Source organism: Passer domesticus, chromosome 1 (assembly GCF_036417665.1).
Source record: "Passer domesticus isolate bPasDom1 chromosome 1, bPasDom1.hap1, whole genome shotgun sequence".
Lineage (NCBI taxonomy): Eukaryota > Metazoa > Chordata > Aves > Passeriformes > Passeridae > Passer > Passer domesticus.
In genome coordinates, this window is record NC_087474.1 from 82,955,574 (window position 1) to 83,027,662 (window position 72,089).

The 72,089-nt window shown below is 36.3% G+C and overlaps 2 long non-coding RNA genes across 3 annotated transcripts; one reads left to right on the forward strand and one right to left on the reverse strand.

Moving 5' to 3' along the window:
* Positions 1-16,055: 16,055 nt before the first annotated feature.
* LOC135288489 (uncharacterized) lies at positions 16,056-30,944 on the reverse strand. Of its 2 annotated transcripts, XR_010351553.1 has the most exons (4): positions 30,806-30,944; positions 28,480-28,594; positions 21,366-21,391; positions 16,056-20,858 (listed from the first exon to the last, which is right to left on the reverse strand). It is a non-coding gene; the product is annotated as an uncharacterized LOC135288489 (long non-coding RNA). The 2 variants fall into 2 exon arrangements; XR_010351552.1 differs by lacking the exon at positions 16,056-20,858 and having other exon boundaries at positions 21,155-21,391.
* Positions 30,945-36,465: 5,521 nt separating this feature from the next.
* LOC135288498 (uncharacterized) lies at positions 36,466-39,493 on the forward strand. The gene is made up of 3 exons (XR_010351557.1): positions 36,466-36,644; positions 37,738-37,818; positions 38,304-39,493. It is a non-coding gene; the product is annotated as an uncharacterized LOC135288498 (long non-coding RNA).
* Positions 39,494-72,089: the final 32,596 nt, after the last annotated feature.

Sequence of the window (72,089 nt, forward strand, 5' to 3'; positions counted from 1 at the left end):
TGCTATGCAAACTCAGTTTACATTCACTTCCAAAAAAAATCCCAGAGAAAGCTTAAAGACGTCCAATTGGTTATGTGTGCACATAAAACAGAAGATAATTTTAATAATGAATTGATTCTCTGAATGGTTGTTAAGAAAAAGTACTCTTCATGTTTGGGCCTTTTATCAAATTGATTTTTATACCTTTCTCTTTTAACTTATATACTAATAAAGATAGGAATAACCAAGCACCTAAAATTGTTAAGCAACTTTGAGGTTATTTACATACTAGATGTTGTCATTCTGTTATTCTTGTAAATGCTCTAAAAATTTGCAGAATTCTGTCACATGCTTCAATGACATCCCTCCCTGAAGGGGAACTAAGCATCTAGGATTCATAAATGGTCTTAATTCAGGAACAATAAAAGTCAGAGGCCTGCAAACAAGCAGAAAGCTTTCTAAGTAAATTACACAGTTGAAATGGAAATTGGTGTGCTAGTCCCTGACCAACTATATAAACCCAGGGCAGTGGGTTTGGGATAAAGGGAAAGGATGAAAGGGAAGAGAGAAAGGAAAAGATTAAAGAGGAGAAGAGAAAGACAGAAAAAGTGTCAGAAAAGGAGATCTTCAGTCCTCGTTCCAGTGTTGATTCAGCTGATAGGATGTTAATCCTGACTTCAGGGTTGATCCAATTGCCTCAGTCCAGCTGATGGGGTGTCCAGGGTCCTGAAGGGCAGTTCCCAGTCTTGGTTAGGGTGCCTTTGTGTAGATAGGTTTTCCCCACCCTAAAGATAGGTTTCTGACTTTCTATGCAAATTAGTTACCATGCACAGTCTGTTCTTTCAGACCTGTCTGGAAATGGGTCAGAGGGCTTTGGGAGTCTTTGGTTGTCTTGATCCCTCCCTCCAGTCCCTGCTCACTTCTTGGCCTCATTCCTTTGCTTGCTCTCTGCTGTGTTTTGCTTAGCTCCAGGAACTGCAACAAGGATGTTTGTCCCAGAGAAGTGCTGCACTGCCTCTGCATGGCCCTTTTCTCAAGTCACAACTTGTTTCTCACAGTGTGTTAATACTGACAGTCCTTGGTTGTTACCAGCAATTCTTGCCTGTTATTACCAACACTCCTTGCCTGGATCCACAGCCATCCAGTTATTGGTGTTTGGCACATACACATTTGTCCCACGTCTTCTGAATTTCTACAAGCTTATTGATTATGCTGACGCCAAAAAGTAACAAATGCAATTTGATACTGGTGCATAAAACTGTTTGCAGCACCTGTGATGAAAATCTAGAGACACTTAAAAGCAAAACCTGAAATTTCTCTTTTGGCATGGCAGGATTTAGAAATTTTAGGCACAAAGGTGACAGAAAGAAAACAGCATGGGCATTGCAAAATAAAACTCAATCCATTCTTTCTGCAACAAAGGTTTATTTCACTGAAACACAAATATGAATTGGAGTCCACTAACACAGTGATGAGTCTATTATTCTTCCTAGGAAGCCTGTAATGAAGTCTCAATTAACCTGAAACGGAAGAATATTTTTTCACACAACAGATAGAGTTCAAATTTAGCTAGATTCACCCTTTACAGCTTCAGCATTATGGAAATTTCTTCTTCTCTGTTATTTGCAAACAAATCATGTGAGCAGTTAAATGACTGCAATCCCTGAATCAAACCAGTTTTCTCACAACTTTGCCAAAGGGGTACTTCAGGTCAGGGATGGTGTGTAGCAACCACTTTCACTGGCTTTCTTAGTCTGCAATCATGACAGAGAGAATTACTGCTTGCAAGTGTTACTCTAAAGCAGACAAAAAGTAGTAAGAGTTTTACTTGAAGCGCTATTCCAATCCTCCTGCTTAGTGCTCTCAAACCCCATGTCCCCAGGGCAGTGCAGCAGGTACTGTCAGTTTTCCTAAACCCCCTTGCCAAGTGCAGTGAGATGAACAGAAATGGTGACACTGTGAGCTTCATTCAACTGTGAATTTAGAGGATACATACTTTCTCTTACTAGCTCCAATACTTAACCCTTCAGAGTTAGCAGTGTGAAATGAGAAATAAGAGTGGACTGGGCAGGAAAATCAGTGATGTTCATGAATTTACAAACATTGTCACAAGTGGGATTAAAATTATTTCTCAAACTAGCACTCATATTTCACCGTTATTCAGATCTTCTTTGCCATCTGTGAAGGGTTTGATCTTTTTCTTGAATAATTCACTTCTTAGACATTTCCTGGAGTTTTTGGATTTGTTCGCAAAGCATCTATTGTAATAGAGTTTTGTTAGCCAAGAAACTTGTCATAACAATCCACAGATTTGTGGAAAGAGAAAGTACCCATCTCAGTTCTCAGGCATAAAATGTTAAGGCAAGTCAGTGGTAGTCTTTATAAATCAGACAAGACACATACAAACATGTTTAATTATTCACTAAGAAAGTGATTGGAGAAAACTGGATGTCATGTGCTAAGCCAGGCAGTCAATAAAAATGGCTTATATACCTCTTCCCTTTGTTCATCAAGAAACCAATTGGTTTTCAAAACACCAAGTTAGAAACAATGCTTTTCTTGGCAAGAACAAACTTGTGTGTGCACTACACAATGTCCATATTTATCTCAGTCTGTCCTTCAAATCTGTTAAGTCATACTGGGATTACAATTTTGTTCTAGCCCATGGTACTCTTACTCAGGATAGAATTTTAAACATGCTGCTCCACTAAAGACAAACAGTGATATTTTCTGACTTCATGATGAAGATGTCAAGGTTCGGGGACCATGTCCTTGAGGGATTTAACAATTTCTTTAGGCAACCTGTATTTTAACAGTTTAAGTTGTCAGCCCAGGAACAATAAAGTTACCATGGAACAAATACTTTTACAGTTATTCCACAAAATGTACTAAAACAGTTTTGCTTTTATTTAAATGTCTTCATTGTTCTTAGATGTGCTCATTAAGAAAACCTCTGAATTAAGTGATTGTAACATATAAACATGTTCACAATGAGTAGTTTGACCTGTGCTACTTACAGATCAAGCTATTTTTCTCAATTGGATTTTAAAAATCAGTTAGCTTTAACTTAAACCAAACAAACCTAGAAATGCTTTAGAAATTTGTTTCACAATTACAAAGCAGAAAATACAAACATTTGAATACAGTTTCATAAGTCTATGATTGAAGTCAAGCTGCAACAAAATACTTTAAAATTCTCAAAGGCCAAGACTCTTGGTCTGAAATTACTTTGCTCTTGTGTTCTCTCTGATATTCCTAAATTTTAGTGAAAAACTCAAGATTCAGAAACTCAAACGATAAACTTCTCTGGATGCCTATCAGCACTCAAAAACTGTAGAAAGATATTTTGTTATTTTTCTCCTTTGAAGATGTGATATTACCATTTCACAGAAGGTGGAAGTTCTAGAACAGAGCATCTGCTCCTTAGTTTCATTTCATCCTGGTAAACAATTTATACTATGTTGTAATATTAAATTAGGACACAATTACCATGAGGTACACAAAATCAACCCCGCACTGCTAAATGTTAGTAGCACTGTCTTTTGAGGATAGCACAGAACAGAAAAGTCTGATGGAGCATTCTAAATGTCAAGAGCCATTGACACAAATTCATATTTGCTCAATATTTTGGCTGAAAATGGTGTTTTGCTCTAACTGAATATCAGTGAAGAGAGATAGCGAATCCCCTGGTTATTCCAGATAATATTGTGCTGTTGAAACCCTGTAGATAATTCAGTATGTCTGGGTTTCTTGTACAAAAACAGGACTTGTTTAAGTCCATTCTTCCCTGAGAATTTTGTTATGGTATCACATCATCATTTGTGTGAAAGGTCTCACCTGAACTAAGATGCCAAATTTTGTCTTCTAAAGAATTAACTTCCAGAATTCCAGTCTCCATATGACTCCTGGTGAACTTAAGACCAAGTATTATTGCCATGTACTATAACGAGAGCTATTGAAAACTTCATGGCCCAATATGAGATGAGTACACAAATGTATGGTTTGGTTTTTTTTTAATAATCACTGAAATACTGACTGCAGTGGGGCTGAGTTACTGCACTGTAACTACTTCTCCCTCACCTGGATAAGTAACTTTGTGTGCACACAGTCGGGATCCCCCAGCAGTTACTGCATAAATTTTGTAAAAAAAAATGTTTATGTCTCCAGTTTTTCTTATATTCTCAGGCACATCAACAGTACCTGTAATTGGATGTTCACCACTGACAAGGTCAAAAGGGAATAACACTGTGATATCTGTCACTAACCAGTTTTTTGTAGTAGAGACTCTTGTTTAATGCAGAACATTCTTAACAGCCACCTTTTATTCATTTTCACAGAGCACATCCCTTCCAATTTAAGTTCCAGTTACAGTAGAGAAGACATCATTGTTGTTACAAAGTTATCTAGAGTGAGCTTTAAAAAATCTTGTTATTTGAGGCCATGGCACTATATCAACAGTAGGCACTTGTGATGATAACACCTGTTAATGCGTGTAAGAGGATCCTAGAACCAGTCCTCAGCAGACCACAAGTCACAGGGGGTTACAGCATGAGTAAGACTGGAACATCCCAATAAGACATATCCTCTATCATTCAGGATTCCTTGAGTTAAGAGTTAGAAAATTACTGTAGTCCTCTTGTGGACACCAGACTGAAGGAATCAGCCAACAGCCAAAGAAAAAAAAATCCAAATCTCCCTCATATCAGCTTTTAGTGGGGAAAAATGTATGATTCGCTATACTGTGAAAAATAATTTCTGGTACCTTCTTTTCATATGTTTCTCCTTTTTAAACCTTTAGCATTTTGGTTTCCTGACTCTAGCTTTCCTTTAGTTCAATAATGAATTATAATACATAATAAAACAAAGCATAGACAAACCAAAAATAAGCTCCTGACAAAAGAGTAAAGAAAGAAATATAAATATTTTAAATAAAAGTCAAGGTAAACCTACTTAGCACACATTACAGGAGAACATCTATGTTACTTCCATATACAAAAAAAAAAAAAAAAAGAAGAAGAAAATATGAGCTATGGACTGTCCAGAGGCTGACAAAAGTAAAATAATTTAATAGATAATTAATAGATACCTATTTTATATATATTTTTATATTTTAATATTATAATTGAGTTATAGCACCAGAAGGTTTGTATGTCTTCAAAAAAAAAAAAACAACTACTCCATTTTACTTTCACTAAATACAATATTATATTTACTTAAAGATATACAACCTCCCTGATGCTATAACCCAATTTGACAAAATTTAATTTGTGAGTTTTAATTGCTTAGTGCAAAAAAAATAAGGAACAGTAGGATATGTGAGCCTGGTGATTTTGGTCTATTTTCTGACAACTATTTCTTCTTTAATACAATTACAGCACATATTTAGAGATGTAGTATAACAACATCCCTATATTCCAAGTCCTGGATTAATATTCTGCTTGAAAACCATCTTGTTGATTGACTGTTTTTTTCCCTCTTTCTCATGACCTGTCTATTGCCCCATCTCCATTGGAAGTTCTCACACTTTTAACCATCCTCAATTGTTCAAGTAAGACACCAAATGCAAGTATTCTGAGAAAAAAAACTCAAAACACACCAAAACAAACAAACAAACAAACCAACCAAATATATATAAAAACAACAGTACCAAAAAAAAAAAACCAAAACAACAAAAAAGCCCCCCATGACCAATGAACCAACCAACCAACCCACCCTAAGTTTTTTAAAAACCACCCTACGTTATAGTTTATGCAGGTGGCATGGTTAAATTTGATTGAAATTTTATGGAACAGAATAGGGGAAAGTTTCACACAGGAAAAAATTCAGGAACAGTAATCTTCAGTTGACAAGATACAATGAGCAGCTGGAGAAAGAAATGAAAAGACAGTAAATGTCTGTAGCCTCTACCTCAGCAGAAAATAAAAGTCCCTGTGCTTAGTGACAGAAGATCAATACTGGTTTCCATAGTTTAGCTTCACTGTAGTGTGGCTCAGCTATACACCAGCTAAGTTATAGACATGATTGTGATTTTATCTCTGCATGTAAAACAGTAATTTGACAATGGTGACTGTTTTTCCATACCTATTTTTGATATCGTGGCTTTCTTGCCAGGAAGTCCAGCAGACCAAAGATTAAGCACATTTATGTTTGAAAAACCATACAGTGCTGCTGTTCTTATGATGTCCTATACAATGAGGTTATGTGATCAAAAATTAATGGCATAATGAGCAAATTTTTACCCCCCTAAAAACTGCCCAGGGTGATTTTTAAAAATTAGATCAACACTGAAAAAGATAACTGGGTCCATCAGTTTGCATATAAGCATCCTCACATTAACGGAAATTATATTTATTTTATAACATCACTTAACTTTTACTATATTGAGAACATCAGCAATCTTATTATTCAGCTGACTAAAATCCTGAAGCTATGTTGCCAGATTTTCTACAATAAGATTAATCTCACAAACTCTTCAAAAATAAAAAACTATCTCTCAAAATTCCTGAGGTTACCTGCTGACGAAAAGTCATGATTACTTTGATGGTGATGCTGTGGTGATACAGAGAGAAAAAAAATTACAGCCCATCACCTCTAACTCACTCTTCAAACTCACACCTCAAAAAAAGAGAAATAAATATCAGAAGAATCAAAACAGACTTGGTGTTTTAGGAGAAAGATACCTGCTGCATTACAGGAGGTCCATGAAGCACTCATACACAGCCTAATCTCTCAGTAGAGAATTTAATCAGTTTATAAAACTCTGAGCATATTCTCTCACCTAGAATGTGAGTCATAAGTTGATAGGACAGGACATGTTTTCAAATATATAAGAAAAATTATTTTATGTGCTAAATGCAATGATTAGTTTCTGTATATTCCCATATTTTCAAAAAAAAGGGAATAAATAGTTTTATTACTTCTTAATAAAATCATTTTTATCAATAAACACAAATATATTTATTTTATAATATAGAAATATAGTTTGTATATATTATTTTATGAAGGTATAAATATTTATTATTTATAATAATAAAAATATTTATGTAATAAAAGACATTACACAGTTGGGAAAAAGTTACTGTATACATATCTTATTGAGAGACAAAAATGTCTTCTTAGGCTGTGGTTTGGAAAGTAATTCTAAGGGTGGAAGTTTCCATATCAGCTACAGTCAGAGCTAGTGGGGGTGCTTGAGGGTTGAAGGAACCCATCTTAAATACACCTGTGAGCTCTGAACCACCGGCTGACAGTAGCTTGTGTAGCCTGGGGTGTGAGGCATTCTGGCAGGGTGAAGGGGCACATCCAGAGGATAACACAGGGTAGGCCAAGCAAATTCCTGGAAAAAGCACAAGAAAGGCAGGAAGGAAGGCAGGAAGGAAGGCAGGAAGGAAGGAAGGAAGGAAGTGGCGGAAGGAAGTGGCGGAAGGAAGTGGCGGAAGGAAGGAAGGAAGGAAGTGGCGGAAGGAAGTGGCGGAAGGAAGGAAGGAAGTGGCGGAAGGAAGGAAGGAAGGAAGGAAGGAAGGAAGGAAGGAAGGAAGGAAGGAAGGAAGGAAGGAAGGAAGGAAGGAAGGAAGGAAGGAAGGAAGGAAGGAAGGAAGGAAGGAAGGAAGGAAGGAAGGAAGGAAGGAAGGAAGGAAGGAAGGAAGGAAGGAAGGAAGGAAGGAAGGAAGGAAGGAAGGAAGGAAGGAAGGAAGGAAGGAAGTGGCGGAAGGAAGGAAGGAAGTGGCGGAAGGAAGTGGCGGAAGGAAGGAAGGAAGTGGCGGAAGGAAGGAAGGAAGTGGCGGAAGGAAGGAAGTGGCGGAAGGAAGGAAGGAAGTGGCGGAAGGAAGGAAGGAAGTGGCGGAAGGAAGGAAGGAAGTGGCGGAAGGAAGGAAGGAAGGAAGGAAGGAAGGAAGGAAGGAAGGAAGGAAGGAAGGAAGGAAGGAAGGAAGGAAGGAAGGAAGGAAGGAAGGAAGGAAGGAAGGAAGGAAGGAAGGAAGGAAGGAAGGAAGGAAGTGGCGGAAGGAAGGAAGGAAGTGGCGGAAGGAAGGAAGGAAGGAAGGAAGGAAGGAAGGAAGGAAGGAAGGAAGGAAGGAAGGAAGGAAGGAAGGAAGGAAGGAAGGAAGGAAGGAAGGAAGGAAGGAAGGAAGGAAGGAAGGAAGGAAGGAAGGAAGGAAGGAAGGAAGGAAGGAAGGAAGGAAGGAAGGAAGGAAGTAGCGGAAGGAAGGAAGGAAGTGGCGGAAGGAAGTGGCGGAAGGAAGTGGCGGAAGGAAGTGGCGGAAGGAAGGAAGGAAGTGGCGGAAGGAAGTGGCGGAAGGAAGTGGCGGAAGGAAGTGGCGGAAGGAAGTGGCGGAAGGAAGTGGCGGAAGGAAGGAAGGAAGGAAGGAAGGAAGGAAGGAAGGAAGGAAGGAAGGAAGGAAGGAAGGAAGGAAGGAAGGAAGGAAGGAAGGAAGGAAGGAAGGAAGGAAGGAAGGAAGGAAGGAAGGAAGGAAGGAAGGAAGTGGCGGAAGGAAGTGGCGGAAGGAAGGAAGGAAGGAAGTGGCGGAAGTGGCGGAAGTGGCGGAAGTGGCGGAAGTGGCGGAAGTGGCGGAAGTGGCGGAAGTGGCGGAAGTGGCGGAAGTGGCGGAAGTGGCGGAAGGAAGGAAGGAAGGAAGGAAGGAAGGAAGGAAGGAAGGAAGGAAGGAAGGAAGGAAGGAAGGAAGGAAGGAAGGAAGGAAGGAAGGAAGGAAGTGGCGGAAGGAAGGAAGGAAGGAAATGCACGGTGCCCTTCCCTCATCCAGTGCTCACAAGTCTCCACTCGTGTTATCATAATTTAAATAAAGCTTCTTCACCCTAAAGTTTTCATAGATGCACTCTGGGTATCCATATTTACATTACATCTCTGGTTTGTACAAAAGACATCCGGAGTTCAGCTCATACAGCGTGAAGACAATACTCTGTTGTGGCTGCTTAGTTTTCAGAAAGGGAAAAACCAAACAAACCCAAAACAAAACCATACCACACGGTTTGTGAGTTTATTCCTATGACCACCAGCCCATATAACCATGACAGAGGGAGCAAGCTGTCATTTCACTATCAGGAAGATTGCTCACTAATTTCAGATCATATTCATGCCTTCTCCACAAAACACAGGTGTCTCAGCATTTAGACAGCAGGTTGTTTGAAAAGGCAAAAACTGGAGGATGGGAGAGGAAGACAAAGAATAAAACCATATTTTGACTTTAACACTGAAAACCAAACCACTACAGGAAAATATTTACAGAATACAATATTATTAAAAACATTTCTGTTAAAATGACTGCACTTGGAATCAGACTTTGAAGACACATTTATATATAAATAATAATATGCCATATCTTTATTTTTAAACAGAACCAATGTGGCAATTTTCAAGTTTCAAAGTCTTTATTTAGCTATCAACACATGAATTATATTTCACTTTAATTTTTCACTCCACACTATGTGACAGCAACTTAAGAGAACAAAGTAGCTCACTTTCGTCTTACTCAACTCTAGCCTTACACAATGTAATAGAAAAACTAGCCAATAAAAACAACAAATAAAATAAATTATTTCAGTAATGATTTATAACTCTTACTGGCTACTAGCACAAGAAAAATAGCAGTAATGGTTTGCATGTAAAAATACAGTGATTCATTTTCAAACTTCAGTTCAGTTTTATCTGCAAGAGAAAAAGTCTTCCAAGGTGAGTCTGTGTTGTGTGAAGCATCTGTAGATCTGAGTTCAGTGGCCTCCAGCAAGGTAACTAGAATGATAGTCAGGAAGTCATACAGAGTAAAAGATCCAGCAACACAAGACCTGCAGATTTTCAAAATACTATTTCAAGTGTAATGATCAATAATTTTCATAATTTCTCTATTAGTATGCAATTATTCTGCAAAGTTCTTTTATAGAAAACATGGACAGTAGAGATGTTCATGAGAAATATTTCAGCCTGAATAAGTACAAAAAGCAAATGTCTTTGTTTCTCTATTTCACCAAAAGTCTGAAAAGTCAGGTTACCATATTTTCAAATGTCTGTGTGCAAGTCTTGTTTGACACTTTTGTCTTCAGCTCTGTGACCAAGAACATAAATTATGGAAAGGAGTACAATCAAATGACATACTGAGCTTAGAAATGTTTGGATGATGTCTATGTCTTACCAGCATACAATGACTTGCCAACATATTGCGACAAACATACAATTATAACTTTAAAAATAAAATTGCACAAAAGCACATATGCTTTATGCATTTTAATTTTCTATTTTTATGCCACAAAGGCTGTGTTTTGTGGTCTCAGCTGAAGACTTAATTACAGCTTTTTCCTTACTCAAACACTGCCACCAAAGAAAGCTGTAAAGGCATGCAGCAGTATTTGAAAAAAGGAGAAGGTAAGATCTTCAGAGACAAAAAGCATCTGTAAGTAAGAGATAGGAATGACAACATTTAGGAAATGAGTTTAACTGCTCCCTGTATATGAGGGCACAGAGCCCTGTATTTTGCTGAGTTTTGACAGAAGCCATAGAGCAAGGTGGCCTGTGCTGTAGCAAGTGTCTTCTGAAATGACTGCTATTGTCAACTTTATATAGTATTCACTATTCAGCCATTTCCTTAAAATAAATTCTTCATGGTTTGGCTTACTTTGACACATGTTGTGACATGCTGCTGCTTCTGCTTGCTATGAAAAAAAAAAGAGCTGGAGAGAGAATAGCACAGCTCCTCTGCTTAAAGTATCTGCTCTTCTATATATGTAGTTCTTAGACCTAGTGAAAAAGTGGCAATGACAAGTTATATTATTTGAAACCTACTACCTCAGGAAAGTGAAAGGTCACAAGTAAGCTTAAACTATTCTTTAAGTATAGACACAAGTCAAAGAAGGAAAATTGGATTAATTTCCAATGTTTAATTTTATAACTAAAAAAATCAATCATATCCTCCAAATTCTCTCCGGTATTGGCACTGTGTCATTAGAATGAATCTGAATTTCAAACTGTTTTATTATTGTCAGACATGTACCTGCACTTCTTCCATGATAACAATTCAGACTTAACTAAACATCTACATGATAAAATGGACATAGTCCAGTGGATAAGCAGATTAAAAAAATATTTCTTGAGGAAAAAATCAGTCTTTATACAGGAGCAGAGATGTAGCTGATAATTTTTTGGTTTTCCCCTCATTCTCTTGATTAGACTGATGAAAGCATTGACTGCTGCCCACTTGTTGCCATGTCCCTGGCTAATCCAACAAAGAGGGTGAAGTGAAACATGTGACCAGTCAAAAGACATTTTCACACAAGCAGAGCTACACTTGGTGGACTGACTGCATTTTCACAAAACAAACTTCTAAAAAGTGCAATTTGTGTCACTCAAGAAAAAAAAGGACATAATTTAGGTCTACAAATTTTATAATTTTTTTTAGGTAATACTAAGGTCATAATTTTTTTAGGTAATTCTTTATCAGGATTTTTGTTTATTGGTTTTCTTTTGTTAAATGAATAGTAGCCATTCCATAATTGTGTCTTAGAATTAGCTGTGTTGTTACTATATTATCATAAGTTATTTCAGTTGTCTTGCACACATGGAATGTGGCAGTTTTTTCAGTAGAATCAGATCCTTCATCACATTCTGAAAAGTCTTTCCAGTTTTTTCAGTAGAATCACATTCTTCAACACATGCTAAAATTTCTTCCAGATAACTAGATACCAGAGGCCATTACAAATTGATTAGCACATGAAACAGCCTGAGAGTCCCTTGAGAGGACAGAAGTTAATGAAATATAAAACCCCCAACATTTCCCAAGCATCTTAGTTATTAATGTGTACTGCATGTCACAGGTTACATTTGCTCTAAATGGGTTAAATATTAGCTGAGTTCCTTACAAAGATCCTTACAGGCCTGTATCTACCCCACACAAAATCACTCTAAGGAATATCGGAAAACATCATTGCTCAACACCATCAACCCCTGGTATTTTGTTTGCTAAATAAAAGTACTCTGAACTTTGTAAAAAGTCATCTATACATCTCAGTTATTTGTTAATGAGCTAGTCTAACAGCTGTTACATACTTCTTTCATTAATTTGATTTTTTTTTAAGATATTTTGGTTAATCTGTAGCTGTAAAAATGCACATTATCTATATAAACTAAACAAGCAGGCATCCCCTCCTCCATAAAGCCCTCCAAACCAAAATCCAAACCAAAAAGATTATAGCTAAACACAAAGCAGCAAAACTAGGCAAGAGGGAATACACAGATGATAAGTTGTACCTGTTTTGTGTTCTATCTCATGTTTTTTTGAAGTAATGTTCCGTGTGCAAGAGTATTTTCTGCCTTTCCCCAGTAAAAAAAAAAAAAAGTCATACTCTTGGCAACACCTGTACAGCTGTGCAGCTGGATGAAAGTTTCTAATACTTAGGAAAATTTCTTTGGACATGAATGCATTACCTCTAAGCCAGTCACTGTATTACTATGCTTAGTTTGTTCTCTCTGGCAAGTGCAACATATATTGAATCTTAATGTGTTTTGACATACTTTTTTAGTTGGTGGTATCTGGTACCAGTACATAAAGAATGAATTAATGATTCACACAGCTCTGGTATCTGAGAATCATGTTGAAATATGCTATTAACTCCTCAGTGTGAAACTCATATTACAAGCACAAGGGTGGCAACATCTGTGTGTGCTGAGGGTATCTTTTATATTTTGTGGAGGAAACACGCTATACAATATTCTCTGGATTGTCATCCATGCAAAGAGGTTTAGGATTTTAAGACCCTAATTTACCATCATTAACATTTGATTCCAAAATCATGTTTATCTAAAAAAAAAAAAGTAAAATATCTATACAGGAGGTAGAACTTCTTTGTAAACTAAAATTTGCTTCATTGTAAATATATACACAAAACCCGCTAAATTACACAAAAATCTTTAAATTATGTATCTACAGAACCGCCAAAAGACTATTTATGCAATAAACTCTCAAAGAGATAAAAAGGTAAAGTTAACACAATACAGTATTATGTATGAATTCTGCTTGTAGTGACTTATCCAAATCACAAGGAGTAATGTATATATATTGCACTACCACTGTACCCTTCTGTAGCTGTGTCTATTTCTACAGTTTATTTAAAAAGCATATTTTCCTTTTATTTTTTTTCCTTTTGTATACACTGACTATTCCCAGCTACCATTAGACTTGGTCATGAAAGTGAAACAGATGGCAAAATTCTGCTCCTGAACCCAGGATCATGTGGTCCTTAAGCTGGCTTTTAAAAGAGCAGAACTAGAGAAGTCTCCGACTGTTCTATAGTCAGACAGGAGGTTCCAAAAGTCTGAAGAAGTTACCAAGACTAATGTCTCAGAAACCTCTAACCAGCCTAACAGTGTGTCACTGGCAGAATTTTAAATTCATAAGGAGTTCTATAGTTTAAGCATTTGTTTCACTCAGGATCAAAATGAAATATCACACATACTTGATATTTTTTAATAGCATATATAAGCTGCAATCATAGAAAATGAGGCCAAAGAAGGCATCTGGAGGTTGTTTTACCACCATGCTGATAGGCAAACATCAGTTATATCCACAACATTTGTGGCACATGTGTCTCACTTGTTCTTAGAGGTCTCCATTAGCAGGACACTGTAATGTCTCTGAGCAATCTATTCCAGTTCATTACTTGTTTTGGTAATAGTAAAATATTTTGTATTTCCACACTGAACTATAGATATAATTTGGAAGAAGAAAACAGATGTTATGCCTTGAGAAAAGTTGAAGCACTAGACTTTTTTTCCCTAAAGAAACCATGAAAAGTTGATGGAATGAGGCTTTCTAAATAGAAATATAAATCTGGAATTTTTAAGTTAATTTTGAATTCTACTCTGTAAAGATCTTCTACTAAAGATTGTACTATTTTAATTTCCAATTAATTACAAATACAGACTCAAGATTTTTTATTTAAGCACTAGGAGATGAAATAATTATTCACAAGAATATAAATCCTCTATGATTTTCATCTGATCTATTCTAGGATGGAGAATTATTTTTCTCCCCTGAAAGTTTCATTTTTTTCTGCTGATTGTATCTGAGAAGCTAGTTCTGACCCTGTGCTATAAGTACTTAAATTTTGTAGAGGCAAACTCCACTCAAGTCACCACCATTACTGCTGGACATTAGTTCATGGAGTACCAACTCTACTATTTTTCAGGAACAACATCAGTGTCTCAGATGAACTCACTGACTGAACTAGTATTGCTGCACATCACACCTGGGTATTTTGCCACCAACCTCAATGTGCCTCTTGCTGTGTGAAGTCCTTTCGAGCAGTAACTCCCCTGCTAGCTTGAGAAGTATTACAGAATAAAGAGTTCTCAGTGTCACAGCAGGTGAGGCAACTAACAGAGACTTCAGTCCTTAGTCTCTAGTTCTTACTGAATTTTAAAGGAGCTCTTTTTTCCTTATAAAGTTATGAAAAGTTTTCTATATATAAGTACATATACACGAACCAAAAAATATATGGTGTATGAAAAATCAATTATTACTTGTTTGTTTCCTCTCTGTTCGAAGTCCATAAGGTGCTAGTCCATAAGGTCTCCAATTAAACGAACAGAATTAAGGTTGCATGGCTTTTGAATGCATTGTGCTCTTAAAAGTACATGTTGTTTTTTTTTCACATGCAACCTTTCTGAGATCTCTGGACTCCCATAATTCTCTTTCCATGTGTGATTAAACAGGATTTTGTAAGACTTTGGCTGTATTTTCCATAAAAGTTCTTCACTGCAAAATGACTTTTCCTCCCTGTTTATTCTTCATTAAGTGGTCTCAAGAGGGCTTTCTTGGCATTTCCCAGCTGTGTCAGGTATACTTTGCTTAAGGATTCTGCGCCTCTAGTTTAAACTGGCAGAACGGGACTGATGATTCTAAATTATTCAGTGCTTCTGCTACTGCTGAGTGATGATAGGTGTCAGGTATCTACCAGCATTAAACCTTGTGGCCTGGTGCTGTATTTTTCATGCATCCAGGACACCAGTAGCAGACACCTGTAAAAAATGGCTCTAACACACTAGTTTACCAGGACCCCACTGATTTCACTAGAATTTACAAGTGCTTTTTAGGTAGCTTCTCCTTTATTGCCCACTGAAATACTTTTATTTTTTACAGAGTTCTGCTGTGGAATTTTTTCTCAGTCCTCTTAACATAGTGTCTCCTGTTCTGTCAAACAAAACAGGTTTTAGAACCTGGTTAAAGAATCTGCCCAGAAGAATATTAGTTGGGATGATTGAAATCTGCTGAGAACAAAAATATTATTCCTCAGAAAACACCAGAACTTGTCATAATACAGTCACTGTTGCAATTAAAATCAAGGTGGTTTGGGAGGAGGATAGAATTTTGATTTTTGGAAACCCTGTTTGTTTTGAAAGACAGAGCAGAAAATTAAAACTGGGAAAAATTTATAGAAAAGAGGAAAAAATGAAATTACACTAAACAAAATCAGGGGTAAACATTTTTAATTATTTTGATTACAAACATGATAGAATAAACATAATTCTCTGCAATTTGCAGTTTCCTTGGTTTGAAATATGATGAGATCTTCCAGCAGCTACTGTTAGAATGAAAATCAACAGATAAATCATCAAAAGACAAATGGTAAATAGTATGTAAATGAATTTCTGAAATGTTTTTTCAGCTTAGCAGATATATTAATTATAGCCCGATTGTTGCAGTCAATAAATAACACTAGAAATATTACACATAACTGAACCAAAGCTTAAAAGATTTTTGAAGTATTATTAAAATATTTCATTTGCATATCTCTTTTGGGAAGGAATGCATAAAAAGAGTGCAAATAATGAGAAAGAAAATGTAAGGGACTCACATAGGTCTTTCCTATATCATGTACATGTTTGTCACAGTACAGTTTGCTGTAGTTTACCTATTCCAGTTTACATGATTCTCTGTTTTACCAGTTCAATAAAATTAATTATCCCTTTCCTTTCTCTGTCTGCATACTTTTTACACATTTTCCTGATTACAGTTTGTCAAATTTTCAAATAGAAATACATTAAAAAAAAAAAACAAAACATGGATGAGGCACAAAGGTGGAAAAATCGTATTTGAACAGATGCACAACACAGAGGTTTTCCAGACAGCTGGTTGGACTCAATTACACTCCAAGTCTATTAAGCCCTGATGCCTCCTGATTTAATGAGAATACATTATAAATACCAATACATTTTTGTCTGCCTTGGCAGCAGTGTGTCTATTCTTCTGTCTTGGACCTGTCATATTCTGACTAGGATGAAAATTTCTTTTAAGGCCCTTAAATTAAATCTGAGATTCTCTTGACATAATCTGCTTTCTCTTTGGCACAAAAATAATCTAGCCAGAGATTAAAGCAATGGACAGTTAATTTTCCTACAATACCAATGGACAGGATTTTTTGTAACTGAGAGCATAACTTAACTAAACAAGAGCACATAAACATGAGCATAAAAATATCTTAAGAGTGCTATGAGGATGGGGTCAGACTCTCCTTAGTGGTGACTGACAACACAATAAGAGGAAGAGGAAGAGGAAGAAACAGAAACACTAAAAGTTCTGAATACGAGGATAGTCATCTTTACTTTTAGGATGACACAGCACCAGAACAGACTGACCAAAAAGGTTGTGGAATCTCCTTCTCTGGAGATATCAAAGCCCACCTGGACACAATCATGTACAATTTGCTCGAGGTGGACTGGCTTTACTATGGGGTTTGGACTGGAACCTGTCTCCAGAGGTTCCTTTCAACTCCAAATACTCAGATTTTGTGTGATCTGATAATGGTACTGAATTTTGCAAAAAGTGGATTTTTTTAAAAGACAATTATTCTTTTGATGAGGGCCAATATAGAGGAGATAATTTATTAGGAATATATGTGTATAGCCCCACAGCTAATTATCATGTTATCTGGGGGCCTCAAATTAATGGTTCCCCATATGGAGACGGGCAACAAAGGGATCAGGTCATCATACCCAAGGCTCACATACACATTAAGTTGAACCACAAAACCACTAATTCCCCAGAGATTACTTTTTGGTCTTGTTTATGTGCTACTGAATTATCTAATTATCCACTAATCTCAATTACTTTGTCTCCTTTACAACTCTCAGAGAATGTAATTGAAAAATAATACCTGAATTACAGTGGGTGAAAGATCAAATCCATCCATTTATACAGAAAATGACACATACGATTTCTATAGATGCTTTTACCTCAGATAATACTCCAGAGATGGATAGTTATGTACTACTATTTCTGTAGCTTGGTTGAGTGGTTCTTAACATTTTGACAACATATCAACACTATTTCCCATAAGCATCAGATGTCTATGCTAAGCTTCTCTTACACCACTTACAGAAACAAGGCTGTAGGTGTTCGCTTATGTCTGTTAAAAACCTATAAGCCAGAACATTTTCCTAAATAAAATTATTTTTCAATACACCGCATTAAGGCTTTTATTATTTATTTTTGGAATAAACAAAACATTTCCCCAAAATTTCTGTACACTATGTCCAAAATTTCTTCCATTTAATTGCAATTCAAATCATTGCATAGTCTGCTGCTATATAGCAATTCAGTAGCTTTTCAATTCAGTATTAAAACAAAAAAAAAAAAAAAAAAAAAAACCAATTTTGCAACAGATATGACATTCCAGGTGTATTCTGATTGAAACTTTATGTTTTACAGAATTAGGTACTGGTATGATGAATTTGTGTACATACATACTTCCTACTAGATCATTCTATCTTTGCTCACATTAACAGATGGTTTTCTATCTTTGCTACCCCACATAGCATACATAAGATGACAATAATTATTATTGAAATTTTACCTAAGTTAGAAGAAAGTCTTAACAGAAAATCACAAAATTGGAAACAAACAGTTTCTAGCAACTTCTGGGGAAAAAAAAAGGCTTATGTCCAGATTTGAATCAGTAACTACAAATTAACTACAAATTGATAGGAGAAAAACCCCACATAATGGAGCAGTATGAAGTAGGAAATCTATAACTGAAATAAACAAAGCATTGTCAGTATTTGGGGGACATAGGTAAGGAAGCATAGATTTTGGAGGCTTTAATTTAACCCCTTACCCATAAAGTTTTTGTACAGTAATATTTATTTAATTTTATTTAATTAATTTTATTTATTTAATTTTATTAATATTAGTATTATTTAATTTTATTTATTTTTGCATTCATGGCATAAACCTGATTTCCAACTGAAAGAGCACAGAGATGATACACTTCAAAGACGAATCCTCAATGAACATAATTTGTAAAATATGATGTTCTTGTTATAAGTTACCTTCCCCTAAACTTAAAATAATTAAGCTTTTGTTGAGAGCTATTATATGTTGAAAAGAATAATTCAACCTAACCTGAGACAAATCTACACATCATCTTGACATAAGAACTCCTTTTTTGTTGTCCCCTTTTACTTCCCAGAAATCAACCTCCCTTCATTCAGTTATGACATTACCTATTTTAATGCTTCTCTATCCATATAATGAAAAACACACTGATGACAAAATCTACAAGTTCAGGAAAAAAACCACATATTTGAATGAATACTCGTATGTGGTTAAAATCACTGGAGAAATTATCTTAGAAAACAAGAACTAACATAAGTTGCTGAGAGAAATAAAGATTGCAGAAGAATCAAGTTCATGCAGGTTTTATTTCAATAGGAAATTATCTCTGCTTTGGAATAGCATTTAAAAATCCAAGGTATGAAATGGAAAAATTTGAGTTTGTCATAATTGATCACTTATCTTAGGCCCTACATTTGCTTCCACCAATATCAACAGTAGAACTTTTTATTTGGAACTTTTTGTATAGATTTGTTTTAAATATAAAATTTGCTTGCACTCATATATCTCAAAACACAATTATGGAATTTTAGCTACAGCATAGATATTTCCTATTTTAATGTAAACATGGTAATTTTATTTGATATAAAAAATTAGCCTACACAGAATTATGTGTAATTAACGCAGAATTGTTTAGCTTAATAGAACTGCAGAAGCATTCAATTAGCATATTTAGATTCTTAAAAAGCTTCACATACATACCCTTGGGTATTTTTCTTTGATAGGTCTTTCTAAGATTATGGATATTCATATGAGAATGAGATGTTTGCATAAGAATCAAAGGTATTACTTCCCCACACAGTATTAAAACGACTATTGGTTTTACTTTATCACACTTGCTAGCTTGAATATTATATTGCAGGGACATGCTTTAGTTTTCTGGTTTTCTTTTGCTTATTTCTAAGAATCTGTTTAAAAATGAGTTCCAGATTATCTGTATTGTCCTCATGCCAGGAGTTTTCATAATGAATATACATTTAATTACAGAAACAAAAATATCTTTCCCTCATCAGGGTTCAAAATATTACAGTACAGACTTGCAGGCTAAGGACACTTCATAGTTCACAGTTAGTTGCATTGTGTCTTTATTAATATCTAAACACTGTAGAATGGTTAGTGTAAAAGAAAAGATATAAATAAAAGTGATTTCATGACTTAAGGGGAAAAAGTCAAGAGTATGTTTTAAAAATGAACTCTTCTGTTTGGAGATAAAAACATTTGTACCAAAAAGAATATGAACATCAAGTTTGAAAGCTTAATCAGGAATGATTATCTTACTTCTGCAAACACTTCACTGCAGAATTTTGACACTCCAAGTGATTCATGACTACCCTAGCAAGAGGTGTGTGAAATCATTTAAATATGCCTAAGTATAATTTATGAAGCAATTGCGTGGAGAAACAGATTTCAGGACTTATTAGACACTGTACAGAGATATTGGGGTTTTTTTTTGTTATGTTTGATACCCAGTGCCAACATTTCAACTGCAAATATTCCTCAAAGCCCCCAAAAACTGACATACAAACGAACAGATGTATCAGCATATCTTTGGATAAATTTGTTATGCCACCAGAGTGTTATCTTCCTCTTCATGATTGTATTGTCACTTACTCATCCAATTTCTTTCATGATTCAAAGAATTCATACCAATAAATATCATTACAAGATACGATTTACACATTTAAAACTAACTAAATCATTTCCTTACATTGCTGTCATGGTGTAACCCCAAACATCAACTAAGAACTAGAGAGCAACTGACTGACCCTTCCTGTCACCGTGATATTTTATGAAAAATCCACTGCTAGGATTTTTCCCTCCTGAGAGCTGAGGGCCTCAGGAAAGAAATGTAAACAATAACTATCTGCTGTTGGGAAATGCAACAGGTGCATCTTCCATTGGTCCATGTGGATTGTTCTGACTTGATGACCAATCACAGCCACCTGTGCCAAGGCTGTGAGCAGTCACAGGATTTTGTTATGCATTCTATTCTATTCCTGTTCTTTCCAGCCTTCTGATCATTCTTTCTCTCTTTCTTTTAGTATAGTTTTAATGTAGTATTTTAATACAATATATAAGATAATAAATCAGCCTTCTGAGAAAATGGAGTCAAGCCTCGTGTCTCCACACACAGGGAGTTACCAACAACTTCCCTGATGGGATGGGACAGAGAATAATAAGAATAAAAATGAGAAAGCTTGTGGGTGGAGCAAAATACAGTTTAATAAGCAAAGCAAAGCAAAGAATTCATTCACCACTTCCCATGGGCAGGCAGGTCTTTGATCATCTCTAGGAAACCATGGCTTTCCATCATGTGTAATGTTGACTTAGGAAGACAAACATCATCACTTCAAACATCCCCCTTCTCCTTCTTTTTCCCCCAGCTCTATATGCTGAACATGATGCCATGTGGTCTAGAATATTCCTTCAGTCAGTTTTGGTCAGCTGTCCTGGTTAAATCCCCTATCAACTTCCTCAGCATCCTCACTGGAGGGATGGAGTGAGAAGGAGTAAAGGTTTTGACTCAATGTAAGCCCTCCTCAGCAGTAACAGAAACATCCTTCTTTTCAGCACAAGTCTATAATATAGCCCTATAGTAGCTACTGAGAAGAAAATTAACTGTGCCCTAGCCAAAATCAGCACTTCCAGATCTGTCTGTAATTGTATTTTTTAAAGTGTCTCAACTCTCCTTCCTTTTCTTTCTTTTCTGATGTATTGTATATAACTACAGAATCAAAGCACTAGTTTTTAAAGCTCAATGTCATTTACACATTTCAGAAACATGAGAAAAATGAGTAAGTTTTGTTTTATTAACATATCTTTCTCTCCCAAGAGACAAAGTCTGATTCAGAATTACAAAGTTACTTGGGGGGAAAAAAGAACATTTTGTAATTACACGAATACTTGGTTTGATCTGTGAAACTGAATTAGTAAAAACTAATGATAACTTTACAAAGGAGTCAAAATGAAAGAGTAAATTCCAAACCTTCTCACCATAGCTACAAATCACATGAAAAGACCTGTAAAACAGAAAAGTAACATAAAAATGAGAGTCAATTTGCAAATAATAATTTCACAGCAATGCCGATAAATACATTTCTATCAAAAACTAATATATTTATCATTCTTACTTCTGATTCAAGTGGAAAAAAATCCTAATATTTTCTGCATAGAAAATTAACAAGACCAGAGCTTGGCAGTATCAGGTTAGACAAAGTCCATGTGGTCTAGTTCCTACAGCCAAAACAACATCTGTGTACACCACTCCCAAAATTTTCTAAATTAATTTGAAATTATATTTTTAAATACACTGAAACTTCTAAGTTCTCAAAGGAATATTTAGATCATTTCTTTAGGATATCAGCATATGTGAAAGAGCCAAGTGTAGGAAAGGTCAAAGTATGCTAAGAGCAGACCAGTTATAAAGGAACAGCTGGACAAATATGAAGTTGATGACAAAGACATTACAGCAGCTCCTTCAAATGACAAAAAATAAGTAAAATTCTATAACTCTTTTGTTATATGATACTGTCAGATATCACAAATATGGATAAATTTGAATAAAGACAAAAGTTTCGATAAAGGAGCCCACACAAAGAAAAAATAAAGGAAGCAAATAAATGGTAAACAAAATTAGCTCTACAAATATCAGAAATAAAACAAACAAACAAACACCTCTAAAGAACAAAACAAAAAAAACTTAAATAAAATAAAAATAAAACCAGCTGGTGTTAAATGGTGAGTACTAGCATTCTGGGAGAAACATAATTTTATTCCTCAAAGTTATGCAAAAAAAAAAAGAAAAGGTGTCAAAGGCATCAGCAGTGAGGTTAGGTCTCCAGAGAGAATTTTCTGCTATAAAAAGAAACCCAGAGCAGTAACAGGGAAGCAAAATCTCAGTATTGAAGGGTCAGTCAAGAGTCATTAACAAGGCATCCTCTTTCCTCCACTCTGCCAAAAAAAATCCTTGCGCTCAAACACATAAACCACCTATAGAAACAGGTCTATAAGAGGTCTGTTTATCTCTAGCCAATGTTTTGTTTATCTCTATTTATCTTTTAAATGAGAAAGGATTCCAACATGAATTATAAAATTGTTGCTCTATATTTTATATTGTAGCATGTATTTTAAAGGAAAGCTGAACACTAAGCCGCCTTGTTGAGATATTTCTTAGCCTAAGATTAGTATACAGATGAAGCTCTGTACAGTGTACCAAACTTACACAGAAAATTTATTTGGGAGATTGGAAGAAGAAATGTTTTAAATTCTTGAGATTTCTGAGTACAAGTCACAATTTCAACTTGTTAAAAAACTAATTTTTCTGCAATCCATTGAGAAAGCTCTACTTCCATTTTACTGCGGAAAATTTCAAGAATTAATGTGCAGTATAAACCTTTGAAGAATGAGGAAAATTTATAGAAATATCAGACTAGATCAATAATTGAAGGTAAGCTCACAGATTCTAATGAAATATCGATAAATTTGCAAAGCTGCATTTCTTATCTTCTTATAGGCAATTTTGGATGGCAGTCAATATTAAGTGCTGAATGAGGAGATTTCCATCATCTGATTAAGGCTGATTTAAATATTTGGAAAGTAAGAGCCCAGTTTGTCCTCCTGTCTTAGATCTTCAAGATCACAAAGGCCTGTAAACTTTACATTATGCTGGGAAGGGGATCCAACTGCATCTGTGTGCATTACTTTAACTGAATCACTTGAAAATATAAAGGCCAAATTATTGGCCTCTAACATATCATCATCACTTGTGTAACTTATGTAAAGAGTGAGTTTAATTGCTGAAAAGATCAGATGCCAAACACCAAGTTACAGTTCCTTACTGAACAGATGGGAAAGGTTATGGTATTTGAATATTTCATTATTAGTGAGACAGGTCACATAACAAGCCATAAATCATCTGTTTACAGGCACTTTGCTCGATGTAAAAAATGAGGGGTTTTTGTTTTTCCACCTTGAAAGTTTTCATCACTTACAAAGTCAGCAATTTCCATACTGAAAATATCATTAATGCTCAAATTATTTCTCAGAGCAAAGAGACATGGCAGGTGATGACTCATGCCTAGGTTTTGTTTAAGGACACTTATTAAATAACATATTTACTGATATTTCTCACATACCTTGTAACTAGATATGTAAAATGAAAAAATCATGGGGTCTTTTTCAGAGTGCATGGGCATGTGGGTATCCTACAGCACCCTGCCTCTGAGAATTAAATGTCCCCTTATCAGAGAAATGAAGCATTGCACAAAATATATGTATTCTAATTTTAAAAGAAAATTCAGTAAAACTGATTACTATGCAATTTTGTAATACTTTTGTAGTAATTTAATAAAGAACAACTCAGGTTACCATCTAGTTATAAGCAAAATGTCTCTGATTCTTTTAGTGGCTTGTAGCAAAAAACAGTTACCAACTCTGAGTAATTAAGCTCGACCACAAAGAAGGTGTAAATTTTGAAGGAGGAGAAATTTTCCTTGCACCAAGGACAGAGATTAGAAAAAAAAGCCAAAAAGTAATATGACCATGTATTCTCAAACAGAGCTCAATTCTTAGGGCCCCATTAGCATCCTGACAATGTCCAATTCTGCTCTAATCCCCATCTAGAAGGATAAAGTTAATTGCATTGGGAACTGACCATTTGATTTGTATTTTCACTATATGTGATTCCTCACCCTATCACCCTCAAGCTGAACAATCCTGTCATTGCTCATCCTAACTTACACTCACAGGAAAGATGGTAGTAGCATAATATTGCATCATGTGTGGCTCACTCCCATAGAAAGCATACGTATCCATTTATACTTTTACTATTGCCTAGGGTTAACACTGAGAAAATGTATTAATACTTTTTATCCTATTACTTTTTTTAAGCTTTTGAAAGAAAAATAATAATGTTAGTATATCACAGAAAACTTGTACCAAGAAAAATTTAACACACATATACTAGAAAATAAGAAAACTAATGCACAAAGGCTGTTACCAAGCTTCAGCTATATATCACCAGAAAGCTGAAATGGGGAAGGATCTGAAAGAGAGCATTTAAAATATAGAAAAGCTACAAGCTATGGATAGTAAATTTAGGAACATAAAGATTTTCTGTCATCAGCCAAGAGAGAAGAGATAAATCAGTTGAGCTCAATCTTTTATTAAACCAATGATTTATCCTTTGACATCTGATCTGTGCTTTCATTTCACTTTTTCATACTTATTCAGGGGGTTATTTTTAATAATATTAAAATAAAGTAGCTCTGAAAAATAAAAAAAAATTCTTTGACTCTGTAAAACCCCCAAATCTTGAGCCATAAATAATCTTCCTTCCTAAACCAGACCCTTTCCTCCACATCATAGCCAGAGATTCAATAACACAATGGACTGAAAGTAAGAACTTAATGAAGAAAATGTACCATCAATGTACCAGTTTTGAGTTATAAATAGGAATGAGATACAGTGAGAAGAATACTGATAGAAAACAGAAGCTATTAAGTGGGCAAAATGTTTCCACTTCAAAAGAAATCACAGAACTAGATCTACTTTGGACTCCTACCAAATCTGTGTTGTGAAAAGAACTACAAACTGCGTGTCATATTATTTAGCTTGATTTAAAAAAATAACCCAAAAAACCCCCCCCAAAAAAACCCACCAAAAAAAAAAACCAAACAAAAAAAAACTTTAAAAAAATTAAGTTTTTTTTAAAACAGGTAGATGAGATTTTAGATTTTCAAGGTCTCTTTCCCTTCTCATGTTAATTTTCTTCTTGTCAATCTTTTTTTAAGTCTTACATAAAATTCTTTATATATTCATCACAATATTTTATGAAGTAAGTGGTGAGGAAAAGGTGAACTCTTCAGAGTTAAAACCAACAATTTTTTCAGATAATTTAAATATCTGCATCCTGACAAAGGTTCAAACTCAATTCAGAAAGTGAAATCTCTTTTGGGACCTTTGGAAATCATGGTTAAGACCTTTGATTTCCATAATCCTGTGAGTTATATGAAACCTATTGATTCTTTTTTGCCTTTCATGGCTGATGGATGAGACAACACAGAATCCCAAAACAGGAGGAAAGACATGGAACTGCACACATAGCTCCCTTAGAGTCCTTCAGCATGTTCAGAAGGCATTGCTTCAGGATAACCCTCTCTAGCACGACTCAAACTATCATACTTATAGCAATTTGACCGAATGTACAAGAGGTAGAAAAGGCAAAATACTCATGAAATAAATCAAGGGATGAGATTCACTTAATGTACTATATACAACTTAAAGAATATTTCCCCAAATATTTTAATAACGTGAGATTTCCTCAAGGAAATGCATCCAATTATCAACTCAGCTCTTAAAATATTTTCCTTATATCTCACAGTCATATGAAAAGACGTCAATATCTTGGAACCAGCAGAAATCTATTAATTTGTAGAAAAGTGAAAAACATCTCACCTCTCATTTAAAAGTGCTCCACTAAACTAATAACAGAGAAGTCTATTTTGGATATTTTATTATACATTTCTATGGGTTTTGGTTACTATCATCCTCTTTTATATATGTATCTCCTGTAGTAGAGGCAACTAAAGAGTTTCTTCACTCTAAGTGTAGTTTGAATAAATGTTTCTATGTTACCCCATAGAATGACAAAGGCATAATTTAACTAAAGAGAGAATGGTTTTCTACATCTTTAGCAAAAAGAGCACTAAGATCTGTTCTCTGATATAGTGCTCTTCTTTTTTGCCATTTTACTAATATACAACATTTAATGCCAAAATCAGAATGATCAAAACATGCCGTGAACATCAAATACTGCTGTAAGAAAAAAAGGCAGTGTAATATATTTGACTTTCCAACCTACAAAATACTAAGAGAAGAACAACAAAAATGATTAAAATATTGGAAGCAACTGAATGAGAGTGTTTTTTCTACCTTCCCGCATGTGACAACCTAGCTGCTTCTCCTGGCATTAGACCTACTACATCTGTATAAAAGCTATAGCCTTAATCCCAGCAGTTTCTTGAAAGATAACTTGGTTTTCATATTTTAAGTGGGACCACAGAAGAAGATACTGAATTTTAAAATCAAATGTGTATACATTTTACTAAATTTTATCAAAGCTGATTTTAAATACAAGTTTATGGAACACTAGACGTGGAATAATATTAAATATTGGAGAGAAGAAGTTACATTCTGCATGTGCATTTGAAAAAGTTGCCTAGTCAAGTGTAACAGAAACTTCAGCAAAACCTTTTTCTATAGCCATATCCAGTTTCCAGAGCCTCATGTATTTGCCTGTACAACCATTTCTGGGAAATGGTGCTACAGCTGACAAACCACACAATATGAACCAAACTGAGCTCTTAGTTTAAAGCTGCCAGTCAAAAGCCACAGTAATTTTATCCGATTACAAATAAGTATATGAATTAAAGAATGGAAGTAAAGTCATCCTTAATTTCCTTCTGATAATTTTACTTCTATTTTACTTATGAAATGGAAGAGGATTTGTAAAGTTATGACTCTATGCATAGTTTAAAGTTATTTACTCCTACAGTAAACATTTCTTGACAATAGTAAACTTGAATTAGAATGAACATACAAAAAACACTTTTAAATTTTGCTGAACTAAAAAATATTATGGTTTTCCAAACTAACCCATCATCTAGAGAAAACTCAAGGTCAAATAAGGCAAATGTAGTTAGCGTTCATATTTAATTATTTTTGCTTTCAATTTTCTTAAGAAGCTTACGGTTTGTTTTGAAATTTGAAAAAAAAGTTTTCTATCATTTTGACTAACATCCTAATATTTAACTCAAACAGTCAATAGAAGCCATGTGAATTAAGAGTGATGCCATGGTTTTTCTATTTTTGCTTTTACATATTCTCTGTCTTCTTTACACATATATTCACAGCCTGTTATTGTATTAATAGCTAGTTCCAGTACTCTTCCCTACCTTTTCCCTAGGCAGAAAGATAAAACAAATTCCAGAGCTCCAAGCCCCAGGGTGTACAAGGTATCCTGTCATGGTGCTTCCTGGGAACCAAGGCTGAAAAACAGCTCTCCAAGGCACATTTGCATAAACCAAGTTTAATTTCCATTTGAGGAGGGATGATTTACCGAGGGTTGAACCGGGGGTAATTAAATCACAACTCGGGCTCCTAATTGGTGATTTTTGTCCATTATGCTAATTTGCTAAACTTATAAAACTGTATTCACCCTGTAGTGGACCTTTTCCCTATCTACCCCTGAAGGCCTACAATAAAGGCCAGTCTTTATATTACCTCCTATACTAATATTATCCTGAAAGTGGGTTATTTCTAGGTTCTTTAAGCTATCAAGAGAACTTTGCAGAACCACATGGTGAAATTATAACTATATAAATTCAAGAATCAGATAAATTACAAATCACTGTTTTCTATGTCCTTCAGTTTCTTGCCTATGAATTTGGTCTGTGAGCCACTTTCTATATCAATAGATATATCTAATAGATAATACTATCAACAATGTTATATCAATAAGATTTCAGGACAAACATTATAAATATTTTCAAACTTCAATGGTATATCATTGCATTGATATTTATTAGCATAGCTCACTGATAATTGAAGATACTTAAAAATAAATGCAAATGCATTTAGCTTCATAACTTATTAATGTGCTTCGAGCCAGGATGCCTCACAGTACCTCCATCTTTTTCACTTACTACAGCCCATGCTGTGGTTAATATCATCTTGAATACTAAAATACAGAACTGATATAAAAAAAATTTCTTATTTCCATAATGTTAAATCCAGAAATGCAAGACACTCTCTTAGGGATTCTTTGGTTTTACCACTTCTTTTAATTCACAGTGTTTCATTAAAAAATAAAACAAAACAAAACCAAAAAAAAATTTGGGTTGGAAGTGACCTGAAAGATCATCTACTTACAATGCTTCTTCCATGAGCAGGGACATGTTTCACTAGACAAGCTTACTCAGAGTCTCATCCAACCTGGCCTTGAACACTGCCGGAGATGGCCCCTCCACAATTGCTCTGGGCAACCTGTTCCAGTACCTCATCATGCTCACAATAAAGAATTTCTTGCTAATAACTAGTATAAATTTACCTTTCAATTTGAAGCTTTACCCCCTTGCTGTGTTACTACATGCCCATGAAAAAAGTGTCTCTTCATCCTTCTTGTAGCTGCAATGAGATCTTCCTGAAGCTTTCTCACCTCCAGGCTGAAAAAATCAATTGTCTCAGACATTCCTCATAGGAGGGGTGTTCTATTCCTCTAATCATCTGTGTGCACAGATCATTGTCCTTCCTGTGTTAGGGACCCAAAGTTGCGAGGCGGGGTCTCGCCAGAGCAGAGGGAGAGAATTCCCTCCCTCACCCTTCTGGCCATGCTGCTTTGGATGCATTCCAGGAAACAACTGGTTTTTTGGGTTGCATCTGTACATTGTTGTATCATGTCCAGCCTCTCATCCACCAGCACCAGCAAGTCTTTCTCATCAGGGCTGCTTTTGGTATGTTTATCCCTCAGCCTGACACTGGGGGTTGTCTCAACCCCCAGTGTCAGGCTGAGGGATAAACATACCAAAAGCTGCACTTGATCTTGTTATACGTCATAAGATTCCCCTGGATCCTTTGTCAAGTTTATCCACATCCCTCTGGATGGCATCCTGTCCTTCAGACATGTCAGCTACACCACTCAGCTTGGGGTCATCTGCAAATTTTCTGAGGCTGCACTTGATCCCTTTGTCTATGTCATTACTGAAGACATTAAATGGCACCAGTTGCAGTAGAGACCCCTGAGGGACACTACTTATCAATGATGTCCACTGGCACTTTCAGCTGTTGTCCACTAATCTCTGGACTGACCATCCAACAAGCTCCTTATCCACCTACTATTCCACTCATCAAATTCATCCCTCTCTAGTTTAGAGAGAAGGATGTTAAAGGGGACCATGTGAAAGGCCTTACAAAAGTCCAGACAAATTTAATCTGTAAGCCTTCACTTGTCCAGCAATATAGTCATCCCATTACAGAATGTCACTAGGTTAGTTAGACAGGACTTGTTTTGGTGAAATTATATATAGGTATATTAAAAAATATAAAACTCTTGACTGTATTCCTAAGCAGTACGCATGAAGACTTGGGCCCACTTGATGCTGTTTCAGTTTTACCTTATTAAGGGATTTTTTTCTATTATTTTTTTGGCTTTTAAAATTTTGTTATTAAATCTCCAGGTTTCAATTTTAATATTTAATTTCTAGTTTAATATCTGATTTTATTTTTTTCAAATCAACAGCAATAAGCAATCTTAGAAGACAACTGTTATCTTAATCCTTTGATAAAAGGTACTCATGATGATGTGGAAATACATAATAAATGTGATTTAGAATTTAAGTACCCTTGTGTTCAAACAAAAAAGTTTTGGAGTTGGAAAAAGTATAAGAACAATACAAACTTAAGTGCATTACTAAGAGTGAAGGCAGAAAACATCAATTCATTGGGCTGAAGTCAGCAAATCTGTTAAAACAAAATTATACAATGAAGTATCTACAATGAGAAGAAAACTTGTCAGTGACCCATCAAAACACGGATTTTCTTTACATTTACCATATTCCTTTATATTATCTCCAGAGCATAACTGAAAATGCTTGCAGAAGCCATGCATAATAAGTTCAGTGTGCATACTTGTTCACAAAATAAAATTTTACGTCTGTCCCTCTCGCATTCCAAGTAGATTTTGCCTGCAATCACTACTAACTGCTTTTTCTTATATGATAAGATTAGGTTAATTGTATATTATGTGTGTGTATGTATGTGTATAAGTGTATAAATGTGTATATTATTGTCTGTTCACCATTTCTAGTTTGAACGGATTCTTGAAACAACTAGGATTTTTTTTCAAGACAAACCTGTGTATGTGAAAATCTCTCGCATGTGCTTTGACACATTTATTTAATAAAATCATGGTATTGTACTAATTTTTTTTTTAAATAAACTCAAGGCTACATAAATATTAGCTGATTTATTACATCAATATCTACGCTATCACAAATGGTTTTGTGATATTTTCATTGTCAGATACATTAATCTGTAACTACACTAAAGGTCATGCTACGGTGTGCATGCTATGCTGGAACTTACCTGTTGATAGTAGACCAAAATTTATCAAAGCAGGAGAAAATTTACAGTCTTATTTTTTGTATGAACTAGCATTAATTTTCAATACAGCGACTGATTGAACAGCATTCGTATTGAAACACAACTCTACAGTGCTTATACAGTAGTGTTAGCCTCTTCCTCTATGGTAGCTGTTGAAAATATTATTTGAGATTTGATCTCAAGATGACTTTCTGACTCATTTTTCCTGATAAATTGTAGAACCAGATTAGCAGGTCATACTTTAAGCCAGTATGTCCTGTCCACCCCTGTATTACCTTCATTTGGAAGATTTTATGTAAAATTAGTTCACCAATACAATAGGGGTTTTGCATATAGCTATTGAGAAGGTTTTATGTAAGACTTATTATTTCAAAGGAAAACAGCAGAAATAGGGCAGTTAATTTTTACAGTGACACACATATACATATACTAGAATGAAATTAAAAAGAATGTCAGGAGCACCTGTTCCAATATGACCCTCTGTGACATAACAGTAGTGATGGAGGGAGTGGGATGTACAGGACTTTTTCTGACTCCTACAACAAAAGCACAGAAGACTGACAAGTTCACTGAGAAACACCTGTAAGGAAACATTCTCTGTTCTCAGTGTAGCACTGATAAAGTGTTGTTACAGACAATCAAAGCCTCGCACATTATATTCAAACTGGAGTGGGAATTGATTGCATGTTTTAATACTTGGCAATGGATTAATTTTTGCCACATTGTTTTTACTTACGAACAATCATTCTTTTGGCTAATATATTTTTTGCAAGAGTTTGTCTTGCCTTTATTTCAAGCACTCCTAAAGTTCTGGAATGCTTTTCTTTTCTACTAATAATAAAATAAGTGAAAGTGCATACATTACAGAGCAAAATTTGGTTATTTCAAACCTTTTCTTGAAAATCAATGAATCTATGGCTGTGCATATTTAAGGAGCTTGGTCAACAATAACAGACAGCAGTAGGCCCCAAAATAATATATTCCAGGATGCTCTATAGTGCAGGAGGGCAGAGATGGGGGATTTATAAATTTATTTGACGTGAAGAAAAGGAAGATTCTTTTATCCATTAATCGGACTGGCTTCTATAAGAAACAGGTTGAAATAAGAGACCAACTACATTCCTCAGCTGAACAAGGAAAACTTGTTTTCTTGGCATCTTGCTGAACAGCTCAGACTTCAGTTCATTTCATGTTTGCAGACACATTTCTAATACATTGCTAGACAATATATTTCTGTTCTCACTCTTATTTAAGCATATGCTTAGCTGGGCTTCTCTCCTCCACTGCCTAGTCCCTGGGGAAAAAAAATTGCTCATTTACCTTACTCTACCTAGCCTAGACTGGGTATGACATTTTTTCCCTTCTATTAAATAGAACAAAGAGAATAAAAAATACTATTATGGCAATACAAATTTTTAGCACTAAAGAAATCTGACTTTAAAATTAATTTGCAATTGAAAATATCATCTTGCTGGATCTAGAACTTAAGTTAACCGAAACCAAAATCTTTGAAACGTAATTCCTTATGACCTCAGGCTAAAAGTCCCACTGAACAGCAGGCAGGAGAATTTTGCTCAACTGCAGATAACTAAATTGCTCAGAAATCTACTGAGAGAGCAAAAACATATTTCTCCTCTTGCAGAGGGAAACCTCTACAATTCTAAAGTGTTATTTCCTAGCACAACATATTTAAGAAATTCAATAGAATCTGAGGAAGAGACAGAAGGAGGCAAAAGACCTTTCACTGCACCACAAAGATCATTAAAGGAACCAATTGCATAAATGAACCGAAGAATTAATCACTGACTTGTTTTTTCCATTTACATTATGACCTGTGTGCTTTATTAATGAGGGAATAATAGCATGAACCCTCCTTGTAACAAGTGGACACCTCAAGATGACCAAAATTAAAGCAGTCTTCATTACTCTCTTTTCATTATATTTATGGGTATCATCTAAAAGCATTTGAGATACAAGGTAAAAAATTACTCACTTATACTGTCAATATTTCTAAGTGTTATGTGCTGATTTATTTTTTTGTAATATTGTCCCTAGAGAAAAATATCAGAAGTTCATCCTTCTCAAGTGCAAAATACAAGGAAAATTTCAAGAAGACCTTTTGCAGTTTGTGGTTTTGTTTTTTTTCCAGAAGAAGAAAACAATTTTATCCTATTTTTAACCATATTTCATTGCACTGTAAAGCTCTGTCAGTCAGTTATAATGGAAACTATTAGGATGCCAAATGGAGGATTATCTTGTCCTGACTATGATCTTTGCAAGCATCATAAGTAAAGGAACCTTATAAAACCAAAGATACTGCTTTCTTTCAAGGACCCCAACATCATTTAGAAAGGAAAATAAAACAAAACAAAAAGATTTTGAAAGACATTTTTATATCTAGGTCTTAATTGATCTAAGTTTTCTATTACAAATGAAATTCCATGTTGTGTAACACAGCATTTTACAAGCTTTATATGAACAACCCAATTATTTGCAAAAGCAAGAGAGCACACAAAAGCTGAATTTTTTAAGCTAATGCATTTAGTTCATTGTAATCTGAAAGCATCTGGAGGGAGCACTTTTGCATTATAGGAAATTTATTTTAGATTTGTTGGGATTGCAAAAAGCTTTGTGCTGTTTATAAATATTTAGTTCTTGACAATGATTACTGGCCTTTACCTAATGTGCTCTGAGGACACAAGGTTCCAAAGTGCATGTTATAGTGCTGGAATACAGGTGGTTGGAAAACTACAAAAACAGTGCAATGCTTGTATTTAGTTCCAGTCAGCCCAGAATGAGAAACATGAACATTTTACAGTGGTGCAGTATTACATTCTTACAAGTAAATTATTTTAATTTTCTCCAAACTAAGAGAGCTAAAACATTACAATTAGTAAAACAAGGGGGGAAAAATCATGATGAGTGCCTTCTGTACTGCATCTCTTTTTTTTCTGTCAACTTTTCACATTCCTATACTTTGATATAACACTTTAACAGTAAGACTTGGTCTAAAATTAGATTTTTATATAACATTCTAGCATAAATAGCCAGTGTGATGCATCAAGAATATTTTGAAAGTGCAACTAGCTGGTAATTAAGAAAACAAAGAGTGAGCTGTGGTAAAATTCTGTGATTATTGCAAGATGGATATATTCTTGCAAAATAATGTAGGGCAATTATATTTGAATCAAAGAGGAAATTCAGAACTTTTAAAGTATTTTTTTTAACTTATCTAATACAAATTTATGCTATGGTACAGAAACATTTTAAATTAGAAATTCCTGTAGGTAAGAGTTTTCAAAATCACTAGAAATTTTTAAGTTAATATATGCTCTATATACCTATAGCAGTACAGCAATTCTGTATAAAAATCCTTGTATGTAATACAAGGATTCAAAAAAGGTAGAATTTTACTTCTGTTGACTGAATCTTCTATTGATTTTGCAAGATAGAATATAGTTGTTTAAACAACGTAAAATTTGTACAGTTAAAAATAGTTAATGCAGTCTACTAAACTATAATTTTTGTGGTAAATATTCTTAAACATAATATTGAAGAAGATTAAAGAAAATGTGGCCATCTCTACTACTAAAGAAACTGTCTTTCAATCAGGTCAATATTTGCAGACCAGAATAGATCGCAACCACTTACTTCATCTCCTGCCTACATTTATAACTGAAGTATAAAGGTATTCACTTCTTTTTTTTTTTTTTTAAATTTGCTTGTAGTGTCACCAAGCATCAAATGATGTACTCTGGGAAAAAGGCCAAAAAATTTTAATTCCCACATGAACAATTCTGGCATCCAGATTCTGAGGCAAATACAGCAAAATTATGCAATTCCTGTGTAATTAAGGAGCCATATCTCCTAGTTTCTATGCACAGGAAGGTGGATGCACTGAAGAAGAACTCAAGAAACAAAGTATGACAAACAATGGGCAGTTTAGAAATCCATAGCACTCTAAGAATTAATAACTTCCCTAATACTTTGTGATCTTGAGCATATTAAAACCAATTAAATACATCAGAATGTTGCAAAAGTCACCTCAAAGTAAGCATGACAAGGACTTTTAAATGATAGAACAGTATATTTCAAATATTTTTAGTGTAGTCTGCCACATGCAAAATTACAGTATATTCCCATTACACAGAAACAGAAAAAATGAGGACAGTTATCACTTAAGCCTACAGAAAAAAATTTAGGAAACAGCACTTTTACAGAAAATCCTGATTTTTTTTTTTTTTTTTTTTTTTAGACCTGTGATTAAAAAAAAAAATTATCAGAAATTGAATTTCCCACCTAGCAATACATATCCCAGTTTTGATAATGTGTCTTCTGTGCCTCATACCTAAAGAACTTCAACCTTGGCCTGGGCAAGGAACTCTTTCAGCAATAAGCTGTATCAGTTGTACACAGAATCATCAAGCAGTCATCAGAGTGACAGCAGACTCCCCTGTAGCATGAAATGCATGTAACTGCATGCAGATGCATATCCAGACCCATATAGGGGTGCTACTTATATGAACTATACACTGAGAGACAAGGTACGTGTCTGCATATCCATTCACACAGGTTCCATCCTGCCTCTTTCCTGGTGACACTTGGGAGAGGCTACACAAACACCTGGGAATGTGGTCACCAGGGCCACCCTGCAGTCGTGGCAGCTGCTTGGAGCTGAGGCTGTGCCAGGGGTCCTGCCCTTGGCAGTGGCCATCAAGTTGCAGATACCTCAGCCTCACATCCTACACAAGATCTGCACAAGGCTTTGTACCCCAGAGGTGCCTGATGCCCAGGGCTGGGGCTGTCCCAGTGTCCCTGAGCTGCCCCACTCCAGTCTGGCGTGATGGGAGGACCCTGCCTGCCAGGTCCTGACCCACTTGGTACCCTCCCTAACAATTCCTGGAGAAGTTAAAAATTCAACACATCCATTTAATAGCTAGCTATAATTAGAAATATCCATCTTCTTGAATGCCATTTCTCCCCTTGAAACTATTGGTTCCACAGGTCACCACAACTCCTCAACAAACAGTTTGAAATAAACATATTTATGAATGACACCATGGTAATGGCAAAATCATGACTTGGAATCTAAGCCCATGGGACTTAGATTCTCAAAGGACCACAAAAAAGCTTTTTTTTTTATTGCTATAGAACACATCAAGTCTCAGGTCAGTCTGAAATACTCCCTTTAACATGATATATCTAAAGAATGAGACTGTAGCTTGAACAAATATCTTTCCAAAGAAAGTGGAAAATACTAATACTCAGTGGATATTGAATCCAGGCAGGAGAGTAGGAAAGGAAAGCAGAGTGTCAGAGGTATTGGTATAGGGAACAAACCCCTTGATTTTGAGGGTTTTTAATGACATAGTTTGGGGATAGGCTCTGTGCTCCTAATTTCAAGTTTTAAAGATTAACTGTCATGAGAAAACCAGCTGCCAATGTAAGTTCCAATTCACCAGCACTATGTAAGAAGGAATGTGCTGACTTAGTCTTCCTCTTTTCACTCTTCTGCATACATACAGTTACTTTTGTGTAGCTGTTCTCGTGTTTAGTAATTGAACATGTCTTCTTTTGACAAGCTGTGAATGAACAATGGGAAAAGACTTTCTAATATCAATGATTAATTTAGCTGCTCATACAATGAAGTTATTTTTTCCCTCACTCACACTGACATAATTGATTTATACCAGTAGAATAAGCACAAATACATGGCTTTGCTTCATCTAACTGTAAGAGACTTAAAGGTCAAAATTGCCTCAAACACTGTAAAAGCTACATAAGGAACTTACTATAAGACACACCACCACTAGTGGGAACTTGAGATAAGCACAGGAGAGAGGAGCTTGCAATAGGGAGGCACTAATTCCAGGCAAGCACAGGTGAGGTCTATTAACACATTCTGGTTAGTGCATCTGGACAAAGGACAGTGGCAGACTATGAGAAAGGAAACAGCTGTTTATCCCAAGGTATGGGAACACCTACAACCACCCCATGGATACCTGGAACTTGGAGTGTATAGAGGTGGTATTTCCAGAAGAACAACTCTGGGACCACAGTCACTGTGAAGACCATGGTGAAGAAGGACCAATGGGATGCCGTTTGATCCAAGGGGTGGTGACTACTTTCATCCTAATTTCTCTCTCTCTCCCTCTTTCTTATTTCTCTACCTCACATTTATTACTAAGTAAAATCTGTAATACTGACTTTGGCATATGGTCTCATTTGCACCTTAGTTTGAGCAGAGGTATCTCTCAAAAATCAGATTCTAACACTAATACCACTTGTATAGTCCTTCAAGACAATTTTCTTCTACTACTTGGTTTACTTCATCAAGAGTAACTCCAGAACTCACTAACTACTGTCCATCAGATTACATGTACTCTAAATCTATAGCCAGCAGAATATTTACTGTTTCTTTAAATCATTGCAAAAGTGTACTGAGGTCACCATAAGAATCAAGGATTTATTCTCAGGGGTTTCATTTGCAAAACTACATGGCCATGTTCTAAAGAAACACTTAATACAGAGGTAAAATTTTGCAAATTTCTTGAAAGTGACTCATTCTTCAGCTGTAATAAAGCCCAAAGCTTTACAGACACTGCAACCAACACCAGCTGTAACATTGAGGAAGTAATAGGGCTATCTTTAGAAAATCGTGCTTTAGATTAGAACTTATTAATTCATATAAAATGCTATTAAAATCTTCACTCGATCTGTATTACATTTCCTTCCCTATCCTAATTAATTAATTATAATAAGTGAAAGAATTTGGACTTATGAAAATGTACATTTTTCTCCTTCAGTTCACCTTCAAGAAAACTATTGAAAATTTTCAGTCATGTTTCAAGAAGGTGTATAAAAATAAAACTCACATTTTTTTGTGTAATCTTATAGAGAGAAAAGTTTAAGAAGGATGGCAGTTGCATTATGAGCAATACTTTTCTCTGGTTAGAAAGCCCATCTTTTAAATGCCACATCTTAAAATATATGTCTAAGACAAGTGCACCAAGACATTATTACACTATAATTAAAATAGTGCATACTGAGATTTTATTGTCACTCCAGCCATTTATTGGCTTGTTTTGTTATCTGGTAAAATATCCATTGTGTTTAAAATTTAACAATCATTTCCTAGTTAAAGAATAATAACATTGTGTATAGTAATATCTTTTTCAGTAGCTTCTACCTTCTTATGGCTTTCTAGATTTAAGGGCTACAAAAAGACACATACTTGTCTATGAAGTCTTAAATAATGGAGGAAGACTGGCCTTATGCTACTGTGAAAGTGAGTATGGTATGCATTGTGCATGCTGTGATTCCCCATTTTTCTGAGCAAATGTAAAACCATTGCAATGAAATATGCTCTTTTAATACATTTCTTGATTGATATCATGCAAGAGGAAAAAGAAAAAAAAAAGCTTTTAAATATAGCTTTTAAAAATAGCTGTTAAACTCTTCAGGGGAAAAATGGGTTTAGGGCCCTATAGCTAATTTTTTTACAAATGGACAAAATACTTCTAAAATCAATTAGGGTTCCATTGCATGGAATTACTTCAGGCATAATACCTAGAGAGAGAAGAGAAAGCCTCAAAGATTCTCAAATTGGAGTTTACAGTAAAAAGCTTGAGAACTAGATGGTTGTCCAAAAACATATTTTTAAAAAAGAAAAAAAAAAACAAAACAAAAAAAAACCAAACAAAAACCAAAAGGGATGCTTTCATTTCTCAATCAAGTAAATTTTTTTTCGTATCTACTTGTTTTCTACCCTAGTCTGGACTTTTTGCCTAAATGAAAGAAATACATCTTCCCAAGGAATGCAGAAGACTTGCACAGCTCAGCGTCATGTGAAGAGGAAATCCTCAAGCCTTAGTGTGAGAAGATGTCCTCGACCCTTAGTGTTTTATTGAAAGGAAGCCCTTGTACCTGACCACTCTGTCAGTGCCCTTTAGGGGAACCTTTCACTGAGCAGTCCTGCTGGACTGGAGGGTATTCTGACTGACTTATTCAGGGACACACCCCAACAACACAAGGGAGGCCCCTCAGTAGGTCTTACCACTTACGACCCCTCAGTGGCTCTGACACTTTGTTTGAGAATGTTACTCATTGCCAGGAACTGCCAGCACCCATGAAAGACTCACACCAACAGTTTACAGGATAACATTCTGTAGTAATATAAAATTGTAACAGGTTAAGGTTCCAGGATTTCTGGTGAGAGTATCTGACTGAAAAAAATGTATTTAAAACAAAATACAGAGAAGGTTTCATCTCCAGTAAAAATGATGAGCACACAGAATGTGGTTCTAAACCAATAGGTGCCCCCGTGGAGGAAGAAACAGGTTCAGCCTGTTACAATTAGGCTATAACGAACCAAGTTTAATGAAGGAGAACGATTTTGCCACAGTTGTTGGCTCAGCAGCAGGACATCTTCTCTTATCTCCCTTAGTGAACAAGTGCTATGTGGTTTATCAGCTGCAAAAACTTGTACCATCAGGTCCCCCTCCCTGCAAGAATTTCCACAGAGACTGGCCACAGACTCTGCTCCATCCCTGCCACCTGTGTTCCATCCCCCCCACTCCCTTAGCAAGTGCTTATAATTGCAGATCATGTGTATGAGGAAACATCGTGAGATAGGCTTCAAGCATGCCAACCCCATTCCATCCAAGGAGTAGAAGCCTCATTTTACCCCATAATTTCCATCCTCTTATTTTACTCCTAGTCATCTCTCCACACTCAGTAAGGACCTTATGGTCAAACTAAAGAGAAGGATATGCACATGCCATGTAACCTGGGATGAGTATCTTAGGATGAATACAGTGACAATTCCAACATGGGTAAGGATGGGATTGTGTAAATTAAAGTGCAGCTGGAGGTGAATTTGGTTAGGAATGCAAAGAATAGTAAGAAAAGAATTTACAACCATGTTGGTCAGAAAAGGAAAATGGAATAAAATACATTCCCCTTGTCATAGGATGGCAGAACTGGTAACAATCAACGTGGTAGGGGTACTCATCAATATTTTTTGTCTCAGTTTTCAATGGTAACTTCTCTTCCCGCACCCCTCAAACTCTGAAACACAAGACAGGGAGTGGGGGAATGAAGTCGCTCTGATTACCGGATAGGATCATGTTTGAGACCACCTGAAGAAACTGAAAATAAATTCCTTGGGACCCAACAATATGCATCCCAGGGTCCCAAGGGAAAAGGCTGGTGTAATTGCCAAGCCATTTTCTGTGATATTTAAACACCATGGTAACCAGACAGTCCTCAGTGAATGGAAAAAGGCAAATGTTTCACTTATTTTTAAAAAAGGTAGGAAGGAGGACCCTGGGAACTACCTCACTTTGTTCAGTAATATCATGAAGAAAATCCTCCTGCAGGACGTGTCAAAACATAAGACTGTTACACCAAGAGCAAATCATGCCTGACCAATTTAGTGACTTTCTGTGACAGAGTGACAGAGTGGCTACACTAGTGGACTAGGCAAGAGCTGCACTTATCTTGTACCCAGACTCCTGTGATGCCCTTGATATTGGCTATTGTTGTTTATGCATGTTTACTTGACAAAGTTAAACTGAAATTTCTCTTCACAAGACATCTTACACATTTACTTGTGCATGCACACACACGTGCACACACTGCATGCACATACGTGCACACAGATGCAGAAGTCTGACCAACTGCAGCTGTAAGGTACCTGAACTGAGCCAGATCCTCCTTGCCTTTGTCTCTGCAGTTTACTAATCTGAAAGCTATTGACTAATTCCTTACCTCTGGAGATACTCAGCTAATGCTGAATGACACCAAGAACTGCATGATCTGCAACAAAATTTAACAGTTAAAAGGTTATGTGGGCCAAACCCAGAAATTCCGCTCTTACACAAGTAAAATCAGCAATGAAAGAAACTAAATATCTGCCATCCTCTGACAAGGGGAATGCATCTTATGCAATTTTCCTTTTCTGACCATGAGATTTGTGGGCTGGAATGATGTACATGAAAAGAGAAATAGAATGGAGAACACTGAACTTCTTTTAAAGCTTCAAGTTGTAAAAAAAGTATAATGAAGACAGAATGTACTATAATTTTTTTCTCAATACAGAGGAGAGGACTTGTTCTGATTTTTCCCCCCATTAAGAATATTTGCTTGAAGTACAAAGTTTATGGTTTTATTTCCAAAACTTTTGGGCAAATATGGGAACACAATCACTCTTTATTATCTCAAAAACTGAAGTTCCAGAAACTTTTTAATCTGTTTTTATAAAGAAATAAAATTTTGTATGACAGCACCATACTAAATGGCTGATTAAAGACAGTAATTCACATTCCTCCTATATTTTTCCCTTACTTACCAAACATTGATCAAAAATGCTACTTTTCATCTTGGTAAGTCGGAATGCTGATATAATCTCCAAAAGAAAATATATTTTTCATAACCACATTGAAAAATGATTGATGCTAAACACAGAAAGTTGGGTACCATTTGACCTGGAAACATTCCAGATATTAAATATGTTTTCTTCTACTTTCACTTCTTCCTACAAACCAGAGAATGGGTAATAAAGTTTAGAAATTAGATATCTTTAGAAGAATTTGATTAAAAAAAAAATTCCTGAAGCCCTGCCTTTTATTTCTTTTTAAAACCACAAATCACCCAAAGAAGTCCATGGACTTTGGCCTTCAATTTTTAACAGAATGTATGGAATTTATTCTGTAAGACTTCATCTCATACCCAAACTATGGGTATTCCTCAAGTGATATAGAGTGCAAATTATTCAAATTTCTAGGAGGAGCACATTTTGACTCACCTCTCACTTAATCTCTTAAGGTCTTAAAACAGAGAAAGCAAATACATTGCTTGGAAGGAAAAGTTTCATTCTGCAAGATTGGCAGATCCACTGCTGTGCCATGGTCATAACATTGCATGACCCTTTCAAGAGACTAACATAGCCATATTTGTAAAAGACTTTGACTGAACTTTATAATTTCTGATCATTTCAACCATCAAACATACTACATTTCTAAATGTGATAGAAGTGTCTGTACCTCTATGAAAATAAGGCTTCAATTCCTAGGCAGTTCTTTAGGAGTTGTACCAACCTAATAATATAACTTCCACTCAAATAATGGTTCTAATAATATTTGCCTAGAGCACCACTCTCCTGACAAGTCTACAATATAATGAAAACATCATATTCTTCCCTCCAACTCATCCTTTCCCATGCATAAAAGGAAAAGCCTTTTGGCCTGATTACTTTCCTACAGGATAATTCACAGATATTCTGAGCCTTCTGAGTTAACAGCAGCTAATTACATGCAGGTTCCCAAGAAACTTACATTTTTTGATCCCAGCAATAATTGCAGCATAGTAATTAAAAGAAGAAACTATGTCCTGTAAACTCCCCCAAGCTGATACATTAAAAAAAACCCTAGACATGCCAGATTTACACATTTGGAGGACTAAGAAGAATCCATATAACTGACACATGCAACTATCCAAAAGCATACCAGAATTACTATATCGTGTCAGTCCTTAAGATTCCACTTTTTAAACATAATTCTTTATTTACCTAATATTTCCCAGAGAAAGAAAATAACTACATGAAAAAATACAAACCAAATATCACTATGATCAAGATTTTATATGGCGTTATATGGAAGACAAATAAAAAGGGACAAATATAATTATATACTAATAGATTAACTTCTTGTTCCAGTATAGTTTAAAATGTACTATCAACAGAAAAATATTTTGGTTTTTAGCCCACTGATAAAGCCTAAAAAACAACAAAAACTAATCCCTTCTCTAAAGAGCAATGGACAAGTTCTCCTTAATTTCAGAAACTCCGTACTAGTACATGTGCTAAGTAGTCTATAATGTTCAGCAGCACACAGTAGAATTATCAGCTATTCAACGGTCTTTTTGGTTGAAGTTACAAATTGTCACCTTCACACTCATTTCACAGCACAATATATTCTCTGTTACTTTACACCTCATGCAGTTTTTGCAGAACTAAATCAGAGCCAGACAACATCACACGTGTACATTAGATTTACTTTACACAGATAAAGAACTTCAGAAGATACAACGCAATGAAATATCAGACATGTTGGGCCCAATTATGTATTGTTCTAGAATACTTTTCTCCAGTTCTGGACATATGAAGTATATTTAATCTAGGCCAGATACGGTGGAGGAGCATCCCAAACATAAAAGGGTTATCCTCAGCTACAGATATCACAGCTACATCTTTGCCCCTGCTCTTTCCAATTTTACCTCCACATGACCAGAGGTGAAGGCAGGTATGGCGTTTTGTCATGGTTTGACCTTGGCACAATGCCAGGGCCCCCATGAAAGGTGTATTTCCAAAATGGTTGCTGTGATATGTGACCCGGAAACAGAACAAAGCAGGCTCCCAATTGGGGATGGAGGGAAAACACAACACTTTAATAATCTACAACACAGAAACATAAGGGAAAAAGAAAAAAAAACACACACAACAATCCACAATGGAACTCCCAAAACACTCCTCCTCCCCCCAGCCAACATTCAAATCCCCTCTAACACATCAATTCTCAGTCTAATACCCTCTTTCACACAAGCTTCCCCCCAGTTAATCAAGAGAGAGGAGTCTCCCTCTTACACCATGGGCTTCCCCTGGAAACACAGTTGGAACCTCCTGTGCTTCCATGTCACACGCGACAGCCGCCCGAAGAAAATCTGCCGCGGTGACCATCTTCCTTCCATGTTCTGTGCTCTCACCACTGTCCATGGATCCAAACTGCTCCTTAGGTCCTTTTAAGAATGCTTTGTCGCCCAGTTCCAAGAAATGGCCACCTCTCACCATTTGGGACATCTGTCCCCCCCATATTTTTACTCCCCTGGGGCCTGGGTCTCGGGAACAGAGATCCTTCGCTGAAGGCAGAGGGCTCCACCACACCCTCCCCCTCAGTCTCTGTTCTCTCTACTTCTCCTCGCGGCCTTATCATTCCTGGCCTCCGGCCATCCGCCTCCCCCAAGGCTGCAGTCTCTGCATTATCAGAAGAAATTGGTCTCGCCCGTGGCTATGTAAGAGAAAAGTCCAGCCAAAGCCACTCCAATCATCTCTTCCATCTGGGGCACTCTCATCTGCTGGTATTTTCTTCACCTACTTGAACCTTTTTTCTTTCCCATCCTCTGTCCCCTCTAAACTAACAGCTGGGGAAGATCAGTGTTTTTACAGCTTCCATTCTTTCAACAGTAAGAGGGTTAAAAGCTCAGCCTGGTCTCCCAGCGGCTGGGCACCTTGTCCCCCCGCCGCTTCTCCTCCTGGCCGTGGTGCCGGCATGAGATATCACATTCCAAGCCAGCACAGTCCCTGCCATCCTCTCCCAGGGGGGATGCCCAAACCATCCCACGTTCTCCTCCACCCTTCCTCCTGCAGGAGCCTCTGGCCTTCTCCCCTCAGGCCGCATGGCCTCCCCCATGCAGACGCAGCTGGGCAGGGGGAGGAGGCCAGACCACCTCACCTGCTGCCCGGTCAAAGAGGAAGTTCCTCTGGGAATGCTCTGCTTTTAACCCCTGTGTGTTCTCAGAGGCATGTCCAAATCTCAGTGGCCAGCACAGCTGCCAGTTTGAGGTCTGGCCACTGATTGGCCTGACCTAGACCTTTCCAGAAACACACTTCCGGGCCAAACCATGACACTTTTCTTCTTTATTTCACTGCAGGTCATCAAGATTACAAATAAGAATATATCTGATTTTTACCTTAGTTAAGGTTACTACCAAAAGACCTTAAGAATCTGAAGGATCTGAAAGATTTCTGGGTAACAAAAAAAGTATGATTTATATGCAAGACTGCCAGTTTCAACAGCAGCAGGGAATCAGCATGGAGTTGGAAGTTATTATGATTTGCTGGTTTACATCAGTTGTAGTAAAAAATAGAGGAAATAAATTTGAATTGCATGGAAGATAGCAATATAAAAAGCTTGTTGCAAGTAATTTCTGTTACAGGACATTGACCTTTAAAAAAGCTATAATTTCAAATTACTCAATATTCTTACTCTACAGCTGTGGGCGATTATGTTCACTGCAGATAATAAGAACTACTAATGGTCAACAATGTGTACTGAGCATAGCAAAATGTATTTGTGTAATATGGAGGAATGCAGTTCAGTAGTCTTACTTGATAAGATTCATAAATAAGATTGTATCATATTTAAATTGTTCTAATATCCTATTTCAAGAATCTATGCACATGCAGCAGTTTCAACAGTATGCATTTTATACACATTATTGCAAATAATGGTTAAAAAAAGCATTTTATTAGAATGGGCAGAGGAGTTAAAATTGAATAATATATGGCCAAGCATGAAGTAAGTATAAAATAAACCGCTAAGATTTTACTCAATACCAAGGAGAACAAGGAGGATGGGAAGCTGGTGTTATGAAACAGGAGCATCATGAACTACATTTCCTGATTATGATATATGACGTGATACAATGTATTCCAGTATGATATAGTATAATATATATCATAATATAATAAAATACAAGTTTATAAACAACAAATACAGGTGTAATTCAAAAGGCAAACAACGTGAGTGTAAGGCAAAAGCAACTATTTATAAAATACTATCAGCTGCATTAAAAGAAAAACAAGAAAACAAGTCAATGAACTAAATCATATACATAAATAATAAACAATTTTCTCTTAAAAAGAAACCTCTTCAATGATTTCTCTGAGACCTGAAAATCTGTCCTGTAGGCCAGATACACTTCCATTCTATACTCAGTAAAGTTTTGAATTTTATTTACATTTTTGATCATCTTTACTAAATAAACCACACCAGAACATAAAATACTTTTTTTTCACTTTGTGAACTGAAAAAGTTAGAATAACAATGTACCCTTTTTAATGTCCAGACAGTACTTGTAAATATGATCTATAAACACTAATGATTTCTGTTGGAGGTTTTTTTTGTTTGGTTAGGTTGTTTTGTTTGTTTTATCTCAACAAAGTGTAAATAAAATAGTTAGTATCCAAAGAATAATTATATTTTCAGGCTGGAAAACTGAACAGTATTGCAGATTCACTTTATTACATTCAATTCCTCGAAGTCAATTAAAGAAAAAAAAAAAAGAAAAAAAAAGAGAAACCAAACAAACCTAAATGATAGGAATTAAGGTTCTGCTATTTCTGTCTTTAGAGAACATAATATATACTTTGAAAAACTTCTTAACATGCTAACAGATAAATTAGAAACTTATAAATCAAATAAAACTGTCTTCTGAGTCAATGACTTCTTCATAGCATCATCTGTAAATTCACCTATTTAACCCATGATCATCTTTACCTAATAGAGAAGTTCAGTCCAAGTTCAATCTCTATAGCCTGACAGGCACCACTTGTACTTTCATGTGAACATGTCTTATTTTATTAGGTGAAAGTTAACAAATCAAATAGATTTTATTATCATTTTTTGCCGTAACTCTAAGGGCAAAATTACTACATTTGGCTTAATTGAGATTTAAATTTTGTGAGAAGGTAAAAGGTGAAAATAATGTTTTATTCATATTTACATATATGAAAGCAGTTTCATTTTTCAACAACTGAACAATAAATAATTTTGTTCTTAGCAATACATATAGATAAAAAAAATCCCCCGCTAAGAAAATGCTTATTAAAATACAAATTGGACTTTCCTGTGCCTAACAAATTGCCTACATTAGCCCTTTCTTTTTCTGAAAATAGCTTTTTTTTAATAGGAAAACTTTGTAGCTTCCCTTTTGCAATGACTACTTATTTACACAGCTGTGAAACAGCAGTGCTGAAAGAGGCCCTAAGATTCATTTAGTTTATCCCTTGTCTTGGGGGATTTTGGAGGCCTGAGAACTGGCCAAATAAAAGCCTGCTGCACTCCCCTGGAGGACCGACCCCTAAGCCATAACCCTCGTGGTTAGGGAGAGCAAAAAGATCACTCCCAGGATCCTCTGTTGCTTTATGTTGAACCCTGCAACCCACTCTTCCTTTCCCTTTGCTCCACCCATGTGCCCTCATCCCATTCACTCTAGTGTTCTGTCCCGCCCCTCAAGATCTCTGTATAAACCCCTGCTTTCCCTGCCTGAGCAGCTCTTTTGTCCCTGGATTGCTTCGAGGAAGGAGGTCAATAAAGGCTCTCCTTGGAACCCCACATGAAGACCTCATCTCTCCTTCTGCATCGCCTAGATCACAGAAGAGCTGAAATCACCCAGTGTGAGCACAGATGTGCCTGTGCCCCCGAGGTGTCTTTTTCAAGATGCTTCTTCAGGAAGGTCACAGCACTCTGAACACGACCCGCCACAACAGGGAATATTTTACCATTATAGCTGTCATTCTGGGCAGGTGATTATTTAATTCATGCTTTAAAAATCCTTGCAAGGAAGGATGAAACCCCTTTAACAGTCTATTCCACTGTGGTGTTATCTCTAAAGCTTTGTGAATAGCAAATCTAAATCTTCCTTCTTGCAGTTTAAGCCCCTATTTCTCGTGTCATTCTTTGCAGCCATGGAAAACGGGTTATAACTCAAGACTGTTTGCAAGGCTATGAGGTATTAAATTGTTGTTTTCTTCCCCTTGGGACTTATAATTCCAGTTGTCTTCATCCATCATACTTACTGGGTCTTGGATAATTTTCCTCTTTTATGAGCTCCTGCTAAATATAACTTTTAAGATGTAACACACCAAACCAGTTCTAGTACACTTATATTTGTCTATAAACATATGTTTAAACATGTTCATTATTTGTGGTTTAAGTACACGTGGTTGTGTACTCAAGTTAATTCATGGTTCTTATTCAAATTAATGCTGAATCTCTAAAGCATTAGAGGAGACCTCCATTTGGATAATCTTGTAAAACATGATCACTCCCATGTGAAAATCAAAACATTTAAGTTTGTGGGGTTTTTTTCTTTACTCCCTTTTTTCTCCTCAAGCAACATGTGGACTGCTGGGTGGGCCGATGTGTGGAGCAGCCAAGGCTGCCCAATGCTGCACACAGCTGTTCCAGTTGACTCCAGCAGCCCCACCACATATATGGCTGAACAAACTGAAAACAGGTAAAAAAAAAAAAAAAGCTGTTAAAGCTGTAACACATACATCAATATTTAGAAATAAATCCAATTAATTAAACTCTCGGCAAGATGTAATGCGTGAAGATCACACGTCTTGACCATGTGTCCTCTTGGAATTTCTATCAGCTGAACACCTCTGGAACCAGGACTGGGAACTATATTTGTTCTTTTCTATATGTTTTCTCTTTCTCTATCTTCACCTTCTAATTTCCTCTTTTCAAAGTTTTGAGTAATTTATAATAGGATGGGCTTACACCTTTCTAAATTGAATGGGCTAAGTTAATGCTTTGTGAAATGTTTTGATTGAATGTTACTCCAAATTTTGCCAAAGTTCTCTGATTTTCTGAAGTTGCCAGCAATGGTTTTTTGGGGTTTTTTTTTTTTGCTGTTTTGACATCTTGAGAATATCCTGTCTTTATTTCTCTTGTCTGTCTAACTCAGAGTACAGGAAAAAAAACCTAAACAATTAGCCTCTCAATTAAAGAGGCTAATTGAGAAAGTTTTTGGGGGCCTTATTTACCACTTCTCTGGCTCAAAGATAGTTTTGTGCTGTCTACTCAAATGGACTTTATCTCTTTCAAGAAGCTGTTAACCTTCAAAGATAATCCCAAACTCACAGGCCCTGATATCAACAGCACTCTAGAAACAGTTATTAAAGTGCAGAATTGAGAAATTCTGTTCCAGGCATTTCACCTTACCAGCAGAATTGAAGAGAACTTCACCTGGGCCCTCCATGTGTTTTCAGTACAGCGTGTCAGATGTTTGATGCTTTCCAGATCACCCTGTTATGAGTTGCTGGGGTGAGCTGAGATAATCACTTCACAACATCTGACTATGAGGAAGCAGCAAACATTCCTAGATGACGAATCAGGTATAGCAAGCAGGGGCTTCCAGTAATCTTTAGCAGTCCTCTAATACTGTTCTTCCAGCTTCCTTCTAGTGGTCCTGTGTATCTCAGACACAGCTCCAAGAGACATTCCATTTAATGACACTCCATGCTTCTCTGCAACTACAATGGCATTTAATCCATTCTATAACTGCAAGTCACAGGGTGGGATAAGGGTACCTCCTGGTACATGAAGTCACTGGCTTCCAGGCTCAATCTTAATGGTAGTTTCCATTTTCCAGCTTTACAAATGAAGGCACTTCATGGCCCTCTGCTGCTGGGAAAAGTTCAGGTTCTTGAAGCTGCAAGGTCTTAGACTAAATCCAGTTGTTCTTTCTCACCCTCTCTGATGCTGCACAGCATGATGACCTCCTCCCCATATCTCTGTCACGATAGCTTCTCAAGAACTGTATGCCTCCTGCAGACTAGAAGACCACACATTTCAGCATCAGCAACAAGTCTTAGGCAATTCCTACTGCCTCAGAGGCTTGCAGAGCTCATGTTGCTTCTGAAACGCTGAGTCCCAAAGTCCAACTGGAAATGGAAAGTTACTCCAGCAGTGCCCATGGACATCGTATCCCTGAGGTATATGATCACCATATTTCAGGATGTGAGTGTTGGATACAGAAAATTTATTAGTCCTCCTGCTCTCCTCCTCATACTCTTCTGTACAAACTGCTGTTTTAGAAGCTGTGCTCTAGACCTGGGTCTTAGATAGGTTGCTCCATATACATGGGTTAAAAGGGTGAGGTTTCTCCATAAGCATGTTTTAAAGGTGCTTAAGGCGTCCTGGCCCCTAAGGCTTCAGACACACCATGATCAAGGACAGCTATGAGAATATGTTATGAGCTGCTTGAACTACCCTTATCTTTAATTTTACTTAGACACATAACACTGACAATTCCCTAAGTGTCACATCTACATGTCTTTTAAACATGTTTAGAGATGCTGACTTAGCCACTTCCCTGGACAGGCTGGTCCAGTGCTTGAAAATCCTTCCTGTGAAGAAATACTTCCTAATACCTAATCTAAACCTCCTCTGATGTGACTTGAGGTCATTTCCTCCCATCTTATCTCTTGTTACTTGGGTCAAGAGACCAATACTCACCTTGTTATACCCTTCTTTAAGGTAGTTGTAGAGAGCTGTCTCTCCCCTGAGCCTTCTTTTCTCTAGACTAAACAACTTGCATTGCTTCATCCACTTCTCAGCAGGAGGACCCACGAGGTCCCTCAAATTCTTCTAAGGGTTCACAGGAGTTCACAGATATCAGAACAAGTACCCAGAAGCGGAAGATGACCAAGAAGATTCCAGAGTCTGCTGGGAAAACTGGTGCATCAACAGGTATCCCAGCAATCTGCTCTGTATCAAATGTATGCACTCTTGGAGGACCAAAGCTTGGGAAAAAAACCAAGGACTGCAACATACTGATTATGAAAAACATCTTGTGCATCATTTCCAGAGTATCAAGAGTATTATCTTTCTTCCCTAGTACAGATTGAAAATATATGCCGCTTCCATGTTTGGTAAAGGAACATTTGTATTTATGTGTAAAATTAATATAAAAGCATAAAATATATACTTGAGGGATATAGCCTCCTGTGTTTTTTCACAAGATGGAGGAAGATACTACAAATGGAAATTGAAGTAATTCTATTTCAAGATAAAATAATGCCTTTCTGAAAAATTTATTATGAGAAAAATAGGTAATCCTATCACAGCTCTCAATCTGCCAAGAAGTTTGTGCACTGTATAGATCAGCAGGCAAAAGGACCACAGTCCTCCCCAATAATTAAGACATGACATAGGATTCTCAAGAACCTTACATATATCTGTATCTAAGGCTTTCTGTACACCTTGATACAGACTTACATAACTAACTTTAAAAACTCTTTAGTCTCTGTATGCCTCAATTTTGCATATCTGTAGGATGTAAGAATTTCTCACAAGAAAGATGCAATTATGGTAATACCAAATGTGAGGATGTTCAACAGCAATAACGTTTTACATAGAAAGCTGAAATATTTCAGTGGAAAGATGACTGACTTGCCTAAAAATTGTTATGGTACAACTGCTCTCCCTGTTATAGAGGATATGCTGTTATGCAAACCACAGTTATTGCCTCTGGTTTATTTAACTAAGATACAATAAGTATTCTTAAGGCATTTTGCTTTTTCTTTCCCCAGATCTGACATTGTAGAGGGAAAACAACATAATTCACATTTAATTAATGCAGTATAAAATAGAGCAATTTAATATTTAATATACTAAATTTAAGAAGCATCTATTAGCTAAAATTGAATGCAGCCCAATTAGTATTTTAATTTCCCTGTTTTCAACCTATAAAACTTTTTTTTTCCCACAAAACCAGCAAATTGGAAAAAAATGCCCCAAGCCTTTGTGTAGGACAAGAGCAAAATGGATGATTACTTAATTACTTTCTCTGGTTCTTTTTTTTTTCCCCTAAATCATTTCTTGTCTAATGATTCTGAGAAAGAACAAGACCAAAAGAAATATTACCGTTTCACAGTAAATCTGTTTATATACCTACAAGCTGTGCTTTGGTTACACACAGGGCAATTCATCAGCAGTATTTCTAGGAAGTCTAATTTAAAAGGTTCATGCCATCAACCTTGCCATGCAGCACCTAAACAGCAGGTGGATGGAAGGCTGGGAATTACCACCAGTGATACCTAGAACTCAGGGTTAGAGGAAAAACTTAAGTTACAGAATATTTGCAACATTTTTCAAAACCAGGTCTCCATTTAGATATCCATTGTATCAGAAAACAGCATTTTGGACTTACCAACTTTCACACACTGTGTTTGATAGTAGTACAGATGGAACAGTGTCAAAGACACAATCATTAAGATTTGGCTAAATATTCAGAATTGGGATGTCTATCTAAATTTATGGTACCGTCTCCAGGGTCTTCCTATTCTCTGCCCCTCTCAGATATATTTCCTCTACTGCTCTCCATTCTGGAAAACTCAATGCCAAAATGCGTTTTTCCTCTCACTTTCATTTCTGTATCCTATTAGCTATTTTACTTCCTGCAATGTGGGGCTCAAGGAATAGTACAATTTGTAGCTGTGGAAGATGTGATGTAAGCAGTAGTACAAAGTTACATAATTTGATAGATATGTCTTTTCTATGTTTGGTTTTGTGTCTCATTTCAGACACTGTAGATGGATGTGAAAAATAGATATCAAGCAATGATGGGAAACAGGCATTGACAGTCTCCTGCAGCATTACAGCACAAGGTGAAAAAGCTGATGAAGTCTGCCTGGAGCTGGCGTTGAATTGACATTAGAAACTTAAATGCTCCTACTCACTTGCCAGGTTTTCCCTGTCCTCAAAACAATTGGTAATTGTGTCACATACCTGAAATGAGATTTCAACAATTTCACAAGAAATTCAATCTGGGTAACCACGTTAGCACTCCTTTTAGATTGCAAGACAGGCCTAGACACTGCTTGACTTCTTAGAACTTGAACTCTGCTTCAACAGATGGGAGCCCAGAGCTCCAGAACTCACCATTATGAAACTCTATTAGTAAGATTTAATTCTCTAAAATAAAATTGAAATGTTGGCTGTCTTTGAGATTATACTACTTACAGCAAAATATCACTATACTAGAAGCACCTACAGCTGTGTACTCAACATCAGAATGACTGGACTTGACTAATTCAAAATATAAATAAATTTCTCAAGATGAAAACACATTTTCTCACCACAGATATAGGCAACATGACTAAGTTTATACAGAATGTCAGATACTGATAAACCTGAAGAAAATACAATGACACAAAAAGCAAATAACAGCATTTCTAAACAGAGATTTTAGGTACGTGACACTCAGGAGTCCTGCATTGATATTAATGGAGCTATTCCTTTGCAATATAACTAACTAACATTTTTAACTGTTTTATAGAATCTATGCCTACACCAGAAAATGTGGTGTAACATTCTTATACTAGAATGCAAAACTTTATTGTGTGGACAGATTAGATGTTTGCTCCTTCTCATAACTAAACCTAACTAAGCTTACTCTGCTTGATATATAAACATATAGTCTTTCTCCAAGTAAATTTAGATTTAAAAGATAAATGGATATCAGAAATAAATAATATAAAACATTAGTCCTCAGTCTCATATGAGAACCATTTTGGAGAGGCAGAAAATTACTTCACAACATGCACAATAAATAAGCAAAATTAAAACTCTTCTAAAAATCTCTGTAACATACTTCAAATGTGCAAAGAAAAATTAGATAATGCAGAAAATTCAGAAAATTTATTACCCTTGTTAGAGGAACCATTTTGAATCTACCAACTCAGAGTAATCCCAAAGTAAGGAAGAGACAAGTAGAACTTAGTATGTGTCACCTTACGTATCTACCATCTACCACACAATACAGAAAAAATAGGTAGAAAACAGAAAGTACACATATAAAGGCAAGGCTACAAAAGAAAGATTCTCTTACATTTCCTGTAAAAAACACATCCATAGCTACTCATTTAGGCAGCAGCTGTGAATTTAAAGAAAATCATTTATATTAATAAAAAAATCATGCCAGTGCCTGCAATATTATTTTAATGCAACCATAATATAAATCAATTTAGTGCAAGCTAAACTCTCAAGCAAGCCTGTGACATCTTTTTTTTCATTGCAACAGAATTAGAAAACAACACACACCTTGATTATGATCTTCTTTACATGACTAAATCAGGAGCCATTGAAATCAATAGATATGCTTCTGATTTATAAACCCTGTTCACATGTTGGTGAATGGAGTGATGCACTTCACTTGTAAGAGAGAAGAAACAGTATGCCTTATTAATGTAGTGAGTTAATGAAAAAATCGATGTTAAATTCAACAGTGGTTTAATTAGATTTGATGGCAAGGTACACATGATTATGTACTGCAGAGGGGACAAGGTCAGATGAAGCTCTCAGGGAGACCCTCCTATTGAGTCATTAGGTTCAAAAGAGCCCCTGGAGTTCTAAACTCCTTCTCAGAGATGAGTCTAGGTACTTCCAAATCCCAGTCCTAGATTTAGTCACTAGTTTATGTCTAAAGGGTTATATCTGCATAATTAATCTTTTATATCACTTAGATACGATTTCAAAGTTTAGCATGCTGTCGATCACTTACCAAGGATCAGTTGTGGCAAGGAATCTTTTAACCTTGAGGAGTAACCTGGAAAGCTGTCCCTGCTCAAGGGGAGGTCCCAGCATGCAGCCTCTGCCATGCAGGAGAGCTCAAAGGGCCCTGAGTTGTCTGCTACTTATGGAGTAAGATGATTGATTTAACAGTGATATCTACATGCCAGCAAAGCATCTGGGTCACTGTTCCAAACACCCTTGGCTACCATGTTGTCATCCCTCCCCCAAAGTCCACTGTAAGGGGGAAGAGTAGGGGAAGCATACTGTCATAGTATGAGTTTGTTCTAGTCTTCATTCATGAAAAGGGGGTAAAAAAATCTTTTTTCTGTGCAAGATAGCTAATCCTTTCTTATGGTTTATATAATGTGGTTTTTTTTCTCCTCAATCATATGTTAGGTTATGCAATTAAAAAAAAAAAGAATAAATTCACAGCATCAATCTTGAAACTGAGACCTGAAATAGATGATTTTGTTTGAGAAGTCTATAGCTAACACAAAAGTGCTTACACTAACTTAAAAAGAAAATAAAGAAAGAAAAAGAAAAACTTTGTATTCCTCAAAAAAGCTGTGTACAGTGACAAAAATCTCAGTGTTCACCCACAAGAGCAAATATTTTCAGGATTCACAACCCAGAGTAAAGATGAAAGTAGCCTCTGTGCTCATACCCTGATTATCTTTTCATCACAAAACAAAGTAGTCCAAATGTCAAGATGCATTTGGTGACAAGGACTCCAGCAGATGTGTAGTTGTGTATGGAAATTATGGGAGCTAATATCTGCATCAACTTTCTGGAAATTGTTAACATGGTACTGGAGACAATCTCTCCTGTAGTAGGCATGAGGAAGAGTCTGACTAAGCTGAAGAATTTTTTTTTTTTTTTTTTTTTGTGCTGCATGCACCTGAATCCCTTGATATATGCATAAAAACATTTTTAAAAATTCTAAACAAGAGTATTATTTGAATCTTAGTCATAGCAATAGTTAGTGTCAGTCAGGAAGAGGTACTTGAATCATGGAAAAGGAGAAAATCATTACATAACTTCCCTGAAAGAGTTCTGTTTCTCATTAATTGTCTCCAATAGATGGGCAAATCTGAATAAATTTGTGCCAGAATTTAAACTCCTCTCAGCAATACAAGAGAAAAAGTAAACACGTTGACTTACATCAGATACCAAGAAGATTATAGAAGTGGAAAGTACAATTATTCAATTGGTACTCAGATCATTCAGACATTTAATATGGCTCTGAAAATCACTGCAGAGATGTACTGCTATTGCAAGGCTACATAAAAACTCAAAGCTGCTAGGAGACATCTCTTTGTCTAGAAGTCTGTGAGACTACAGTGAACACACATCTACATCTGTTGCAGTTCTAATTTATTTTGTTGATTCATTGTTGACATTCTCCCCTGAGTTGGTGTAGTAAGCAACAGTTTGGTTTACCCCTGAGTTTGCCCTCCCTCAAAACTGTCCCTCATGTCATTCCCTGCGCCTGGTTCCAGTTCTTTCCCTTCCTGGTTGGTCAAAGCAACCCAGCCCCTTATTCCCGAACCTTCCCCGCCACTCTCACCTTGGGCCAATCCCTGACTGTGCCACACCTTTGGAGTTCCCCTAAACCTGGATGTCCCATTAGCCCATGTGACTTATCATCTCCTCCCACTGACCCTGATTGGTTCCAATCTGTTGTTGTAATCCCCTCATTCCTCCCCGGATATTTCTCCATTGGTTGTTCTTTGTATCCACCTCTTGATTTGTAAGAGTATAAAGCCCTGTGCATGGCTATGCTCAGGGGTTTTCTGGCCTGAACGCTTTATATGGGATAAGTCCTTCTCTGTTGGAACGTCACAATTGGAGAGCCTCCTTCTTCTTTACGCAGTCCCTGTCATGGCTTTGGATTGTGCACCGTAGAGCAAGTGGCTCTAAAGGTTCTGCCTCTGGTAAAACCACAAACCAGGGTAGTTCCCCACTCCTGGTAGAGCGCTGGAGTTCTAAGAGCTAGCCTGGGCTCCAGTGGGCTGCATCATACATCCGGATATTTGTTTTGATACTTCAGTCGCCATGGAACAGGATATTATGGAAAATAAGAGAACCACTAAATACCAGAATAATGATGTAGGTTGTAATTTATCTGGATGCATATGGATGACATTCTGGTGGGTGCTCTGTTCTTTGTCTTCAACAAAATTTATTTTCTTTTATGAAAGCACTTCATACTTATGAGAAAGAATAACTTATTAACAGTAGCCAGAAAATATATGTTAATATCAAATTGTTGATTGAGAGTTTGAGCTGAGCTTTTTGAACATTTTAACACATATGCTGAAAAGGCATTTTGATCTCACCTTAAAACCAGGAAAACAAAATTGTGCCTTTCATTAAAAAAAAAAACCCCAAAGACCCTTTCATGTTTTAATGTGCTTTTGTTTTCAAGATAAGGCACACCAGCACTAATATTATCAGGCAGATGATACTCTTCTGCAGTTAGAACTGGAAAAGAAAAAGAATCAGTTTAACATGAAATTACATTTCTAACTAAGTTTCTTTTTCTACATTCACGAATCTTCTATGTGAATGCTAAAAGTCTTGCTTCACTTTCATTTGAAAAATATTTCAGGATGCAGAAATCGAGTTCAGTGAAAACTAGTCTCTTGTCGCCCGTATCCTATTTTGATAAAGAATGATACTTTTTATCTGACTGTCTTAGTTGTTTACTGTTGAAAATGACAAGATACAAAAATGACCCCATGCTGGTACTGTCAGGTGCAGCCATAACCATATTGTAATGAAGCCCGTGCTAAAAAAATCTGCATTAGACAAAATCATGTATTCAGCAAGACCTTTGGGTCTTCTGTTCCTGTATATTTATTACTCAAGATCTTCATGAATGACATTGGAAAAGCAAAGTAATATAGAAAAAGTTCAGTCAAGTGCTATGTTTTGGAGATTTTTTTTTTTGGGGGGGGGGTTGTCTTTTTGAGATTTTTAGCTTTCTTAGACATTGTTGCAAACATTCTTGATTCATGTACCTGAACTTTCCAATCACTTTATGTCCCTAACAAAAAGTGATTCCTGAAAAAGACTGTCAAAATCAAATAAATGAGATTATTTTCCTTATAATTTTTTTTAATCAGCTGCTTACATCACAAGATGACAAAAATAATCATCTGCTTAAAAAATGGTCTAAATCTGACATGAATAGTGTAAATTCTGAATAAAAGCTTCATAGTTAGGACTACATATACGGAGTTCTTGCTTCCAGTGTATCTGACAGTCACCACAATGACAGCTGAAAAAAGTCAAAGCAAAAGGAAAAAAAGAAAGAAAGAAAAAATGCCCCCAGAGGTTATCAGAAACATTTCCAAGGAATGCTCAATATCATGAGAACACAGTATCTTTCCAGATGCATTTTCAAGATTAAAGCATCAAGTGTCTTAAGGTGACTACAACTTCAATCCTGGAAGAAATGTGCAAATTCATATAGAGAGGGTCACAATACTGCAAGGAAGACCAAGTCCAGTTTTTTATAAACAAGGATTTATACTACCTGCACACACCTGTAAGAGATTAATTTCATATATAAATCATATAAAAAGAGAGAAAAAAGTAGTCTTGAGTAGTTAGACAAAACTATAATTAAACCTAGGATTAAAAAGAAAGCAAAATATATAGTATGTATGAGAGTACAATTCCTTAGGAGCCTGGAATCATATTCCATTCTTTTCTTCTAACATGTCTGAAGCGTTGGCTCCGATGTCTCACACTATGTTGACGCTGCAGTTACCAATTGAGGGAAAAGAAGCAGCAGAATCATTTACCTGAGTCATGACATAATATGGTAGTAAGTGGCACATGTAAAGAGAAAACCATACAATCGTTATATGGACTGGCATTTGATGGCATCTTCTAAAACCCCAAGTCATTAAAAACAAAAAAAAAAAAACCCACAAGCACTTTAGTAGAAGGTGTGGATTAATTCATTCCCACTGAACCCCTAGAAATCTGGCTGCTTTATGGCATACGTTCACTGTTACACATGCTACCTTCAAATATGAAAAAATAGGGTTTTTTTAGATAAGGGCACTTGTCAATTAGGAAGAGTGGGAACAATTTTAAAGTAGGAGGAATTACAGCTTTCAACATCTACATGGAAAGACAGTTACAATTACTTATAATAAGACAGTGACAGGAAAGATCCCTTTGCTAAGCAACCCTGAACAATCTGTTTTAAAGAGCAATGACATGCAACATGTTGAATTGAAGGACAAGCAGAAATACAATTCCTCAAAGACAAAATCTTACTCAGATGAGTTTACTTAGTAAATGAATTATTGCATATAATAGACCAACAAAACATTATGCACATATACAAATTCTGGACTACCAACTTTGTTGCTCTCTCCTTGTGAGTGTAACCTTGTGTGTGATGTATGCATTTTATGAGAGATTACACACACAGGCAAGAAAAAGTTATTTGGAAAAAAAAAAGAAAAAAACAGTTTTTCAGTTGTCTGTGACATGCTTCTATTTATACTTCTTTGATATTTTGATTGAAGATAACAGATCTTCAATATGATACTAGTGACTGTAAAACTATGCACAAGAGCTCGATGCATCTACCAGGTCAATGAGTCTAAATGACAGTCAATTCTTTTGCTCAGTGTTAGACACGGACCATAAAGTGGTGTTCAGAGCACTTTCACTTCCAGTGGAGTGGCTGAAAAGCTAGAAAGAACTTTTATACAGACTTTTGTGTAAGGAGAGATGAAGGGTAAACTAGAAGGCGTTTCACAGATTCAATTTGACCACTTGCAATTAGACGTGCAAATTGATATCAAATGGTCTAAATAGAGCAAAGCAGAGCTCTTGCATTTGCTGAGACTGAGTAGAATATATTTTTTGCATCCATTTACTCCAACAACTACTTTGCCAGTCAACTGTCACATTTCAAATCAATTCTGAAATGACACAGATTTGTTGAGCTCCTCCAATGGCCAGAGAGAGGGTGTCTGGGAGAAGGTCTGCCTGAGGCCCAAACCCTGTGCAGCAGGAGAAGCCATACAAGGAGTGGATTAAGTCACTTGGTTTTTTTAGCCTGGAGAAAAAGAGACTCAGGGAAGACCTTATCCTGGTGTACAGTTTTCTCAAAAGTGGAAGGTGAAGGGGCAGGCACTATTCTCCCTGCTTCCCTCAGTGACAGGACCCAAGGAAGTGCATGAAGATATGTCAGGGAAGAATTATGTGGATAATGGTTCTTCACCCAGAGAGTGATTGGGTGCTGGAAAAGGTTCCCTAAGGAAAAGGCACAGCACCAAGCCTGACAGAGATCAAGAAGCATTTGGACAATACTCTTGGATACATGGGTGACTCTTAGTGTGGTTCTGTGCAGGGGCAGGAGCTGGACTCAAGGATTCTTGTGGCTCCTGTTCCACTCAGCATAGTCTTTGAGTCTGTGAACTGCTTTTTGAAACAAATACGTCCACCAAGATTTCCCAGTTACTTTTGCATATATGCTACAGTTTAAATATGAAAATATATTGAAATATATGAAATTTCCCAGGTTATAGATTATGTATAGCTTATTTCACATCCACATTATGTAAACTTTCTACAGAGTAGGTGAATAAAAGAACACGCGGAAAAAGCAAATATTAATCTGTAAAACATTATGAAAGAAATCCTTTGGATTAACCCATATTCAGAAAAGCAGTGTTGTCCATAACTCCTTAAGTATAAACTATGCAATTTACTGAAAAATATTTTTAAGCACAGCAATTACTTTCTCATGACTTATAAATGCAACAACTTCAAATCCCAAAAAAGGAACTGCTAATAGATAAGAGGTCTGAAAAGGCCAGATATTACCAAGAGAATGATTCCCTTTTATTTTGTTCAAGATCCTGTTTCCAGGAAAAGAGAAATTGCAACTATATCTGTCTTATCGATCTATCTATCTATCTATCTTCTATCTGCCTATCATTAAGGTATTTAAAATGTTTCAAAAGTATTTTATAGAAGTACAGAAAAAAAGTATTGCAAAAAAAGTATTACAATACTTCTATGCTGAAAGAATCTCAATATCAATAATACAGCTAAAATTGCAATACATACTTTCCATTTCTATCCTTGTTTTCTGCTGTTCTTCTTACCTTTCCTCTGCTCATCTGGGTCTTGAGACTGTTATTGTAGCCTGCTGAAAGACATTTTCTTAATTTAGGCATTTGTCTTCATTGTTTTGCAGCATCCAAATTTACTGCATATAGTGGATATTGCGTGTCAGATACTATTTCTGTGTTCCCTTTGCCGCCCCTAAAACCAGTTGTGCCAGCCCTAGGTAGGCATTTCTTTTACTGATCACTAGTGGTTTATTGGCAAATGTGGAATCTCCACTGTAAGCCTCTCTTCTCATCACATGCTTCTACTCCTCTACACCACATCTTGTGCCTCCACTTCTCAGGGCCTCTACAGTCATAACATACCTGCATTATTCTATGCTACATTATTGCATTACAGTTGTAAGAATCTTATTTTGGGTAGGTAGCAGTAACACAGAAATATTCTGTATAAAATTGGGGTTGCAACATAAAAGATTAACAAATTTTGGAAAATAAAGTAAATTTGTCATAAACACTAGGCAAATTTAAAAAAAAAAAAAAAAACACCAAAAAAACAAAAAAACCCCCCCAAACAACAAAAAACAAAACAAAACAAACAAAAACAAACAAACAAAAAACACCAACAAAACTAAACAAAACCACCTGTTGTCACAGCTAAATCTGGTAAAACAAAGCTACAGTCAGGTCAATCAAAGTTCATACAGAAGAGGAAGGAGAGTCCTTAGCCCTCAGGCCTTTCAGCTACAGTGAAGCGTTTATAGTCTTTACTCTCAATGACAGTGCCACATTACAGGAATACATGGATTCCCTTTCCATGCTATATCAGAGCAAAACCAAGGACTCACACAGGGCTGCTGATTTGGATCTCTTTATGTTTCTGTTTGTTTTAAGTAGAAAGATCATGTGTAGCAGTACTTTGATATTTTGGCTTATCACGTCCAATAATTTAAAAAGACCAGATTAAATTTCTCTGTTTGTTAAAGGAGACAGTTGTGATTTTATAATTTTTTCACTAATGTGAGTAACTACTTTAATGTATTTGACCAATTAAGGAAAAAAATGTTAAGGATTTTGCTCTTTCTATTCTTTGCTCGTTATCTGTGCACTCTTAGGGAAAAAAAAAAAAAGAAACTGATTTCCCCATTTATTCACTATTTTTATTGTAAATTAGGGATTATATTTCCTACTTGCTTGTTGCTTTTATTTTAATAGAAATTTAATAAAATTAAAATAATATTTTTTTATATATGTCTTCAAAAATACCTGTTTTGCCTGAAAACTATTAGCTCTTCACTGACTGAAAAACAAAGGAGGATCCCCAGACTCAGTGGAACCTAATTAGTCCTTTTGTTCAACAAAAACTTTTGCTACATTTGCCTTCAAAAGAAATTTAATATTGGGTTCCTTTTTAGTAGACCATCAGAAGCTTTATCACAAAATTCAATGCAATTTTTAATACAAAAACCCCACCAATAAACAAACCCAAAATGAAACCAAAAGAACTGTCTACAAAATTTAGACTACAATGTAATACAAATTCTGGAGGTCTATCCATTGAGCAGTTAGAATCGTCATGCTCTGAAGCAAGTTGTGTTATTTTGTGTCTGCTTTCTCCCAGCAGCCCTCACCCCAGCACATAATGGAACTTCCATTAGAGATTTTCTGAGATCTGAAAGAGTGGAGATAAAGAAAATATTGCAGTGTTACAAAAAGTACAAGTGAAAAAACTGCAGCTTTTTAAAATCCCTGTATACAAGTCCAATAATGGATTTCTTGTGTGAACAAATGTATGTAAATGCACAAGTGGATAAAATTGCAATAAGGAGACATAATTCACCATGGCTTTTGGTCAAGAATATTCTGCAGTGGTGTAGAATTCAGTTAATGATTTTGGCAAACAACTGAAGTACCTGAAAATGACCTTATGGCTTTACAACTGGTCTATCATAGGGGTTAAGTGTTGCACACTCAAACTGATACCTCAGAAACCCTCATAATGCCTAAATATATGTTTCTGGATGGTATTTTCTAAATTATTAAGGTTATCAGTGAATCATTGACACTAGATGTTCATTGATTTTGGATCTATAATTAGGCTTGTAGCAGTTGAACAAAGGCTGCTTGAATTTTTCAGGTATTGGGAGGGGAGTTGAGTTTGTTTGGGGTGTTAGTTTTTTTAGTCTTGATTAATGAAGAGAGAAAGCTTTTTGTTGTCTTTTCACTAGTTTGGAATAGCATTCCTTTCAGCATACTGTATGAACAATGGGAAAGGCCTTAACTAGGAGGGGAACCTCACATATAGTTAGTGTAAAGAAGGCATAATGAAAAATAGAAGAAGAAAGGAATCATAATGATTTTCCACAGGAAATATCTTCCATTTGAGTCTAATCACCCATTTAATGTTATAAGAGATCTTATGGTATGGTGAATAATGTCTAATGAATAGTGATGGGATTCACCTCATTAATGACCTTAGCAGGTAAAACTGATTTTTAAGCAGAATTGTTATCTTGATAAATTGATTAAATTGATTCAAATTGCAACTGGTTACATACCAATTGGGTACACATTTTCTTGCAAGTAGTGTGGACTGAGTCAATTTTCAGAGCAGTAATGGCATCAGCAACTAATTTTGATTGTTCTTGCTCATTTCTAGATAATTCTCTGAAAAACTGATAGCTCAAGAGGCTTCTTCATGATGTAAAAATAAAACCAGAAGAGGTTGGTGTTTATTTAACAGTAGCTTTGGGAGGGTTCCCTCCCACATCTTTTCTGGTTTTGATATACCAGAAGTTTTCTTTTCCTTGGTCCTGTTACGTTAGGATTGTTTGAGATCTGTGGTATGAAAGGATGCTCAGATGTCTCAGATTCTACCAAAAATAGATGAGTTGACAAAAATATTAAGATTTTTTCCTCAAAAACAACTGTTCTTACCCACTCAGATTTTTAAAATCAAATTACAGTTCAATATATTCTTTTCTGAATGCTAGGATTTAAAAAAAAAAAAAAAAAACAGCCCAAAACCAAAAAAGCAAGCTTACATTGCATCCATATTCATCAGATCTCTCATCATTTGCTTTGTTCTGACATTTTTCCTGGCATGAAAATGCAGTATTAAATCCAGGTTTTTTAGCCTTCCCTGCAGATTTTTGGAGGCTCTATATGTTCAACAAACTTTTCAGTGTTGGACTGGCATTCAAAAGGTATGCTATTTTAATCCTATTATTTTGCCCCTCAAAATAGTTTTTCTGGGAAAAAAAGAATGAAGAACACAAAACCAAGCCTCCTTTACACTAAATATCTCCACTGTTTTAAAGCTGTTAATATGCCATAAATATTGGAAAGACAATAAATAGCAATTTTTTTCCTCTAAAAACATACAGCCACATTTCAGTAAAATCAATTATTTGAGTGGGTTATGCCCATATTGTTTTTTCTATTTTGATGAGTGGTAGAAAGTCTATGGTTTTGTAGGACTGATTTCCAAATGAGAAACAATTAAAGTTGTAAAACATGCTGAATTTGCCAATAACCTAGCTACAAAATATAAACAATTCCTGTTTTTGAAGGCTGTTGAAGGCTGTTTTGCCTTCAACAGACAGCTGAAATGGTACCTTGGAAATTTAATCTGCAGAAATTCCAGCTAACATACCACTGCTTCTGGTCCTGTTGCCAAGAAACAGCTCTCTTCTGTCTCCCTTGGTGCTAATCTCTACTTTTAGCACTGTTTCCCTATTCTCATTAGTCATGCAATGCTTCTTTTAAATGCTAAAGCCAGCGCTGAACATTTTGCCAATTCGTATATCTGGCAGTCTTGAAAATGTGCACAGTATCTGTGCACAGCCTGTGCATTTACTACCAGGTTACAGCAAGTTGAAACTCAAGTGCACTAATGCATAGATGCTTTTTTTACATATATATACATTTTAAATAATTGTTCAAGGCATTAAAATTATTTAGAAATTGAATAATTTAGGTTTCTGAAGAGAAATGCCAAAATAATTGTAGTAACTGAACTTATTCCAGGACAGCTGGAATATTGCCTTTAAGTGTATTTCATTCTGCACAAGATGTGAGTAAGCAAGGTAACAAGTCATTGTTAATTCAGCAACTGAAAATAATTCAGCCTATTTTTTGATGAGTAACAATATAGACCAAATAATATGATAGATATTTCTGAAATAAAGAACTGTGTTTTCTAGTAAATGTAAGAAAAGGACATGTCAGTAGTGAAACTGTCTCAAAACAAATCCTGCAAATTAAAAATCCAAAGCAAAAAAAAATACATCAAATGACAAAAAACCAACCAACCAAACAAAAACCCAACAACAAAAAAAAACCCAAAACATCCAATAAGTAGTCATTTGACTAGCTTGGGTTTAGTTCACTACATTGTACTTATACATGGATACTCATCCAACAACACAGTAGAGCAAAACATTCTCTATTTTAAGAGTACAAGTATAAAGGTATAGGCAGAAATGTAAAAACCTTAAGACCACCTTAACTTTATATTACAATTAGTAGATTGTGTCAGATTCCTATTTTGAAGCTTAAGACAACAATACATCCTTTACTTTGAACTGAGATGCATTTTAATACAAATTTAAGTATTTTTCAATCAATATTTCATAAATAAGTTTATACACTTATTCAGCTTCTTAGATCACTATTGAAATGTAACCATGAATACAAAATGAAAATCAGTGCTGCCAATATCAGTTTCATGTGAGCCTCATGGTGTTCTGTGGGGTTTTTTTCCAAGTTTTGGTTATTCTCAGCTCTGACTTTTAAAATAATTCATGAGTCAGAGAAAAGCTTGCTAATGTAAATGCTAGTGGCTGAGAAGGGAAGAAAACACATTATGGTCTCTAGTCCAAATCTTTGGAATTGTGTAGAGGATGATAACAAGTAACATACCAATGGTCTAGTGAAGTGTTAAGATTTCACTTCTGACAGTTTTCTAGAACAGAATTCAATAGTGATTTTCTTTACACTTTTCCATGTCTTTTCAAAGAAAACAGTCTTCCAGTTGTGAATATTGATCACAATAATTTTTTTTAAAAACAGGCATTTGAAAGACACAGTGTAAAGACATATTGTGTCCCTTTGCTTTCTTTAGCTTTATAATCACTGAGCATTGTAAATTCCAGAGTATTTAATCAATGAGCCATAGTTTGTATGTTTGTTAGAGTGAAAGCAGATATAGAGGGGTTTTTTTTGCTTATTACATGTTGGTTTTTTTCACAATGGAAGACTAATTAAATATTTAAATGGAGTAAGACTTGCAATGAAATCTGAGTTGAAACTTAAAGGTGACAAAGAAAAATTAACAATTCTCCTTACATTAATGAAGTAATTGAAAGTATTTCATTTGTTGCCAAGCAAATGTATTGTCAGTGCTGCATTTGCCACAGATCATTGTTCTGGCTACCATGTCAGCAGCATTAGCCATTTTAACTTGTTAGCTGCCTGCCAAATTTCCCTGCTGTAGCACAATTTATCATCCTGAGAATATTAATTATTCATATGCGTATTTGTCAAAGAATAGCTTTTCAGTTTTTTCTTTTGATCTTCCAAAAACAGTTGATCCATCACATCCCTAATGCAAAACAATCTTAGGAACAGCAAAATGGTGATCACTACTCTGCTGGTGACTGTTCTGCTAGCAGAACACAGATGGCAGGAAATGGCATCCAGTAGCTCTAGTTTACTGGGTAATTTGAACAAGAGAAAAATTCAGGCTGAAATGGATTTCAGGAGATCTGTAGTTCAGCTTCCTGCTCAAAACAGGAGGTCAGAACATGTTGCTCGGCGTTTGTCTAGTTGGATTTTGGAAACCTTGAAGGACAGAGACTGCAAGGCTCTGGGCAGACTTTTCTTCTGCTTGGCTGTTCTCAGGGTGAGAAAGTTTTCCTTATATGCTGAGTAAAACTCACGTTTCAACTTCTGTTCTTCAACTCATTTTCCTACAATGTACCGGTGAAAGATCCTGTTTCATCTCCTTGCTTACCTCCTCTCAGGTAGGGACAAGCTGTACTGGGTTGCCCTAAAGCTGTCACTTTCCAGGCTGATCAAGCCCATTCTCTCATCTTCTCATAAGTCAGGTCCTCCAGTTAAGACTAGTTTGGCCCTCCACTGGTCTTTCTCCAGTTGGTCAGTACGTTTCTATAGCAGAGAGTCCCAAAACTGAGCAGAGTATCCAGATAGGATCTCATGAATGCTGAACAGAGAGGGATAGTCCCTCCCTTCAATGTCACCATGATTACTTCCTGGGGTGCTGTTGGTTGTTTTCACAGCTGGGGCTCACTGCTTGCTTATAATTGGCTTGTGTTTGCCAGGGTAGACAGGTCTTTTCCTTTAGAAATGCTCCTAGTCAGGCCTGTGTCCTTGCACTGGTGCTTCATGCCCAGGGACAGCCTTTGATATTTGTCATTGCTGCATTTCATGGCACTTTTTTTGCCCATTCCTTACTAGATCCCTCTGGATGACAGCTCTTATTTCCTGCATAGTGACTCACCCTGCTAAAGTACTATCATCTACAAAATCAGTGAAAATATCCTCCATTAGCTCCTCTAGATCATTGATAAAGTAGTTAAACAGGTCAGGTCCCAATTTAAATCCCCGCTATGCTCCATTTCTTACAGACCTCTACCACTTGTCACAGGTCTCCAGGTAGATTATGATGCATTAACCACAACCCTCTGAGCCTAGATACAGAGCTAGTGCTTAGCCAGCTAGATGTCTGCCTATTCAGAGATAGTAGGATTCAGTATCAAAAGCTTTTCTGAAGTCAAGTTAGTTAATATTCATTGTCATATATTAGATAATCTACTACAAACTCTAGATAAACACATCTGGGCTCCCTTTCACACAAAACCTGGACCAAATTATCTATCCATTCCTTGAGCAAGCTGAAGTCTGTTTGTTTAATGCCCCAGATACATATTCTGCTACTCTCTCAGTGCTTTCAGCTTCACAGCCACTGCAGTTTCATGGGCACTATTGTAAAAGCTGTGATCGATTGCCAAATCCAAGCAGCTGTTCCTCTGCCACTGACGAGAAGACCTAGAAGTCCATTACCTCTATTTGGCCTCTTCACTACCTGTATTAGTAAATTATCCCAATCATCCTCCAGAAGTCTCCACTTTGTTGCCCTTCTAGCAGACGTTAGAGAGGTTCAAGTCCTTCAAGAACATCCCATGACTTCCTTATGTCACATGTTAAAGAAGTCTTTTCACACTTTCTCACTCGGATCTAGTGATCTGAAACAGTTCCATAATGTTATCACCCTCACTGGCCTCTCCTTAATTCATGAACTGTAAGCCACAATGAGTCCATCCCACAGAACAGATTATACACCCAAGTTCTCTTTACTGTAGAGGCAAACCTTCCATACCATCTTCCTTGCTTTTCCTTTGAATTTGTTTCCATTCACAGAAGTACTCTCTTTATGCAAGCTGTCCTTAGACATCTCATTTGTTCCAGTGACACTGTCGTTTTGGGACTAATCATGGAGCTTTTGCCCTTTCTGCATGTTTCTTAGGCTTTGTTAATTTTTTGTACACGAACTTAAGGCTGTGAATGGTGTCTTATCAACATTCATTTCCTTAGGTGCCTCTGCTCGTCATTCCATTCATTGTTATCACATTTATCTTGTATTCACCTTCTTTGTTTAAAGCTCTCCTCAGCTGTTTGGCCAACCTACTGGCAATGACAGTCCCACTCCACTTTAACAGGTGAATCCAGTCTATTCCCAGTACTACTGGATCCCCATAGAGACAGGAAGTCAGCAAACTAAGCATGGATTTCTGTCCCTTGCAAGGAGTTAGTTTCCTCACTGCTATCTCCTGCTGCCTACTCTTGGTGCAGACCAGTGGTTCAAGCTCATAGTTGGCTCTGATGAGTGATGAGATTTGACTTTATGCCCTTTGCCTGCTACCAGGACACTGATCATGCTCTGTAGTTTCAAATCTCTGAGGGAGGAGATGTCTTAGTCAGGAGTTAATGGCCTCAGCCTTAGAGCTTGTACTCAACTGAGCAGAAACATCACACAGCAAGGGTTTTAGCCTTGTCTACATAGGGCCTCAGTGAAGATTTTGTCAATTGTTTGGTGCTTCACAGTTCGATCAGCTCCACCCACAGCCCCTTCATGTGGGAGCAGCCCCTCAGCTAATACACACATTTGCTACGCAAGGACACCCTTGCTGCCTCCTCCACCCATGGAGAGGGTCCATAGGCAGTCCCATAGCTGGGGAGGTACATCCTCCCTCTTGGCCAGCTCTGGGTGCAGGCCTTTGGTGTGCCAGGAGGGTTGCTTCAGTATCATGGGGTGTGGCATCACCATTGTTGAGCTGTTCCAGCACCTCCAGAGGTGGCTTTTTTTCTCTTCTGGATGAATTCTATTATTTGCACTGAGACCTGTATTTAAAGTTCTGGCAGCTGTATATCTGTGTTCCTGGTATAGTTGGAAGAGGATCTTGATGTTCCCTGACCTCTAATCTGAAGTGAGCTAGAGATAAACAGTGGTATTTCACTGAAATGAAGGAGACTACAGGCTCAGAGAGATTAGGATCAATATTTTTGGAATGTAGATAAGGTAAAACAGTAGATAACCATGCCTATCTTATTCATTTGCTGCTTACAAGAATTCATCAGCCTAGCCTGAAATAAGTATTCATGCCAGGCTATCATCTATTATAACTGATTAAACTCTCTGGTACCACTGCTTTTCATACAAAGGATGTAGGATAAAGGCACCTGTTGAGCTCAAAGACATATTAAAATGTGTATCACATTATATTGATATTAGAATCTTTTGTACATTTTGCCTGAGAGGGACAACTATCTCTCTATAAGGAGTTATAATTGCAAGGGATGCATCTCCACAGGATTTCCACAATTAAATTGGAAGGTTATTTATAGCAAAGAATAAATGACTACATGGTGTGGCAATGGCAAAATATTACTGAGAATTAGAGAAATAAAACATGACTTCTGAAGATGAAAGGTAAAAATGAATAAAGGAATTTACAACAGATAAAATACGGGAGGCCAGAAAAATAATGACATGTAGTTATTGTGAAGAAAATGGTAGCTGTAGGAAAAATGCATAACTGACAACTAGATACTGAAGCGCTGAGGATATCAGCAATAGATTTTTCTCAATAGATTAGCAACTCCCACACACAATTTTTCATGGGATAACAATTCAAAAAGGACAGTCAAGCTCCTTCCTTTTCAAAAGGTTAACCTCTAAAGAGAGTCAGAAGTTGCAAAGATAAATTAGCCTTTTTCTTACAATAGGATCTCAGTAAGGTATAAAGTCTTCAGTTTAAAATGGAAGGAAATATATTATAATGCAAAGCATAATGCCTTTGCTTTATTTCAAGGAGTCTGTCTTTACCAGTGTTTAAGGGTAACAAAGAGATAATCCAAATTATCATCTCTATTTATATTGTACATATATGTCTTCCAGCTAGGAGCAGCCTTGGCTTGTAGTTCCCACTGCTGTTCTTAACAACAGTTAGGAGTCTGTAAGGATTCAGCTGGGTTTTATCCCCTGAAAACACTCATCAAACTCTACATCATATACAGGTCTTGAACATCTCACATTTGCACCAACAAATTGAGGAAAATGACCCTGTAGAAGAGGAGCTGAATCTTAAAAAAAGAAAACAGATTCCCTTCACACTCACTTGTCAAGGCTCACAGGCACCAATACAGCCATGCCCAAGAGCTCTAGCTGAAATTTACAGCAAAGACATATTTTTGGACCACCCTAGTCCAACCTGTATTTTGTAATTTCTTCTTAAGTTGGCTGTCTTGTGGCATTTGGGTATGCCTGTTGTACCTTCAAGGTGCTCACATTTATCAGTCTTCTTTCCATCCTGTCTTACTCTCCAGAGTAATTTGAATTTCTCTCTTTTTTTCTTTCCTAGAGACAGAGGGAATGGTCAGAGCTCCAGCTGCAGTCCTTTCCCTTTCCCCCAATATCTTCGGATTGCCTGTGTCTGAAAGTCTCACCTTGATATTCATCATGTGGAGGCAGCCTTGTGTTTTCCATGAGTGTTTTAGTGTTATGTGTCAGCTTGTGATCTTGATGACTTGCTGCTTTAAGCATTTTCTCCTGCTGCCATTCTTAACCACACTTGCCTTTTTCTGTTGTTTCTACACCCAGGCATACTATTTCAATCTCCACACACAGTGCATTTTACATTTTTATTACAATTCTCTGAATCACACAACAAAATAGTCTTGATAAAAGTGAGTTACCTATAGAGCTCTTTACTGTAGATAAATGTAGGAGACTAACTTCCAGCTTTATTTATAAAATTGATAAAATGCATATGAACAGAATTAAAATATACAAGAAAGTAGGACGTCCAGTTTTCCAAATCATCTCCCCCTTTTTTACTGAAGAGTTGATTTGGAAACAATATTCAAACAGAATAAATACAATTCAAGTTAATAATGCATGAGATTTTAACATATGAACAAATGAGATAGATTTACATTGCTTCAAATTATTATAAGAAAATGTTGCCAAGTATTATAGCTGATAATACAAAGTGCTTCTGGGGATGCAAGGCAGGCCACTTTTCCAGTCTTTCCAGTGTTGAAATATGGGGTCCATATTGACAACCTTGGCAGAGCTCACCATAGGGGAAAACATTTATCAGTAGAGTGAGGAATTTTAAAATATTTTTTGTTCATTTAGCATTATCAGGAAAAGAATTTCCACAGTAACAGCCAGGATACATTTTGACATCCGAGGTGTGTGAAAACAGAATGACAAATGGTTGATTTGCTAGGCCATATCAGCCATCAGACACCTTTAATTTTATACCACATCAGAGTTACTATGAACAGTGTCTCAAGCCTGAGAAAAATATTTGGTAAAAATACAAAGCTTTGTGAAGGACGTGTTGCAAAATCTAAATGTTGATAGACATTGACTAGCACAATTTGAAATTCTTCTCTACTCTGCTTTTATCCCCTAATTCTAAACAAGACTTTTCCTATGATGGTGGTATTGAACTTGATCATGGGGCCTTGGGCCCAACTACTCTTTCCTTTTATTTCATTAGATTTTAGCACTAAAAGAATTTTACAGATTTTTTTAAAGCAAAACAAAGCAAAAAATATATTCTCTTACATGTAGTAAAGTTTTTGTTCACTGTCAAAAAGGAACCATGGAACTGAACATTGACCTAAGAAACAGGTGCTGTACCTCTCAGTGATGTGGAGGTGGTTCTGTTCTGCATGCTGCCATATGAATTGCCTTTTACGTCTGCTTAGCATGCCACATTAGCTTTTCACGTGCAGCATCATAAGACTGTAGCATCTGGTATTTGTCTCTCTCACAGAGACAAAGCCAAGAACAAACTGTGGCTTATAGGTATGTACCTTTTAACCTTGAACAGGTTCTGTTACCATGAATTGGAAGAGCATAGTAAGAAGATTCATTTCACAGCTAGGAGTTTCTGAGAAGACGGTGAAGGGGTTTCACCTGACATCTGTTTCTGGATACTCACTGTCACAGACACTGCTGTCACTCGGCTGTTTCCTTCATCTTCCAGGGGATTTCAGTGAGACAGTAGAAATGACAGAAGGAATCAGCTGGAGTCTAGTTAAGTTTAAACAGAGTCAGCAGCATCTGTTAAAATACCTTTGGAAGAATGGTCTGATTCTAGTTCAAACTTCACAAAACTTCACAAGCTCAATTGCTTTTAGACATGCTTGTGAGAAAATGTAACATTTAATTCAAGGTCACACTGAAGAGAATGGATGAAGTCAGACTTTCAGAGAGCAGTTCCTAATGCTTCTTTACATACAAGTAACTTAATGATAGATAAAGCCTTCTGCTAAAAGGTCTAGAAATAAAATACTTATGGGATGAGACAAAGGTATTAAAGGAGTGTCTTAGATTCAGGCAGAAATCAGAAAGCTAAGGTTACTTACCTTTATCTGCTTTATTTCCCCAAATTTAAAATGGAATTGTCATTACTTTCAACCTCGTATGGCTTTTTCCAAAATATATGCCTTAAAGCTGATGAGAGGGAGAATGAATACAAAACAGTGGGAGTCATGTAATTTAACACAGTGAAAGCCTCCCATTCACTTTCTTGCCTTTACACTTTTGGTATCCTTCCTCATCCCTTGAACCAATCATTATGATTCAGTCTGTGTACATCTAATTGATCATCCAGATATGCAACAGAGCAATATGTAAAAAACTGTATTTTCAGCCTGCTTTTTCTTAGTACTTATTACCCCAGCGTCAGGAGTTAATTTTTTTCTGT